The following is a 72,089-nucleotide window of genomic DNA, read 5'->3' on the forward strand; positions in this document are numbered from 1 at the left end:
TAGCCACAGGTAATTCTGCTGCCAACCAAGCCGTCTCCACCCATACAATAGCCACTGTCGGAGACATCAAGCCAAACTTCTCCATTCTAAGTTCCACTTTTCAGCAGCCTCACTTCAACGTCTTTTGCCGGGCCTCCCCAAAGAAACGTGCAAGCATTTGGTGCACGCCTGTAAAACATGTGTCCCCTTCTTGCCGCTTGGACCGTTGCAGCCACAAGGGGTCAACCCCCGCGGCCTCAAGCCAAACTCCCAATGGCAAATAGACGTCACCCATGTGCCATCATTTGGGCGCCTCAAGTATGTCCATGTCACAGTCGACACCTTTTCTCACCTTTGCTACGCTGTCCCCTTACCAGGGGAAACAGCCAAGCATTGCATTAAAGCATTGCGGCAAGCCATCTTATTCATGGAGGTTCCTTGGGATGTTAAAACCGATAATAGGCCTAGGTATCGCAGCTCCTCATTCGCTACATTTCTCCAGCTCTACAACATTACTCACCACTTCGGCATTCCATACAACCCCCAGGGGCAGGCTATAGTAGAATGCATCCACCGCCAGCTCAAAGTGCAAATTCAATAAGAGAAGGATCTACGCCCACATAGTCAACCAGGCGACATTATCACTGCCTGCCTCATTCACATAAACCTCCTCTCCTTTGATAAAAACGGTCTTTCCCCCTCCATAGGCATTGGGGCCCCTCCTACGCACCAACAGTTGCCCCGATGGTGTTTTGGAAGGACCCAGAAACAAACAATTGGCAGGGACCCAGTCCCCTTCTCACCCAAGGCAGAGGGTTTGCTTGTGTCTTTCCAGAAAATGCCTCCAGCCGCTCTGGATCCCCGGGAAAAACGTCAAACCCACCACCGGCCAGCAGCAGGTTCCAACGACGGATGATGAGAGCACTCGCCCATCGGATGGAGAGGCTAAATATGGCCACAGACCTAGCTCATGACACCCTCCTCCTTGGACAGCTAGTACAGCTTGCTGTCCGCGCCTTAGCTTCAAACAAAAAACCTAAAAATCTACACTCTCTCCTGCTTTTCATGTGGGCTCTGCTCCCCTCCACTACGGACCAGGCTAGTATAAGCCATCAGCCCTTTAACTGGACACTCTCTCTTTAGCAGCAGGAAAAGCTCCTCACTAATAACATTACTGCGGGTGCTCCCTCCTTCACAGTGCACATATGTAATCTTGCCAACCTTCCTGTCATCAGTTCCCTCATAGACGTTACACACAAGACTCACCAGTGTTGATACAGCTCACTTACAGGCCTTGATGGCCCCTATAATCATGAAGTCTCAGGCTTCTATATTTGTCCTTCCACGGCCAGAGGCTGCTATGACCCAGCGCACTATTACTGCCCCTCCTGGGGGTGCAAAACCATGGCCCACGGATGGTTGGGAGCTCCCAATAGGGACCCCTACCTCTCCCTTTCTTTTAAGGATAAAAGTCACAGGAGCAGCATTAAGCCCTACTGGAGCAGCATTACGCTCACTGTCAAAAACCCTAAAAATGCAGGCTGGCTACAGAGCCGCACCGGGGAGCCCGACTTTACATGAGCAGCTATGATTACGGTGCCTTTTTCATTATAAAGAAAAATTCAATCCGCACACAATCCGCCGCCATGGGCCCAAATCAAGTTCTCAATCCTCCCCACACACGGCCTCCCCCTCCTCCCTCTGTTTCTCCTTCTCCTCCCACTACCACCTTAAATCCTTCCATCACTAGGTATCCTTCCCACCGCCAAACCCTGCCACCCCCCAACCCTCTTGTAGCCCTCCTCAACGCATCATTTATCTCCTTAAACTTATCCCAGCCCAACCTTACACAACGTTGCTGGCTCTGCTTCTCCGCTGCGGCTCCCTTCTATGAAGCCATAGCTACCAATGGCGCCTATCGTGCCTCCCCAGACTCCACTGGTACCTCTTGCAATTGGAACCAAACAAAAAGAGGACTCACCCTCCGATCAGTTTCCCAGACTGGACTCTGTATAATAAAAATCGGCGGCAAAGTTCTCCCCTCCATGCGGTCCCTCTGCAGCCTAACTCACACCCCTAATGCAGCCGCCAAGTTCCTAATTCCCCCTAAATACACCAAATGGCTATGTTCTTCCTCCAGCCTCACTCCATGTCTCAATGTTCAAACCCTTAACTCCACCAGCGACACCTGTGTGCTCATACTCATTGCCCCCCGCGTTCTCTTTTATACTGATAACCAATTCTTTGACTCCTGGCAGCACTTCAGCTCCCCGCAGCACGAGCAGAAACAGGAAGTCTTCACCGCCATCACAATTGCCACCCTTCTAGGTCTTGCCGGCGCAGCCACTGGAGCTGCAGCTCTCAGCCTCCAAGATAATTCCTTTTCAACCCTTAGGCAAGCTGTCGATGCAGACATCGCCCGCCTTGAGACTTCCATGGCCCACCTTGAAACATCTCTCAACTCCCTGTCCGAGGTCGTTCTCCAAAAACACAGGGGCCTAGACCTCCTCCTCCTAAAAGAGGGGGGCTCTGCGCAGCGTTAGGAGAAAAATGTTGCTTCTATGCTAACCACTCTGGCCTCATTCGAGATAACCTCACACAAGTTAGGGAGGGCCTCCGCAAGAGAAAGCAGGAACGTGAAGCCGGATGGTCTTTCTCTTGGGGGCTGCCCAATGAAATCCTTTCTTACTTTCTCCCCTTTCTAGGCCCACTCCTCACCCTTGTCCTCCTATTAGCCCTAGGACCCTGGATCATCAGGTGAATTGTCCGGCTTGTCAAAAGTCAAGTTAACTCTGTCCTTAGTAAGCCCATCCAGGTCCGGTACCAGCGAATCCGCACCACCGACGAAGACGCACCAGGAGTCTCCATTAATTGCCGTCCTCCCCAAATGGCCAGCCGCCTCTCAACACACCCAAGCCCCAGCTCCCCTGCCCCTACCCCTTCTCACCGCCCATCCTAACCCCTTACCCTTACCCTTTCCCCTCCCCCGCCCTGTTTATCTAAGGCCGCCAACATTCCATCGAGGCGCTGGACTGGTTAGCCAATGACGGGCAACGGGATCGGCCCGCCAGTCAACCTAAGGCAGGGACATGGCCTTTTGCTGCCGCGCTTCCCCATGACGGGTAAGACTGGCCACCTGTGTGGCACGGGCATTGCCCGGCTGGGCGCAATCCCGACCTAAGACAGGCACAGTCCCCCTCCCTCCTCAAATCAAGCTTTTCGGAGGAGCTTAATAAAAACAAAGGGGGAAATGTGGGAGGAAGGGTGCCCGGCTTGCCACAGTAGCAAACGGTGCAGCAAGAAGTGATACCGCCTCTGCCCACTGGGCCTAGATAAGGTGACCACGCCTGACTAGGCCTTTGCTGCTAACGGCTGGCCGGCGCTGCCCTCCCCCTTTTTATCTCCCGCCTAGCCCAACATCCGGCCAGCTCTCACTCCCCCTTTCCCCTCCCCTATTCCAAACCTCTCTGCCAGCCCTCTGCTTAGCAACCGCTTACAATCACCTATCAGGAAGCAGTACCTGCCCGCACCTATCAAATCCCTCCACGCAGTCCCTAACCCTATAAAGCTATGTCCCCTTCCGCAATAAACCGGACTTGCGTACCAGACCTAGTCTCCGCGGCATTCTTTCTCCCCTCGCCGCGCGTCCTCCATGCCTGAGAGCCCCTCTGAGGCTGTCTGCCGCAGCCTCAGACGCCTTTGCAGCCAGTTGACCCCTCCAAACCCCCCCGTCAGCGTCGGGGTGCAAGCCGCCCCAGCCGCAACTGAAGTGTTGGGTTATAGTCCTTACCTCCACCATTCCATATGGCACCCACCCATTCCAGCCTCTTTCCTGGAGAATGGCGGATCCACTCAACACCACAGTTGGTTTAAGAGGGTCCAGTGCAGGTGAGAGACATGGTCTCTGAGGGCTTCACCTGGCCAGGTCCTAACTCCTGCAGCTGTACCTGGAAAGGACACCTGAGAACAAGGGGAACCATAGTGAGTCCTCAGCTCAGATGTATCATCCCCATTACCTTCATATCTCAATCGCTGAGAAACTCACATCTGGAAGTTGTCACCAGAAAAGGGAAGAACCACAAGGCTTTCATGTTCTTGGGCATGAGGACCATGATGCACAGAAAAAGAGTTTCCTGACATAGAAGAAGCCTACATTTAAGTAAATTTGTGCTGTGGTTTCAGGTTTGCCAATGTGGTGATTTGCATGTGGGAGATAACTCTATATGTAAAAAAAAGGGGATGAGGAGGGACTTTTCTCTTAGGGGCAACTTGGGGGATGATACTAGTTGAATCCTTGGAGAACGCAGTCCTCTCCCTGGGTTCCCTCTTCAACAAGCCTAATTTCCTCTACTTCTAGGTGGGAAATGTGTTGAATATGCTGGTCAGAGATTCTGATGCAGCCAAGGATCATGGGTGGCTCTGGAATTATAGTCATTATGCCACGATCCCAGCATTTATATATATATATGTGGCTATGTGGAGGGGGGCAATACACATATGGAGAATATGGTATGTATTAAAATATGGCCTGACGATGTTGGTTTTAATGGATTCTTGTTGATTTTTGAAATATCAGTGTGGGTAGGGTTATTGATGCCACTTTTTAAATTTCCTGATGTCATGACTCAGTATTGACATCATGATTATAATTTTAGTAAGTGGTCAGTTCTGTTAGATATTTGCATTTCTTCCATTAATAGTATTATCCTCCATGGGAATCAGAAAAGACCTACACATGACTTCATCTTAGACACCAGAATTACCCAGGGAACACCCGCCTGGTTCTTCCCTAATTTGTCCCACCTGTGCAACTGAGGAATGTCAACCCCAGTCACACTCTGTCTCCTCACTTGAGTATTGAGAGATACTCATCTCTGAATATATATTTCTTCATCATGTTCTAGAAGAAAGTTGAATGCAGCTTACTTCAAACTAGAAACATAACAATAGCTGTAGATTTAATTAGAAATACGGCATGACATTTACCAATAACCTTGTTCCTCATGGGTGAGGTAGTAAGATGTGGTGAAAAGAACTTGGCCTGTATGCTAATGTCACCAATGATTATGTCAGAATTTGCGGATTAAGGAGAATGTTCCAAGAATGTTCCAAGGTTATGACTAGGCCCATGGGTGGAAAGGTCACAAGGGGAGGTTCAAGGCTGGCAATCAAATTCTCAGGAGGAACAATTTATTTCACTGTGAGGACACTGTGCTGAAGGTAAAAGAGCATTTTTCATTGAAGATTTGTTTTCACATTCCCCGTTTCTGAATTCATTGTTGCATTGATATGTGTTAAATCATTTCAGGTGAACTTCTGTGCATACTGTTTGTTACACATAACTTTATAGATTTTCTTTAACATTGGTATTGCCCAAGTAAAGGTGATTTAATGAAATTCCACTGAATTTATATCCTGAATAAAACATAGGAGCAGCAAGACCAGGCTTACCTGTGACTTCCCATTAAGCTGAGCAGAGAAGTCATAAGATGAAAGCCCAGATGTTGAAGGGAAGCTCCTTTATCCTTCCAATTCACCTGCCTTTCAACCAGGCCCTGGCTCAGTGATTTTAGGTCTCTTCTTACCTGTCCTGATCCTGTGCCCTGAACTCCATGATCTTGAGTGTCTTCTGATCCTGGCTGTGTATTTGCCCCTGAACCAGGCCTCTGGCCTTGGTGCTCCTGAGATCCAAAAGCAGTCATTCCCCGGACTTCACCATTCCAGGGTCCACAGGATGGAGGAATAGAATATAAATTAGAGTGGAATTACTGGTGTTCTGCTGGGGAACTATTGTGATTAGTAAGGGAAGAAATTGTAATACTGATGTGAAGAAAGTGGCCATGGTAGCCGCTGATGGTAGGGAGAGGGAAGAAGGATTTGATGTGGGTGCATTTTCAGGATTTGGAGTTGTCCTGTGTGGTGCTGCAGGGACAGATGCTGGACATTGTGTGTTCTGCCATGGCCCACTGGGTGGAATGGGGGAGAGTGTAGACTGTAATGTAGACCACTGTCCATGTGGTGCAGCAGTGCTCCAAAATGCATTCACCAGGTGCAGTGAATGTGCCATGATGATGGAAGAAGTTGTTGATGTAGGAGGAGTGGGGTAGGGGGGTGGAGACCTCAAATTTATTTATTTATTTTTATTTATTTATTTATTTTTGTCTTTATTTTTTAATATTACATTAAAAAAATATGAGGTCCCCATATATCCCCACCCCCCTCACCCCACTCCTCCCACCATAGCAACAATTTCCTCCATCATCATGAGACATTCATTGCATTTGGTGAATACATCTCTGAGCACCGCTGCACCTCATGGTCAATGGTCCACATCATAGCCCACACTCTCCCACATTCCACCCAGTGGGCCATGAAAGAAAATAAAGAAAAAACATAAAAATAAATAAATAATCAATGGTAGTCATTCCTTATGTCCCTGCAGGGAGCTGAAGGCCTGGGCTTCTACTCAACTCTGAACTGTGGGTCTCAATATCTTGTCCTGAGCATTCAGTTTGTTGGATATAGGTGGCAACTGGAACTGTCCTTGGCAGGCATCCTGGCCATTGATAGCTGAGCTACATTTGTGGTCAGGAGCGGCCATTGTAGTTTGCAAGTATCTGCAGCCCCTTGCCAGGCTCCTCTGGCTTCCAACAGAACCAGTGGGCATCAAAGCTTCTGACTGCTCTAAAGCTAATGGATTCTCCATGCATCCTCAGGGACACTGATCACTGGCCAAAGCAACTATTCCCTGGGAGATAAGGGGAAATGCAGACTTTATCAGAAACTCCTTATGACAAACACATCCTACCATGCATTTGTCTGAAAATGGTCCTGAGCTGTGAGGTCCAGTGTGCCCCCTGGAGGCTGCTTTGCATGGAAGATCTTAGTCTGGGCTCACACTGCCTTCCCCTAACTTGTGCCTCAGACAATAATACATAGCCATGTCCTCACCTCTCAGAATGTCCATTTGCAGTGACAGTGTATTAATCTCCATCACAAGCTGTATCTTATGGGCAAAGGTAAATCCCATAGAAACTAGGAATGGAATGGATTCTACCCCAAAAATTTCTCACCACCTACTGTGCCTTCCCTGAGGAATAAAAGTTTTTTCCCAGGAAGATCACCAAAACAAGTAATGGAGGACTCTGGTGGAAGGAAAACCCTTACAGCTGTGGGAGGGAAGAGTTGGGAAAAACAACATTCCTCCCTCAGAGGCAGGATTCTTTTTAGATACAGAGCTGCCTCTGTGGAGAAGGGAATGGGCACAGAGCCACACCCCAGACTTAGAATCAGAAGGCATCCAAAAGAAGAAGGCTCGGTCTGGAGCATATCAGGGAATGCTGCCTCTTTAGTCCAACCTCCTCCATCACACTGCAACAATTAGGAAACATGAGTGCAGCATTCAACCCAGCGCACAGGTAACAGATCAAACTCCATGCAGGGACACAAAACAAAGTATCACTAGAAGTAACTAATATTTCTTGTGGTAGAACAGCAAAATATTCAAACTCAGGTATACACGGCAACAATAAATTCCAATTTAACTATGACTAGACACATGCAAACACCCACAAAAAAGGCACAGCAGAAAGGTAGGGTGAGGTCACATGAGCAAAGTAATCCCCAGAATTATGATAAGAATAAATAATAAATTAAAGTAAAATAATACAGTATTGAATTCCAGCACATCCTGCTTACTACATTGTAAACTATAATCCATGCAGTGCAGCAGTGCTCCAAAATGTATTCACCAAATGCTATGAATTAGCCGCAAGGATGAAAGAAGTAGTTGATAGCTCATATTTTTTAATGTAACATTTTTTTGTGATCTATGTATCTTTTAAAAAAGACAATTTAATAAAAAAAAAATAAAGGAAAAAAAGCTTGAGAGCAATCCAAATTGACAATATAATCGAATGAGTTTAATATTTGACCCAATATTGGAACTAAAACACAAAGAAGTAAATATAACTGATTAATATGGTAAAATCAGTAATTGTAGCAATGGAAGAAATTACAACATTGATGTGAATGCAGCAGCCACTTTAGGCTCTGGAGACAGGGAGGGGGGAAGTAGGTGTCATATGGGGGCTCTTTTGGGAATTGAGTATTGTCATGAATGACATTGCAACAACAGATATAGACCATTTTATATCTTCCCTTAACATGCAGACTTGTGTGAGAGAGAGTGTAAACTACAACGTGCACTACGGTCCATGCTCAGTGCAATGCCCCAGAATGTGTTTACCAATTGCAATGAATGTGCCACACTAAGGAAGGCTGTTGCTTATGTGGGAATGTGTGGGAGGTTTGGGAGTGGGGCATATGGGAATTCCTATATTTTCTGTGTAACATTTATGTCATCTAAGTATTTTTTAAAAAATAAAAAATGACATTTTTTTTTTAATCTGGAAAGGGGAAAGGTAGACGACTGAACAGGTTAGAAAGGCAACTTCAACAGAAATATGGCAATTATGAAAATGTATTGAATGCAAACACAAGAAATACAAAAAAAACCCACAGGGATAGTGAGGAATAATGCCATTCTCAGGAGATTTAAAACATACTCAGATGTGACCTTCCAACATACACCTCTTGTCACTTTTACTGAACCTGTGGTTGGTGCTAGGAATGGTGCATAGTCAGGGGACTTGAATCTCTGTACTGCCCATGGGCCAGCTGGACCCAGAGCCTCAGCAGAGTTGAGATTCCTACTCTCTGATTCATTGGACTTACCCAGGTCAGTTAACAGGGAAGTGAACATGGTCAGACTACACAACAGGGAATCAAGAGTGCCAACAACTGCAAGCCGAGGAATTGCATCCATCATCCATGTGTAATCTAAGCCCCTCTTGATCTACAGGTGGAGTGGACATCACCATCCCAGGGTCCACAGAATGGAGAATTAAAATATGGATTAGAGTGGACTTACTGACATTCTACTATAAAACTATTGTGACTATTAATAGAAGAAATTGTAGCATTGAGGAAGAGAAAGTGACCATAGTAGTTATTGAGGGCAGGGAGGAGGAAGAAGAGATGTGATGTGGGGGCATTTTTGGGACTTTGAATTGCCCTAAATGATATTGCTGGGTCAGATTATGGACTTTATTTATCCTACCTTAACCTACTAAATGTACTGGGGGAGAGTGTGAACTACAGGGTAAACTATTATTTACATGGTGCAGCAATGCTCCAGAATGTGTTCACCGAGTACAATGAGAGTGCCACAATGATGGAGGAGATTGTCAGTGTGAGAGGAGTGGGGAGGGGAGATTGAGGGTATATGGGAAACTCTTATATTTTTTAGTGTAACAATTTTTGTGTGTGTGATATATGTATCTTTAAAAAATACAATACAAAATGATGGGGTGGGGGTGGGGAGAGAGGTATATGGGAACTTATGTTCTTTGTGTTTTTTTATGTTTTTAATGTAATGTTCTTTGTAATCTATTAACTTTAATAAAAAAGTATAAAAAATAAAACATATTTTTTGAAAAAAATGTCAATATAAATGAATAAAGTCCATTGAAATTAGATCAATATATGTATTATCTAAATTGAGAAATAAAATAAAAATTAAAACTTGGGAAAAGAGAATGAAATATCCAAGACCTGTGGGTCTAATTTACATGGATTAATATAGCTTTGGATGATGCACTATTACAGAGGAATAAGAAAACTTATTTGTTTAATTGAACAGACTGGTCTTCAAAACCATGGGAACAAGTTGGAATGACAATTTTAGTGAGGAAAGGAAAAGTACAACGACTCAGATTACTGCATCCAGTGAAAACTGCCATTAAATTAGAATTGTTGAGATGAGTAGAAAATAACTGAATTTTATCCAGGATAGCCACACTTCAGCAAATGCACAAAGGTATTTTTCAGGAAGAATGAGTATTTTGCATGTCAGAAATTTGAAGATATATAAACAGTGTAAAACTTAAATAAATACAAGTGAAATTTAATATTTTGTCATTTTAATGGTTTATAAGTTAACCACTTAAAGCAATAATTTAAATCAGTTATTCCATGCTTTTAATATATAAAAAATCATATTGGACCAAAATAAGGATGCACAGGAAGATACGGAAGATTTGGAAATATGCTGTCATTGTGCCCTTACACACATATGAAGAGATTTAACATATTTAATGTAGAATGAAATGATTTAAAAAATGCTTATTGAAATTCTCATAGCAACCGCTAAAAAGTACAGCAAATACTAATTAAGTAGATAGGTATGATAAGTGATTTCCTAAAAGTGCTAAACTAAACCAATAGCTAGAAGAAACACTTGCAAGTGACATTGGTTGACTAGAGTTGACAATGCATGAATAAATGGCCTTGGATTATTATAATTTTGGTTGCATTCATTATTTTTCAAAAGGCTAAGCAATTGAGTCTGTTGAAAATTTCGATCAATACTTTTATATTATTTCTGTCTAGTATATTGATTATTGGGAAAATGGAATTTCTCACTATCATTATAGATTTCTCTCCTTCTTGTAGAACTGTATTTATTTTATTTCATGTAGTTCCATTACTGAAGTCATATTCTGTTGGTACTGTTTTATATTCTTGAATAACTGACTCATTTACCACTATGAAATATGCCTCTTTATTTCTCATAATAATCTTTTAAATGAAGATTTACTTGTCTAATATCTATGAAACCTTATTAATCTAGTATTGATAGTTTCATGATATAGCATTTCCATCATTTTACCATAAATTTATTAATCTACATTAATTCTTTAAAAAAGATTAAAATATATAGCATAATTCAATTGACAAGTACAGTAACTGTGCTCTGGACAGTAATTAGCATGCTTTGAGAGGACATGGTGATTATGTGAGTAGATAAATTCCATTTATTGTGCATCCTTTGAGCAACAAACCCCTGAGCTCAAAGGAAAGTTGAAATTTTCCAGAAGTGCATGTAATACACAGTCTAGATTGGTAAGAATTACACGTTAATTAAAGTTATTCAGCTAAATATCTGACCATTTCAACTATTTAATCATTTCTAGAAAACATCAACTATCTAAATTCAAAACATTAAACATAAAACAGGCAAGAGAGAATCACAGACTCATATTTAGTAGACCATTGCATATAAAAGCAATGGAAAGACTTTTCTCTCAGTAGAGTATTAACTCAAGGCTCATGCACTGAAAAATCCCACCACTGGATTTTAATCTCTAAGAAATTAAAAAGTCAAGATGATAATCTCTATCTTCTTAATTTTCTTAAATGTTACACAATTGAAGTGTACATTCTTGTGGCAGAGAATTACTTGGTTTTACATTAAACAGATGGATGTCCAGGACTACAATAGTCAGTGTGACTTTCTTGATCTTGTGGTTCCTAGGAAATAAAAGTACAGAAAATTGTTTTTGCATTAATGTAGAAGAAAACACAGGGAAAAATATTGATAAGAAACAGCTTAACAATGTCTAATTTGTGCAATCCAGTTATACACAAAATGGGTGAAAATTTAACACTGAACAGAATAATAAATAGGAAGCTCCAGAGCCGCGGCGGCCAGGGTTTTTGTTTTTTTTTCCCCTTTTTCTGGAGGCTTTGCGGTGCTGAGAAATTCGCGGATACTGGGCTGGCTGGTGAGGGATTGTTGGGACAAGACTCCTTTGCAGATCGATTTGGGGAGACAGACAGTGTTTTGTTGTGAAGCGGGGGACGTTTTGGTCGCCGGACGGGGGGGGTAGCGCTTCCGCCTGGAGCCCCATCCCCACAGGTCCGGCTGCCGATCTGCAACAGAACTGGATTTTGGGCAATAAGGGGACACAATTGGGAGACTGTTGTAGGGTGCAGTGAGGGAGGAGGACACGTCTGGAAGCTGATTGGGGAATATTTTGCGAAGTTTGGGGTTTCGGATCTTAGAGTCTGTTTTCGGAGTTTCCAGCTGAAGCCCACCCCACCCGGCGGGGCTTGGGATCTGGGTCATTGAACTGGCCGTGGTGTAGAGGCGCCCTCAAGTGGCCGTTGCGTGGGAGCACAGGGAGGGAGCTGTCCAAAGGCTGAAACCCTGAGGAGTAGGTGAATTTCAGGGATCAGACATTCAATATAGAATTCGCGGATCTGGCTTCCCCCACGGGGCTGGCATCCAGCTACGGGGATCCCTGAGGGCTGTGTTGCACTGCGGGGCTCCTAAGCTTTCTGTGGACCAGATTTGAGGTTGCCAGGTCTGGGTCCCCTGGACTCTGGTGGTCCACACCCCAGACTCACACCTCTTGAGTCTTCAGTGTCTCAGACTTTCCACCCCTGAATCCATCACGCCCTGGGGTCTACCTGGGGTCCTTGAGTGCCCTGGACCTTAACGTTTGCGTTTTATCTTTATTGGTTCATATTGTTTTGTTTTTATTTTCACTTTATCTTATTTTTTACTCTTTTTGACACCCTGATTGCTAATATTGCATTATCCCCTAGTCTTTTCTCCTAGCGTGTCCCCCAAAGTCCTTTTTTTTTTATACAGTTATTTAGGGGTTTTTTTGGTTGTTGTTTTAGATAGTGTTGCAATTGTGACACGTGTATACCTGTATCTCTCTTCCCCCTATCTGTTCCCTACCGTTTGCCTATCCTCTTTTTCTTTCTTCCTTTCTTCTTGTCTTTCTTTTTTTCTTTATTATAATTAGTTTTTTTTTTCAGTTTTCTCTTTCCCTCTTGTCCCTCATTTTCCACTTATTTTATTTTAATTCAAGTACACAATAGGTGCTACAGGGAACACCTCACATTTGCTGGGTTTTCCCATCCTCCACTGCCTCATTTCTGTGTGAACTGATTTAGGCTACCTACACTATCCCCCTTCCCCTGCATCTTGATATCCACTATCATCTACTGTCTCTCCTATATTCCACACCCCACCTCCCGTTCTTTGATCCACAAAGTGTCTAACTCTTAATTTCTAATACCTTTGTTCTGTTTTCTGTCTGTTATCCACTCTTGAAACTATTACCTTTCTTTTCTTTTTCCCTCTCTCATGAAAACAATAGCTTTGTAGTTCATACCATATTCCGCCCATATTCAGTCATCTACTTCATAAAAGGTACTCTACCTACAGCTATAACTCTATACAATCTACATGAATCTAACCTCCATCCTCCCAGATCTCATATTCTTGCTTTATTAACATACATTACCAATACTACTTTACACTTTTCCCTTGCTTACACAATTGCCTTTCCCCAACACTAATACTTTCCTCTAAAGTGAACTTAACCAACAACAAGTAACTAGAATAAGAAGAAAAAAGTGACAAAGAGAAGATATAACACCTATGCAAAAATAACAACTAATTAACCTCCAAAAGCAGACAAAGAAGCTAAGGAACTGATTAAATTCGTCAAAATAAAGAGATGACCAGAAAGCAACAAAAATCTACAAACCAAACCAATAATCAGGAAAACATGACTGAATCCAATCAACAAACCAATAATCACGAAGGGGAGCAAAACTTGGCACAAGCAATGAAAGAACTCAGAACATTTATAACCGACAAATTTGATGCAGTAATGAAAGAGGTTAACAACATGAAGACATCACTTGGAGGGGAAATTGCAGACATACACAAAAATATAACAGATATGATGGGAATGAACACCACAGTTCAAGAAATCAAAAATACACTTGCAGCAAATATCAGCAGACTAGAAGAGACAGAGCAGAGAATTAGTGATGTGGAAGACAGTACATCAGAAATCAAACAGATAGTAGAAGGGGTCAATAAGAAGATAGAAAAAATCCAATTAGGATTTAGGGACCTGAATGACAATGAAAAACGCTCAAACATACGTATTATAGGCATTCCAGAAGGTGAAGAGAAGGGAAAGGGGTCAAAAGGAGTGTTGCAGGAAATAATGGCTGAAAACTTCCCAAATCTACTGAAAGAGACAGATGTACATATCCAAGAAGCACAGCGCACTCCACAAGTCATAAACCCCAACAGGCCCACCCCAAGACATATACTTATCAAATTATCCAAGGCTCAAGACAAAGAGAAAATCCTAAAAGCAGCAAGAGAAAAGAAAGCCATCACATACAAGGGAAGCTCAATTAGATTAAGTGCTGATTTCTCTTCTGAAACCATGGAGGCAAGAAGACAGTGGTATGATATAGTCAAGGTACTAAAGGAAAAAAACTTCCAACCAAGAATACTCTATCCAGCTAAACTAGCATTCAAACATGATGGAGAGTTCAAAATATTCACAGACAAACAGAAACTGAAAGAGTATACCAACAACAAAACTCCCCTTCAAGAAATTCTAAAGGGAGTTCTGCAGGAAGAAAGGAAAAAACAGGAAAGGCAAAGTTGGAGGAGAGTATAAGACCAACAACAACAACAAAAAAGACAAAAAAAATAAACAAACAAAATATGACAAACACAAATCCAATCAAAATATGGCTAACACAAATAATTCCTTGATAGTAATAACACTGAATGTCAACAGATTAAACTCACCTATCAAAAGATTCAGACTGGGACATTGGATAAGGAAATATGACCCATCCATATGCTGTCTACAAGAGACACATCTTAGACCCAGAGACGCATAGAGATTGAAAGTGAATGGCTGGAAAACAATCATACAAGCTAACAATAACCAAAAAAAGGCAGGAGTAGCTATATTAATATCAGACAAAATAGACTTTAAATGTGAAACAATTGTGAGAGACAAAGAAGGATACTACATTTTAGTGAAAGGGAAAATCTGTCAAGAAGATCGAACAATCATAAATATCTATGCCCCTAACAAGGGTGCCTCTAAATACATCAGGCAAACGCTGGAAAAACTAAGTGAAAGAATAGATACATCTACAATTATAGTGGGGGATTTTAATACACCACTATCAACTCTGGACAGAACATCTCAAAAGAGAATCACCAAAGAAACAAAACATCTGAATAGTATATTAGAGGAGCTCGACCTAATAGACATATATAGATCGCTACACCCAAACACAGCAGGATATACATTTTTCACAAGCGCACATGGATCATTCTCCAAGATAGATCATATGCTAGGCCACAAAGAAAGGCTGAACGAATTCAGAAAGATTGAAATCATACAAAACATTATCTCTGACCACAGTGGAGTCAAGCTGGAGATTTGCAAGGGACAGAAGCCCAGATTTCACACCACGATTTGGAAATTAAACAGCACACTCTTAGAAAAACAGTGGGTCAAAGAGGAAATCTCAAAAGAAATCAATGACTACCTTGAAACAAATGATAATTATAACACAACATACCAAAATTTATGGGATGCAGCAAAAGCAGTACTGAGAGGGAAGTTTATAGCCATAAATTCATATATCAAAAAAGAAGAAAGAGCAAAAATTGAAGAACTAACTGCACATTTGAAGGAATTAGAAAAACAACAACAAAGTAACCCAACAGGAAGAAGAAGGAAGGAAATAACAAAGATAAGAGCAGAACTAAATGAAATAGAAAATAAGAAAGCACTTGAACAGATAAACAAGACCAAGAGCTGGTTTTTTGAGAAGATTAACAAAATTGACAAACCTTTAGCAACACTAACAAAGAAAAAAAGAGAGAAGATGCAAATACACAAAATAAGAAATGAGAAAGGCGATATCACCACTGACCCCACAGAAATAAAGACTATCATAAGAGGATATTTTGAAAAACTATATTCCAACAAAAATGACAATCTAGAGGAAATGGACAAATTCCTAGAAACACATAAGCAGCCCATATTGACGAAAGAAGAAATTGATGATCTTAAGAAACCAATCACAAGCAGAGAGATAGAATCAGTTATCAAAAATCTCCCAACTAAGAAGAGCCCAGGGCCAGATGGCTTCACAGGTGAATTCTACAAAACATTCCGGAAAGAACTGACACCAATCCTGCTGAAACTATTCCAAAACATTGAAAGAGAAAGAACATTACCCAACTCCTTCTATGATGCCAACATTACCCTAGTACCAAAGCCAAACAAAGACATCACAAGAAAGGAAAATTACAGACCAATTTCTCTAATGAAGCTAGACGCAAAAATACTTAACAAAATACTTGCTAATCGTATTCAACAACACATTAAACGTATTATACACCATGACCAAGTGGGATTCATCCCAGGTATGCAAGGATGGTTCAACATAAGAAAATCAATCAACGTAATACACCATATAAACAGATTGAAGGAAAAAAATCACATGATTATATCTATTGATGCAGAAAAAGCATTTGACAAAATACAGCACCCTTTCTTGATAATAACACTCCAAAAGATTGGAATACAAGGGAATTTTTTGAACATGATAAAGAGTATATATGAAAAACCTAAAGCCAATATTGTTTACAATGGAGAAATCCTAGACTCCTTCCCTCTAAACTCAGGAACAAGACAAGGCTGCCCACTGTCTCCGCTCCTATTTAACATTGTCTTTGAAGTACTTGCACGAGCACAGAGGCAAGAACCAGAAATAAAAGGCATTCAAATTGGAAAGGAAGAAGTCAAAATTTCGTTATTTGCAGATGACATGATCCTATACATAGAAAACCCTGAGAGATCTACAACGAAGATTCTAGAACTCATAAATGAGTTTAGTAAAGTCGCAGGGTATAAGATCAATGCGCAAAAATCAGTAGCATTTCTGTACACCAATAATGAGCAAGATCAGGAGGAAGTCAAGAAACAAATACCATTCACAATAGTAAATAAAAAAATCAAATACTTAGGAATAAATTTAACTAAAGAGGTAAAGAACTTATACAACGAGAACTATACAAGATTGTTCAAGGAAATCAAAGAAGATCTAAATAAATGGAAGACTATTCCTTGTTCATGGATAGGAAGACTGAACATTATTAAGATGTCTATCCTACCAAAACTGATCTACACATTCAATGCAATCCCAATAAAAATCAACACAGCCTTCTTTAAGGAACTAGAAAAACTAACTATGAAATTTATTTGGAAAGGAAAGAGACCCCGAATAGCCAAAGACATACTGAAAAAGAAAAACGAAATTGGAGGAATCACACTACCTGACTTCAAAACATACTATAAAGCTACGGTGGTGAAAACAGCATGGTATTGGCATAAGGAGAGACACATAGACCAATGGAATCGAATTGAAAGCTCTGATATAGAACCTCACATATACAGCCACATAATATTCGATAAAGCCACAAAACCCTCTCAATTGGGAGAGAGTGGCCTATTCAACAAATGGTGTCTGGAGAACTGGATAGCCATATGTAGAAGAATGAAAGAGGATTACCATCTCACACCTTATACAAAGATCAACTCAAGATGGATCAAAGACCTAAATATAAGAGCCAAGACCATAAAAACCTTAGAAAGCAGTGTAGGGAAACATCTACAGGACCTTGTAATAGGAAATGGATTTATGAATATCTCACCAAACGCATGAGCAGCAAAAGAACTAATAGATAAATGGGACTTCCTCAAAATTAAAGCCTTTTGCACCTCAAAGGAGTTTGTCAAGAAAGTAAAAAGGGAGCCCACACAGTGGGAGAAAATATTTGGCAATCATATATCTGATAAGAAACTTATAACTTGCATATATAAAGAACTCCTATATCTTGAAAATAAAAAGATAAACAACCCATTTAAAAAATGGGAAAAAGACTTAAACAGACACTTCTCCGAAGAAGAAATACAAATGGCAAGCAAGCACATGAAAAAATGTTCCAAATCTCTAGCTATCAGGGAAATGCAAATCAAAACTACAATGAGATACCATCTTACACCCATAAGATTGGCAGCTATGAAAAAAACAGAAGAATACAAGTGCTGGAGAGGATGTGAAGGAAGGGGAACACTCATCCACTGCTGGTGGGAATGCAGAAGGATCCAACCATTCTGGAGGACAGTATGGCGGTTTCTCAAAAAACTAGCCATAGATTTGCCATATGACCCAGCAATACCACTGCTGGGTATATACCCAGCAGAACTGAAAACAAGGACACAAACCGATATATGTACACCAATGTTCATAGCAGCATTGTTCACTATTGCCAAAAGTTGGAATCAACCCAAATGCCCATCAACAGATGAGTGGATCAATAAAATGTGGTATATACACACAATGGAATACTACTCGGCTGTAAGAACAAACACACTACAAACACATGTGGTAACATGGATGAATCTTGAGAACCTTATGTTGAGTGAAGCAACCCAGACATTGAAGGACAAATACTACATGACCTCAATGATATGAAATAAACAAGCTGCCCTAGATAGCAAGAGACTGAATGATAGGCTTACAGGAAATCGGAAGGTGGAGGAAGGATATGAGCCGATGTCTGCAGGGTTGGAATTTAAGACGAGATGGTGGTAAGTATGAACACAAAGAAGAGATAAAAGGGGGGCAAGAGGTTGCCTTTGGTTGGGGCTTTATGGGTTTGAGGGTGGCTGGGGAGGGATGGATGGGTAACGTTGCCCAAAAGTGGGGGGAGGGAAGGGTAGCATACGAACACAGGAGAGGGTCAGGAGGTGGTGGAGAGTAAAATGCCGAGAAAATCATATCAAAATATAATAAAGAGGGTTACCTGTTTAGAATGCTCGGAGGGGAGGGTCTGATGCAGGACGGGCTCCTGGGGAATATCTAAATGCTCATTCTGCCAGAGTGGGTGACACCATGGGGTAGAATCCCAAGTAGTGAGAGTGGGGGTGGACCCACATCCTGGGGAGGACTAATGCCATCAAATAGAGGGAACTGTATCCCTCGAGAGAAAGGGTGGCTCCCAGGGCATTGGGGCAGTTGAGCAAGTTAGGCCCTGAACACTATTCCATCTATCTCTGGAAGTGGCTCCTCAGGAAACGGAGGTTGGCTGTCACTGTGGGCACCAAGGTGGAAGGGAAAATGGACGTTAAATGTGTGGAACCAAAGTAAATGGGGTCAAGAGAGGAGTTTCTTGAGAGTACACAAGGATGGATATAAAACATGTAATATTACACCATAACATATAGGAGATGACAGACTGATAATGTAAACCATAATGTAAAACATAGGATAACTAAAAATGTAAAGAACTGTGTATCCTAAAGTATGCACCATAATGTAAGCACAGATGTTACCTTGTTAGAAAGCTAATATCTCAGACTCTGTACATCACCTTAAGTAAATATGATATGAATAGGGCGTAAGAGTATCACTGTGGAAGGGAAAAGGTTTTCTGGTGGATGTGTGGGAGTGCTGTATATTATATATATGCATTGCTGTGGTCTAGGACTCCTGTGAAGAAATGCTGAATAATTAGGGGGGGAAAAAAAAAAAAGGATAGGATGTGGAATTTTTTCAAATCAACATTCTTTATCTAAGTTCTTTATCTAACTTTATGCAAGTTCTTTATCTATCCTTTAAACCCATCACTATATGCCATTCCCTAGTAAGGGACCATGACATTATATTGGGCTTCAAATTTCGGGGAGTTCTGGATCACAGAGTGGTTCAACAAAGGCAATGGAGGAATACTGGTATGGGATACCATTGACAGGGGATATATGGCTGACAGTGAGCTGTACAGAACATATGTCCAGGGTGCATGGCAATGTTTGGATATACTCATAGTGGCAACAATTAAAAACCACAGCAGGGGGGGTACTGGGTTCCTGGCCAGTGGTGCTCTGTCGTGGTCCGTAGGGGAGCAGCGACAGTCTCCCAGGTGCAGCGGCGGGGACCGGGAGGGAGTGAGGGTTCAACAGTGAGCCCCTGACGCTAATGACTATGCTTGTGAGCTGATAAGCCTAAAATAAGAACAAGGCCTAGAGCAGCATTGTGCCTGGGAATTTCCTCCTGTCAGCCTTCATGTTACTCAAATGTGGCCAGTCTCGAAGCCAAACTCAGCATGTAAATGCAATGCCTTCCCCCCAGCATGGGACATGACACCCGGGGATGAGCCTCCCTGGCACCGAGGGACCACTATCAACTACCAACTGATGATGCAACTGGAAAATGACCTCATACGGAAGGTTCAACGCGGATCAGCGGAATATCCCTGTCTACATAAAATAACATGACTTTAAAATGCTGTTTGACCTAATGTAAGGGGGAAATGGAAAGGAGAAATGAGTTTATATGGCTATGAGTCTCTAAAAAAGAGTCTGGAGGCTGTCAGAAGGATTGCCCTTATGCACAACTGAGCAGAGTCTGAGAGACAGATAAAGCAGATACAACCCCCAGATATCGGTTCCTTTGAGAGCTAAAGAGACCCATGGGAGTTATGGTCATGGCTGATGGGGTTAACTACCAGATCAGATGGCCCCTCTTTGGAACTGGTGTTTATGTGTGATGAATCTGGACTCAGATGGGATCTCTCTTCATAAGACTTTCATGCTAATGTGCTGGAGGTGCAGTTAGTGTCAGGGTTTAAGATATATTTAGGGGAGTTGAATCTCTGGACTGTCAATGTGATAGCCAGTTCCTGAGCCTCAACAGACTCCAGCACCTACAATCTGACTTATTGGGCTCACCACACTCAGCTAAGATGGAGTTGAAGAAGGACAACCACCACACCATGGAGCCTAGAGTGATTACAACTGAAAGTGGGAGGATTGCATCCAGCATCCATGTGGAATCTGAGCCTCCTCTTGACATAGAGGTGCAATGGACACAACCAATCCAATGTCCACATAGAAAAGGTGGCATTGGATTGAGAAAAGTGGACATGATGGCTGATGGATATGGGGAAAGGCAGGAAGAGATGAAAGGTGGAGGCATCTTTGGGACATGGAGCTGCCCTGGATGGTGCTTCAGGGGCAATCACCGGACATTGTAAATCCTCACAGGGCCCACTGAATGGAATGGGGGAGAGTGTGGGCCATGGTGTGGACCGTTGACCATGGGGTGCGGGGGTGCCCAGAGATGTACTTGCCAAATGCAATGGATGTGTCATGATGAAGGGAGGGATTGTTGCTGGGGGGGGGGGCGGAGAGGTGGGGTGGGGGTGGTAGGGTTCAATGGGACCTCATATATATATATATTTTTAATGTAATATTATTACAAAGTCAATAAAAAAAATCAAAAAAAAATAAATGAACATAAAAATAAAAGTTATTTTCATAAGTGAAAAAAAAATACATTTACTTTTTTTGGGCCAGGAAGAATGCCTCTTACTAGCTCAGTAATCCAAACATTTAGTGGAAATGATAGTAGGCCATTCCCAGAATTACCATTCAGTTTATCCTCCCAGGAGGAAATTAGAAATGGGGATTGATTTGGACATTTGTGGAAAAAACGCAGACTAAGATTGGGAGAAAAGACCTGGGGGCATGACTGGATAAGAAAACTGAAATTGAATTCTTCGGACTCAGACCATACTAAAAGAAGGGGAGAATGCGGACTCAGTGTTCAAGGAGAGAAACTGGCTATTCTTCCAGTTGCATCCTAGGGAGAGCTGTCATTATCTACAGTGGGTCCAGTCAGCCAGTATTAATGGATGGCACGATGCTACCAAGCAATTCTGGTTTGGATTAGTTCCCAAATAAAATTTCCTTCTGGAAAATAAGGTATTGAGCAGAGACTTGGACTTATGAAAGTAATCATTTAGGGTCGGGGCAAGATGGTAGCTGAGTGAGCTTACCTGACGATCTCTCATGCAATGAAGCGGCTGGGCAGCATTGGAGGTTCTCCAGGACCAGGCTGTTTCAGGACTTTTGCAGGGCAGGAAGTGTCTGGACATCGATTTGGTGGGAAGGTAATGGAGAGGATTAGTGTATAAGATATAATTGAAACTGTATTGCACGGAGGTGAGAGCTGTGCACCGGGCGCTCCCTCCTGGGGTGGGTGAAGCCACAGAACTGGTGCTGCGACTGCAGTTTTTGGAGGCTTTGTAGTACTGGGGAATTTGCAAGCCCTGTGCGGGCTGTTAGGGGCTTGACAAGACAGTACGCCTTTGCAGACTGATTTGGGGAGACAAAGGGGGTTTTGTTGCAAAGCGGAAAATTTTTGATTGTGGACACAATTAATAGCGCTTCCACCTGGAGCTCTGCCCCACCCCCAAACCCGGCTGCCGATCTGCAGCGGACTTAGATTGCTGGCAATAAAGAGAGGCTGTTAGAGGGTGTGGCGGGGGCGGGGGGGGGCAAGTCTGGAAGCCGATTGGGGGAATATTTTGCGAAACTTGGGAATTTCGTTTTGGAATCTGTTGTCAGCGTTTCCGGCTGGAGCCCCACCCCCTGATCTTCATCATTAAATTGGCTGCAGTGTAGAGGCATCCTCAGGTGGCTGTTCTGGGGGCTTACTGGGTGGGAGCTGTCCTGAAGCCGAATTGATGATACATCCACAGAATAGAACCCAGTGAGTGAGTGAATTGTGGGGTTAAGACACATAAGATAGAGTTTGCGGATCTGACTTCCCCCATAGGGCTGGCACCCAGCTGTGGGGATCCCTCAAGGGGTGTTCTCCCAGGCTCCCTGTTGACCAGATTTGAGGTTGCCAGGTCTGAGTCCCCTAAACCCTGGTGACCCACAACCCAGAGACTCAGACCTCTTGAGTCTTCAATATCTCAGACTTTCCATCCCTGAATCTATCACGCCCTGAGGTCCATCTGAGGTTCTTGAATGTCCTAGCCCTCAATGTTTGCTTTTTTTCTTTTTTGTTTCATTTTGTTTTGTTTTTATTTTCATTTTATCTTATTTTATATATTTTTTAATGTCCTGACTGCTAACATTGCATTATCCCCTAGTCTTTTCTCCCAGCGTATCCCCCAAAGTCTTTTTTTTTCAGTTATTTAAGGTTTTCTTTGTTTTTGTTGCTGATGTGGTTGGTGTATATCTTTTTTTTCTTTTCCCTACCTGTTCTCCGACCTTTACCCACCCCCTTTTTCTTTCTTCCTTTCTTCTCTTTTTTTTTCTGTTTTTTTTCTCTCTCTCTTGTTCCTCATTTTCTTCTTATTTTATTTTATCTTAATTATACAATAGGTGCTGCAGGGAACACCTGACATTTGCTGGGTTTCCTCAACCTCCACTGCCTCATTTCTGTGTGAATTGATTTTGGCTACCTACACTATCCCCTTTCCCCTACATCTTGATATCCTCCATCATCTACTGTCTGTCTTATATTCCACCTCCCTTTCTTTGATCCACAAAGTGTCTAACTCTTAATTTCTAATACCTTTGTTTTGTTTTCTGTCTGTTATTCACTCTTGAAATTATTACCTTTCTTTTCATTTTCCCTCTCTTACGAAAACAATAGTTTTTTAATTCAAACCATATTCCTCCCATATTCAGTTGACTACCTCATTATAGGTACTATACCTATTGCTATAACTCTACACAACTTACATGAATCTAATATCCATCCTCCCAGATCTCATATTGTTGCTCTGTTAACATTTATCACCAATACTACTTTACACTATTTCCTTGCTTACATAACTGCCTTTCCCTGACCCTAATACTTTCCTTTAAAGTGAACTCAACCAGAAATAAGAAATTAGAATAAGAAGAACAAAGTGACAAAGAGAAGATATAACGCGTATGCAAAAACAACAGCTAATAAATGCCCAAGACTAGACAAAGAAGCTAAGGAACTGATTAAACCTGTCAAGATAAAATGATGACCAGACAGCAACAAAAATCTACAAACCAAACAAGTAATCAGGAAAATATGGCTGAATCCAATGAACTAACTAAAAACCAGGAAGGGGAGCAGAACTTCGCACAAGTAATGAAAGATTTCAGAACATTTATCACCGACAAACTTAATGAAGTAAAGGAAGAGGTTAACAACATGAAGGCAACACTTTGAGGGGAAATTGCAGACATATGCAAAAACATAACAGACATGATGGGAATGAACACCACAGTTCAAGAAATCAAAAATACACTTGCAGGAAATATCAGCAGACTAGAAGAGGCAGAGCAGAGAATTAGTGATGTGGAAGACAGTACATCGGAAATCAAACAGATATTAGAAGTGGTCGATAAAAAGATAGAAAAACACCAGCTAGGACTTAGGGACCTGAATGATAATGCAAAATGCTCAAACATACGTATTATGGGCATGCCAGAAGGAGAAGAGAAGGGAAAGGGGTCAGAAGGAGTGTTGCAGAAAATAATGGCTGAAAACTTTCCAAATATACTGAAAGAGACAGAAGTACATATCCAAGAAGCACAGCACACCCCAATCATCATAAACCCCAACAGGCCCACCTCAAGACATATACTTGTAAAATTATCCAACACTCAAGACAAAGAAAATTCTAAAAGCAGCAAGAGAAAAGAAAACTATCACATACAAGGGAAGTTCAATAAGATTAAGTGCTGATTTCTCATCTGAAACCATGGAGGCAAGAAGGCAGTGGTATGATATAGTCAAGGTACTGAAGGAAAAAAATTCCAACCAAGAATATTCTATCCAGCAAAACTAGCATTCAAAAATGATGGAGAGTTCAAAATATTCACAGATAAACAGAAACTGAAAGCGAATGTCAACAAGAAACCTCCCCTTCAAGAAAATCTAAAGGGAGTTCTACAGGAAGAAAGGAAAAAACAGGAGAGGCAGAGTTGGAGGAGAGTGTAAGAGCATCAAAAAAGACAAAAAGAGAAGGGGGAAAAAAGCAAACAAAATATGACAAACACAAGTCCAATCAAAATATGGCTAACACAAACAATTCCTTGAAAGTAATAACACTGAATGTCAACGGATTAAACTCATCTATCAAAAGATTCAGACTGGGACATTGGATAATGAAATATGACCCATCTATATACTGTCTACAAGAGACACATCTTAGATCCAGAGACTCATGGAGGCTGAAAGTGAATGGTTGGAAAACAATCATACAAAAAAATGCAGGAGTAGCTATATTAATATCAGACAAAATAGACTTTAAATGTGAAAAAATTGTGAGAGACAAAGAAGGATACTACATTTTAGTGAAAGGGACAATCTGTCAAGAAGATTGAACAATCATAAATATTTATGCTCCTAACAAGGGCGCCTCTAAATACATGAGGAAAATGCTGAAAAAACTAAGTGAAAGAATAGATGCATCTACAATTATAGTGGGGGATTTTACTACTCCACTATCAACTCTGGACAGAGCATCTCAAAAGAGAATCACTAAAGAAACAAAACATTTGAACAGTATATTAGAGGAGCTGGTTATAATAGACATATATAGATCATTACACCCAAACACAGCAGGATATACATTTTTCTCAAGCACACATGGATCATTCTCCAAGATAGACCATATGCTAGGCCACAAAGAAAGGCTGAATGAATTCAAAAAGACTGAAATCATACAAAATAATATCTCTGACCACAGTGGAGTGAAGCTGGAAATTTGCAAGGGTCAGAGGCCCAGATTTCACACCATGATTTAGAAATTAAACAGCACACTCTTAGAAAAAGAGTGGGTCAAAGAGGAAATCTCATAAGAAATCAATGATGACCTTGAAATAAATGATAATGATAACACAACATACCAGAATTTATGGGATAAGCAAAAGCAGTACTGAGAGGGAAATTTATAGCCATAAATTCATATATCAAAAAGAAGAAAGAGCAAAAATTGAAGAACTAACTGCACATTTGGAGGAATTAGAAAAAAAAACAACAAAGTAATCCAACAAGAAGAATAAGGAAGGAAATAACAAAGATAAGAGCAGAACTAAATGAAATAGAAAATAAGAAAGCACTTGAAAAGATAAACAAGACCAAGAGCTGGTTTTTTGAGAAGATCAACAAAACTGACAAACATTTAGCGAGACTAACAAAGAAAAAAAGAGGGAAGATGCAAATACACAAAATAAGAAATGAGAAAGGAGATATCACCACTGACCCCACAAAAATAAAGACTATCATAAGAGGATACTTTGAAAAACTATATTCCAAAAAAATGACAATTCAGAGGAAATGGACAAATTCCTAGAAACACATAAGCAGCCTATATTGACAAAAGAAGAAATTGATGATCTCAGCAAACTAATCACAATAAAGAGATAGAATCTGTCATTAAAAACCTCCCAACTAAGAAGAACCCAGGGCCAGACGGCTTCACAGGTGAATTCTACAAAACATTCCGGAAAGAACTAACACCAATCCTGCTGAAACTATTCCAAAAAATCGAAACAGAAGGAACATTGCCTAACTCCTTCTATGATGCCAACATTACCCTAGTACCAAAGCCAAACAAAGATACCACAACAAAGGCAAATTACAGACCAATTTCTCTAATATACCTAGACACAAAAATCCTCAACAAAATACTTGCTAATCATATTCAACAACACATTAAACAAATTATACACCATGACCAAGTGGGATTTATTCCAGGTATGCAAGGATGGTTCAACATAAGAAAATCAATCAATGTAATACACCATATAAACAGATTGAAGGAAAAAAATCACATAATTATATCTATAGATGCAGAAAAAGCATTTGACAAAATACAGCACCCTTTCTTGATAAAAACACTCCAAAAGTTCGGAATACAAGGAAAATTTTTCAACATGGTAAAAAGTATATACGAAAAACCTACAGCCAACATTGTTTACAATGGAGAAATTCTAAAATCCTTCCCTCTAAAGTTAGGAACAAGACAAGGATACCCATTGTATCCCCTTCTATTTAACGTTGTCTTAGAAGTACTTGCTCGAGTACTGAGGCAAGAACAAGATATAACAGGCATTCAAATTGGAAAGGAAGATGTCAAAATTTCATTATTTACAGATGACGTGATCCTGTACATAGAAAACCCTGAGAGATCTACAACAAAGCTTCTAGAAATCATAAATGAATTTAGTAAAGTCACAGGTTATAAGATCAATGCACAAAAATCAGTAGCATTTCTGTACACCAATAATGAGCAAGATCAGGAGGAAATCAAGAAACAAATACCATTCACAATAGTAAAAAAAAATCAAATATTTAGGAGTAAATTTTACTAAAGATGTAAAAAACTTATACACTGAGAACTATACAAGACTGTTCAAGGAAATCAAAGAAGACCTAAATAAATGGAAGAATATTCCTTGTTCATGGATAGGAAGACTAAATATTATTAAGATGTCTATCCTACCAAAACTGATCTACACATTCAATGCAATCCCAATAAAAATCAACACAGCCTTCCTTAAGGTACTAGAAAAACTATGAAATTTATTTGAAAAAGGAAAGAGGCCCTGAATAGCCAAAGACATATTGAAAAAGAAAAACGAAATTGGAGGAATCACACTTCCTGACTTCAAAACATACTACAAAGCTACAGTAGTGAAAACAGCATGGTATTGGCATAAGTAGAGACATACAGACCAATGGAATTGAATTGAAAGTTCTGATATAGAACCTCACATATATAGCCACATAATATTCGATAAAGCCACCAAACCCTCTCAACTGGGAGAGAATGGTCTATTCAACAAATGGTGCCTGAAGAACTGGATAGCCATATGTAGAAGAATAAAAGAGGATTACCATCTCACATCTTTTTTTTTTTTTCATTATTCATTCATTACTTTTTTTTATTGACTTTGTAATAATATTACATTAAAAATATATATGTGAGGTCCCATTCATCCCCACCCCCCACCCCCCCTCTCCCCCCCCAACAACACTCGTTCCCATCATCATGACACATCCATTGGATTTGGTAAGTACATCTTTGGGCACCTCTGCACCTCATAGACAATGGTCCACATCATGGCCCCTACTCTCCTCCATTCCATCCAGTGGGCCCTATGAGGATTTACAATGTCCGGTGATTACCTCTGAGGCACCATCCAGGGAAGCTTCATGTCCCAAAGACGCCTCCACCTCTCATCTCTTCCTGCCTTTCCCCATACCCATCGTCCACCATGTCCACTTTTCCCAATCCAATGCCACCTCTTCTATGTGGACATTGGTTTGGTTGTGTCCATTGCAACTCTATGTCAAGAGGAGGCTCAGATTCCACATGGATGCTGGATGAAATCCTCCCATTTTCAGTTGTAATCACTCTAGGCTCCATGGTGTGGTGATTGTCCTTCTTCAACTCCATCTTAGCTGAGTGTGGTAAGTCCAATAAATCAGATTGTAGGTGCTGGAGTCTGTTGAGGCTCAGGACCTGGCTATCACATTGTCGGTCCAGAGATTCAAATCCCCTAAATATATCTTAAACCCCAACGTTAACTGCACCTCCAGCACATTAGCATGAAAGACTTATGAAGGGAGATCCCATCTGAGTCCAGATTCATCACACATAAACACCATTTCCAAAGAGGGGCCATCTGCCCTGATAGTTAACCCCATCGGCCATGACCATAACTCTCATGGGTCTCTTTAGCCTTCAAAGGAACCAATATCTGGGGGTTGTATCTGCTTTATCTGTCTCTCTGACTCTGCTCAGTTGTGCATGAGGGCAATCCTTCTGCCAGCCTCCAGACTCTTTTTTAGAAACTCGTAGCCATATAAACTCATTTCTCCTTTCCATTTCCCCCTTACTTTAGGTCAAACAGCATTTTAAAGTCATGTTATTTTATGTAGACATGGATATTCTGCTGATCCACATTGAACCTTCCGTATAAGGTCCTTTTCCAGTTGCATCATCAGTTGGTATTTGATAGTGGTCCCTCCTTGCCAGGGAGGTTCATCCCCGGGTGTCATGTCCCACGCTGGAGGGAAGGCATTGCATTTACATGCTGAGTTTGGCTTCGACCATCTCACATCTTATACAAAGATCAACTCAAGATGGATCAAAGGCCTAAATATAAGAGCCAAGACCATAAAGACCTTGGAAAACAGTGTAGGGAAACATCTACAGAACCTTGTAATAGGAAATGGCTTCATGAATATCACACCGAAAGCATGAGCAGCAAAAGAACTAATAGATAAATGGGACTTCTTCAAAATTAAATCCTTCTGCACCTCAAAGGAGTTTGTCAAGAAAGTAAAAAGGGAACCCACACAATGGGAGAAAATATTTGGCAACCATATATCTGATAAGAGACTTATAACTTGCATATATAAAGAACTCATATATCTTGAAAATAAAAAGATAAACAACCCATTTAAAAAATGGGAAAAAGATTTAAACAGACACTTCTCCAAAGAAGAAATACAAATGGCTAAAAAACACATGAAAAAATGCTCCAAATCTCTAGCTATCAGGGAAATGCAAATCAAAACTATAATGATATACCATCTTACTCGCATAAGATTGGCAACTATGAATAAAAGGAAGAATACAAATGCTGGAGAGGATGTGAAGAAATGGGAACAGTCATCCACTGCTGGTGGGAATGCAGAAGGATACAACCATTCTGGAGGACAGTTTGACGGTTTCTCAAAAAACTAACCATAGATTTGCAATATGACCCAGCAATAACACCGCTTGGTATATACCCAGCAGAACTGAAAACAAGGACACAAACTGATATATGCACACCAATGTTCATAGCAGCATTGTTCACTATCGCCAAAAGTTGGAATCAACCCAAATGCCCATCAACAGATGAGTGGATCAATAAAATGTGATATATACATACAATGGAATACTACTCAGCTTTAAGAACAAATACACTACAAAAAAAACGTGATAACATGGATGAATCTTGAGAACCTTATGCTGAGTGAAGCAACCCAGGCATTGAAGGACAAATACTACATGACCTCAATGATATGAAATAAGCAAGCTGCCACAGAGAGCTAGAGACTGGAAAATAGGCTTATAGGATATTGGGGGGTGGAGGAAGGATGTGAGCCGATGTCTGCAGGGGTGGAATCTATGATAAGCTGGCAGTAAGTATGAGCACAAAGAAGAGATAAAATGGGGGCAAGGGGTTGCCTTTGGGTGGGGCTTTGTGGGCTTGAGGGGGACTGGGGATGGTTGGATGGGTAATAGTGCCCAAAAAATTGGGGGGAAGAAGGGGCAACATACGAACATAGGAGTGTGTCAGGTGTTGGTTGCGAATAAAATGCTGAGAAAATCGTATCAAAATATAATTAGGGGGGTTACCTGTTTAGGATGCTCAGAGGGGATAGTCTGATGCAGGACGGTCCCCTGGAGAATGGCTGAAGGCCCATTTTGTCATGGTGGGTTGTACCAATGGGTAGAGACCCAAGAAGTGAGAGTTGGGGTGGACCCACATCCTGGGGAGGACTAATGCCATCAAAAAAGAGGGAACTGTATCTCTCGAGAGAAAGGATGGCTCCCAGGGCATTAGGGCAGTTGAGCAAGTCAGGCCCTCAGCACTGTTGCAAGTATTTCTGGGCATGGCTCCTCGGGAAATGGAGATTGGCTGTTGCTATGGGCCCCAAGGGGAGGGGAAAATGGATGTTGAATAGCTGGAACCAAGGTAAATGTGGGGGTAAGAGAGGAGTTTCGTGAGAGTACACAAGGATGGATATAAAACATGTAATATTACACCAAAAACATATAGGGGACGACAGACTAATAATGTAAACCATAATGTAAAACATAGGATAAATAAAATTTAGAAAACTGTATATCCTAAAGTATGGATTATAATGTAAGCACAGATGTCACCTTGTTTGAAAGCTATTGTCTCAGAGTCTGTACATCAGTTTAAGTAAATATGATGTGAATAAGTTATAAGATTATCGCTGTAGAAGGGAAAAGGTTTTATGGTGGAGGTGTGGGAGTACTGTATATTGTATATATGAATTACTATGATCTAAGGCTCTTGTGAAGAGAAGCTCAATAATTAGGAAAAAAGAAAAGAAAAAGAAGGATGTAGAATTTTTCCAAATCAATACGTATTTTTTATCTAACCTTTAAACCCATTGCTATATTCCATTTTACTAGTAAGGGATCCTGACATTATATTGGGCTTCACTTTTCAGGACGTTTTGGATCACAGAGTGGTCCAACAATGGCAGTGGAGGAATCCTGGTATAGGATGTTATTGACAGGTGATATGTGGTTGACAGGGAATTATATAGGGCATATGTCCAGCGTGCATGGTAATGTTTGGACATACTCATAGTGGCAACAATTAAAAACAACAGCTGGGGGGCTACTGGGTTCCTGGCCAGGGGTGCTCTGCTGTGGTCCCTAGGGGAGTGGCAGTCCCCCAGGTGCAATGGTAAGGACCAGGAAGGAATGAGGGTCCAACAGTGAGCCCCTGATACTAATGTCTATGCTTGTGAGCCTATATGCCTGAAATAAGAACAAGGCCTAGAGCAGCACTGTGCCTAGGAATTTCCTCTTGACAGCCTTGATGTTACTCAAATGTGGCCAGTCTTGAAACCAAATTCAGCATGTAAATGCAACGCATTACCCCCGGCGTGGGACATGACACCCAGGGATGAGCCTCCATGGCACCGAGGGATCATTACCAAGTACCAGCTGATGATGCAACTAGAAAATGACCTTGCATTAAAGGTTCAACACGGACCAGCAGAATATCCCTGTCTACATATAATAACAGGAGTTTAAAATGCTGTTTGACCTAATGTAAGGGGGAAATGGAAAGGAGAAATGAGTTTATATGGCTACGAGTCTCTAAAAAAGAGTCTGGAGGTTGTCAGAAGGATTGCACTTATGCACACCTGAGCAGAGTCTCAGAGACAGATAAAGTAGATACAACCCCAGGTATTGGTTCTTTTGAGGGCTAAAGAGACCCACAAGTTCTATGGTCATGGCACTTGGGGTTCACTGCCATGTCTGTTGTCCCTTCTTTGGAGCTGGTGTTTCTGCATGTTGGAGCTGGTCACAGATGGGATCTCTTTACACAAGACTTTCATGCTATTTTTCTGGAATTGTAGTTGATGCTGGGGTTTAAGATATATCTAGGAGATTTGAATCTCTGGACTGACAATATGATAGCCAGGCCCTGAGCCTCAACAGACTTCAGCTCCTACACTCTGATTTATTGGACTTACCCCACTCAGCTAACACAGAGTTGAAGAATGTCAACCACCACACCATGGAACCTAGAGTGCCTACAACTGAAAGCAGGAGGATTGCATCCAGTATCCATGTGAAATCTAAGCCCCCACTTGACATAGATGTTCAATGGACACAACCAATCCAATGTCCACAGAGAAAATGTTGCATTGGTATGGGAAGGGTGGCCATGGTGGTTGCTGGGTGCGGGGAATGGGAGGAAGAGATGAAATGGGGAGGTGTTTTCGGGACGTGGAGTTGTCCTGGGTGGTGCTTCATGGTCAATTACGGGACATTGTAGATCCCTCCAGGGCCCACTGGATGGAACGTGGGAGAGTGTGGACTATGATGTGGACCATTGACTATGGGGTGCAGCGATGCCCAGAGATGTATTTACCAGGTGCAATGGATGTGTCATGATGATGGGAGCGAGTGTTGCTGTGGGGGGAGTGGGGGTTGGGGGCGTGGGCTTGAATGGGACTTCATATTTTTTGAATGTAATATTTTTTTTTAAAAATGAATAAAAAATTAAAAAAATAAAAATAAAAAAATAAAAAATAAAAAAAAGTAAAAAGTAAAAAAAAAAAAAAGAAAAGAAAATGTGACATTGTTGGGGAGAAAGTGGCCATGGTGGCTGCTGGGGGTAGGGAGTGGGAGGAAGAGATGAGATGTTGGGGCATTTCGGGACTTGGGGTTGTCCTGGGTGATGCTGCAGGGACAGTTACCAAACATTGTATGTCCTCCCGTGGACCACTGGGTGGACTGTGGGAGAGTGTGGGCTATGATGTGGACCATTGACCATGAGGTGCAGCGGTGCTGAGAGATGTATTCACCAAATGCAATGAATGTCTCATGATGATGGAGGAGGTTGTTGTTATGGGGGCAGGAGTGGGATTATGGGGATGGGGATTTATGGGGACCTCATATTTTTGGAATGTAACAGTAAAAAATAAATAAAGACAAAAAAATAAAGAGTCACTGAGGATGGTTCCCTTCCTGATGTTGGCAAGGAATGGGTGGTAGGGAAACTCACTGAGACACACAACTATAGGTTCCAAAGAGAAGTGCAGGATGGAAGCCATTAAAATTGTGTTTCAGCTCCATGCAGGGCAGATAAATTGACAAAAGACAATCCCATATAAATATCAGACATTGAATATTCTGGGAATATAAGCCTTTTATTAAGGAAAAACTGATTCAGTGGAGAAAATAAAAAAGTCTTGCATAGCAGTGGAGTTTGGATTAAGGACACTTGCTTTCCCTGTTATCAATAATGATAGATGAATATAACAGCATTGTGATCTTTGAATTATTAATAAAAAAGTTGACATTCTGCATGATAATACAATGATGGATGCCAAACATTATACATTTTGTCAAAACCTGTAAAATTGTGGGATGCAAAGTGTAAACTATAATGGAAATTATAGTCCATGATTAGTAGCATGCTTCAAAATGTGTTCATTTATTTTAACGAATGTACGAATCTAATGACAGATGTTAATGGGAGAAATTGTGGGAGGGAATGGGGTGTGGTAGATGGAAGTCTGATATATTTTGATGTAACATTTATGTAACCTAAATGTCCTTTAAAAATAAAAAATATATAATTATTTTTAAAATGCTTTAATTTCTCATTGTACATTAACCATTCAAAGATGAGAGTTTAGGGAATTGTCAAGGAAGAACAAAAGCAGATTTGTGAGGCAAGATATTTCTGGACAATAACAGGAAACACCAGATTCTAAGAGCAAACCTAGACCACCTGCTTCTGCTCCTGAGTTGGGCGCTAAGGGACCCCTGGTCCTTAGTTCACCATAAAGCCCAGCCCCTCCTTCTGTCCTACAGGAGAGGTTTGTGTCTGAGCTCACACTGACTTCAACTCACTTCACTCTCACAATGAGGTCTTGTCCTCAGATTTCAGATTGGTCATTGTCACAGAAGAACAATATAATATGACTGAGTCTTGGGAATTAGGCCACAGGAAACATGTTCTTCATCGACAGTGAATATAAAGAAAGAGGGAACGGTGAAAAGTAAGATTCAGGGAAAATAAAGTGGACTAGAGAAATAGACAATGAGATGAATTTTGAGAATGATATGAACACTTTGCTGTGAGTATTAGTACAAGTTGAAATGCAGTACAATCTAGTCCCTGGTACTGCTCAGAGATTTAGCTAATGAGGAATATAACTGCAGATTCTGCTTTCAGTCTCATTGTGACAGACTCACCAGGTTACCATGACAAACTAAGAATTCTGAACCAGGCAAACATTGGCAGTCATTGCTGCCTTCAAAAGGGAGAGTTCACTGTTTTGAATGTGATTGTGCTTCCTCCTGTTGCATCAAAACTATTCTAATGTACTAGATCAATGATAGACTCAGGGACATCAAATTAGACATGATCACTGTGGGAGCAGTTAGCTGGAGAGGAAGCCCCAGACGCTGTCAGGAGACCAGTCCTTAACCACCACCCAGCACCTGCTCCTGCAGCTGTTCCTTGTGCTCAGTGACTCCTGAGCATCCCTCAGGGCCTCCCCACAGAAGAGGTTTTTGTCTGGGTCAGCCTTGCCTTCCCCTCACTGTGTCTCTCGCACAGTAATAAAGGGCCGTGTCCTCCATTTTAAGGCCGTTCATTTGCAGATACAGTTGGTTCTTGTTGTTGTCCCTGGAGGTGGTGAATCGGCCCTTCACAGAGTCTGCGTAGTATGTGCTACCACCAGTACTACTAATGTATGAGACCCACTCCAGCCCCTTCCCTGGAGCCTGGCGAACCCAGTGCATGTAAGAGCTACCAAAGTTGAATCCTGAGGCTGAACATGAGAGGCGCAGAGACCCTCCTGGCTGTCGCAAGTCACCCCCAGACTCCACCAGCTGAACTTCACACAAGACACCTGCAAACAAACATTGGAAGTTGGGTCATACACATTCACACACATACACACACACACACAAATACAAATGCATACCCACATGTTTACGGTGCACAAAACAAGTTTCTAGTTAATATTACCTTGAAACATTGACAAAAGTAAAGTGCAGAAGAGAACACACTTCATGGTGTCTCCACTTCTCAGTCCCGGCCACAGAATAGGGAGAGTTCAGCCACAAGGGAGGGGACTCCTCTCTCAGAGCTGCAGGGTGTTGGCCTGAGCTGGCTTTCAGGACCAGAGGGAGACACCCCATTTGCATGCCCTTTCCACACAGAGTACTTGAGCTCCCTCCCTGTATCTGAGGCTCTTTCATGACCCTGTAATATTTTCATCCAGAGCTTTCAGTGACAGTCAGTGAGAATTTCTGAGGTTGAGAGCATGGAATGACATTCCATTCCTAGAAACAGTGCAGTGCTTTCTCTCTCCACTTCACCCTGAAGAACTGTACTTGTTGTCCACACTTCTCTCCTAGTGATACACATATGGCTCATATAATGGCTCACCTATTCACTTCCTCCTGTATTGCTGGTTTCAGGAAGCTGGAGATTGGGACTCCAAACAACTGTGTGTCAGGGCCAATGAAAGCTGCCCTATGAATGGAATCCCAACCTGTTTCCCTTCCTTCCACAGAGAAATTAACCAGGACCTAAACTGGATGACCAGTTAGGTCTGAAACTTTGAGCACCCACTGCATTTCCAGAGCAGGCCCTCTTTTTGAGGATCAGCTATTAATGTCTTATCAGGGAGGGGCTGCCTGAAAGTCATGGAAACTTAAGGAAACAATCATATTCCTCCCAACCATGCTGCACATCACACAGACCAGAGATCCTTCTCTCCCTTCACTCCTCCTCCCTGCTCTCCTACAGTTTGTTGTTCAGTTTCTTAGTCTACCTGTTGATTTATATGCTAGCCAGTAAAACCTCATGCTCTGCTCTAAAATGGACACCTGCTACATCTGTGAGAACTTCCTGGGGCAGAACAGAGATCTCTGCTGAGTGTGCTGATGAAGGTCTGATGGAGACAAGAAGTTCTTTTTGGTGAAGATGAAGTCCCTGCACAGCACCCAAAATGCCCCCTCAACCCAGTGCTGTGATGCAGCATCACCGTAACCTTTTTCTCCATTCCTGGCGTCCTGTAGTGAGGGGACATAGCCATGGAGGGAGCCATCCCTGAGGCTCCATGGAGGTGCCAGCCTTATGCCTCCTACTACTCATCAACAAGGACACAGTGAGCCAGGCAGCACTGGTGGTCATCCTGCAGGTACTGGCTCATATCCTTGAGGTGCATCTCTCAGATGATTTCTCATGATGCCTTAGGTCACCTTGTCTAATATCAAATCACTTTAACTTCTCTCCAAATAAGTTGAAGCCAAATAAGAACTTGAGGGGTGAAAATTTTGTATATACTGAGGAAATTCATGATATGGGAATTTGTTCAATTGAGATTCCAGTAGTGGGAACATATTTTTTAAGCACATGTGTTCTGTAAGTTCCACAACATATGCTTTTGTGTGTAAGTCTGTGTAATTCTCACAAAATTAGAACCTTAAAAAACTATGTATTATCATATTTTCTGTTCATGAGTAGGCAGTAAATTATTTGGAATGCCTTTTTTTTCTGATAAAAATAATGCATTATAAAGAATATGGAATGAATAGAAAGTAAAGTCTAACTTCAAACATTTACCTATCTAAACAGCATAATAAAATTGTAAAATTTTAGTCATTGCAAGAAATACACGTAATACCTGAAGCATTTTTTCAATGTCTCTTTGAAGGCTTTCTAGTTGGAAAACACATATGAAAAACACAATGATATTGCCAGGAATACCCATCAGCTACCTGAAATTTCATAAACAAAAGATAAACACTGCAGTTGCCACTGGGAATCAGGAAAAAATAAGTGACAGGAATGAAAAGAAACTACCTTGCAATTTTCTAAAGTTTGTAATATTCCTTTTTTCCCAATGAAATAATTCATTTTAAACTATGCATGTTGTCTAATTCTGACTTCCAGCTTATAAAAAGGATTGCTTTCCTGGCTTGATGCTTGCGAGAAATTAGTAAGAACAGCTTTTACCCCATTGTCACCAGCCAAAGAAGTTAAACCAAACTGCTTGCTTTCCTGACAGCTAGGCTGCCCTCTTCTGGTCTATTTAAGAAATACAACCAGCAGGTCAACGACTTACAATAAGATATTAATAACTGTAGAAATAAATATTAAAAAAGGCATATCCTTGAAACTGATGATTATGCATATGAGTCTGTGTGCTTGAAATTTGAACTAGGCCTGAGCTTCAGAGTGCCTGAGAGTCAACTCCAGAGAGCCTCCATGTTGCAGAAATGTGGCCACTGTCTAAGTCAAACTCAGTATGTACACACATTACCTCCCTCATCCCCCACCCCACCCCCACTGTAGAACAGGACTCCTGGGGATGAGACTTTCTGGTGCTGAGGGATAACTACCAATCACTAGCTGGTGATGCAATTAGAAAGCGACCTTCGATAAAAGGGGGAAATGGTAAAGACAAATGAGTTTATATGACTAAGAGTCTTCAAAAAAGAGTTAGAAGGTCATCAGAGTGTTCATGCTTATGCATGCCTCAGCAGGATTCCAGAGACAGCCAAAGTAGACACAACCCAGGTACTGGAGTTCTGAGGGCTATGGAGACACAGGTTCTGTGATCATGGCATTTGCCTCCAGATTTCAGTGCCTTGTCAGTGAGCTCTACTTTGGAATTTGGGTTCCTGAGTGTGATGGTGTTGGATCAGATCTGACCTTTCTAACAAATCTCTTCTGTCACTTTTATTGAATCTGTGGTTGGTGCTGGGGTTGGTGTATACCCAAGAGACTTGAATCTCTGGAATGGCCATGTGCCAGCTGTGGCCTGAGCCTTAGCAGAGTTGCAGCTCCTACTGTCCAGTTTGTTGGACTTGCACAGATAGCCTAATAGGGAGGTGAAAATGGTCAACCACCAAACCAGTGAACTGAGAGTGCCTCCAACTCCAAGCAGGAGAATCACATCCATCAACCATGTAGGACATAAGCACCCTCTCAATATAGAGGTGAAGTGGTCATCACCAAACCATGGTCCACAGGATGTAGGAATTCAATATGGATTAGAGTGAACTTACTGGTAGAACTATTGTGACTAGTAATGGAAGAAATTATAGCATTGATCTGGAGGAAGTGACCACCGTGTTTGCTGAGGGTGGAAACGGGAAGAAGAGGTGAGATGTGGGGGCAGTTTTGGAACTTGGAGTTATCCTAAATGATATTGCAGAGACAGATGCTGGACATTATATATCCTGCCATAACCCACTGAATGGACTGGGAGAGAGTGTAAACCACAATGTAGTCTATAGTCCATGTGGTGCCACAGCGCTCCAAAATGTATTCACCAAATGCAATGAATGTGCCACAATGCTGAAAGAGGTTGACATGGGAGGAACAGCAGGGTAGGGTGCGGGAACTTCTTTTATTTTTTAATGTAACATTTTTTGTCAACTATGTACCTTCAAAAATGTATAATTTAATAAAAAATAAAATAAAAAGGCATACCCCACACCCCTAATATATTTAAATTCTGTGAATAAGACAAATAGAATGTTTTTTAAATGAAATTTTGCAGTTAAAATTCAGTGCTCTGCTAATTCCTCAGGTAAACTATAAGAGTCTTTCTGTGAACCAGGTAATGAAACTTTTTGCAGTTTCTTTTTCAGTATCTTGGAGGCAGATCTGGCTCATGGATACTTGGAGAAAAATAGTCTATAGTTATAATAATTTGTGTATTAATTCAACTAATATTTTTGTAAGTTCATTCTGTACCTGTGGATGTATTCTTATACATAAACATTAGTCATAATAACTACATGCTGAGTAAATCATATGCTTAAATATCCTGCGAAAAGGATCAAAATATATCACAGCAGCTGTTTCCTTTGTGAAGGTAATTTTAAGTTTTGAATTGTTTTTTTCATTTGTTTAGATCTTCCCCATGTCTGAAATTTGCCATAATGTAAGAACAGTTTACCATAACTGCCAAAACCCTCACCGAACATTCCAACCGCTCATCTGGGGAAGGGGCATAGGAGTGATTCACATAAATAAACAACTCTTCTGTGGCCACAAGTTTGAGGAAATTTGTGATGTTTCCGGTTTCCTCTACAGCCCACTTCTATGTTTTCATGATGAAGGTGTCTCCCACAGTCTTTAACAAAATGTCAGTTTCCCCTTGGAGCCACTGGGAAGATCCTCTGTCCCCAAGGAGTGTGCAGCACAAGAAGGGGACTCTGGAGTAGCTATGGAGCATCCTTCAACATCCTTCACCTACAGCAGCAGCTGAGGCAGCGAACTGAAGCACAGACTCAGACTCTTCTACCATCTTGCTCTGTGGGAGATGAGGTTGTCCTTCCATTTTCTGAATCATCTTCAAATGTCTTTTGAGTGAAACTTGAGGGAATGTTTCTTTGGACATAAGATATTAAAATACACTAACTTTCAATGATGTATTGCAAGGTTTGCATAAGTGGCAAGTCCCCAGTCCATCCAAAATCTGACAGGAATGAAGGAGGCTGGAAGTTAGGGTAGGTCAGGGTCACTGTGAGGCATCAGGTGCAGGCGTCCAGCAAGCTGGGACAGATAGAGTCAGAGGAGCAGCTAAATATATGAAGCCCATTTATGAAGCAGGTCTCAACATGAAGGCAAAGGGATTGTTGGAATAGCTTGCTGACTCTGGGGAAAAGGGAAGATGACCAAGGGTAGAACAAGGGGTGCTTCCAGGGGCAGTAGAGAGGACAAAATGCCTGTGGGGGGAGTAGTTGGTGACCAGATGCAGGGGTTCCACAAGACCTTTATGGTTCCAGGAGCCAAAGCAGAAGTTGCCATAATGAGGAGTGCAAGGCAGAAGAACATTGGGGTTGGAAGCACAGGGGTGCAGACTTGGGAAAGAGGGAAAGGACAGGCGTGTGACTCTCCAGAAACATTCTGAAGGTGCAGGTTAACAAGGAAGATCTCACAACCTCATGTCTGGGCATCTGCCAATACCTCAAAGATGAATTGGAAGTTTGTTCCAAAACTGATGGTATCCTCGAAAGAAACAAGAGCCATGGGCTGCACCTAGGAAAGGAAGGCCTGTATCCTGATAGTAGTTCCTGCTCATCTCACCTTGCCCCCCCTCCATTGTCTGCAGGCTGAATATCCCTGTCTTCACCCTATAGTGGGAGCTGGACCCATAGCACAGAGCACTCAGGAAATTCCCCCAGAACATTTAGCTGAATGTGCATTAAGTCAGCATTTTAAAATAGTTTATCTACTTGCTTCTCATTAATTTATTTGCAAAGCCTTAAATGAAATAAATAAAATTGAAGTCACATTCTTTCCAAAAGAGACATCCTCATCTCTTTGCCAGTGTTGGAATGACTTTTTCTTGTTTTAGCAAGAAAGAAGGCAACAAAGATGATTGCTGATTATGCTGACGTAAATGTGCTTTTAGGCAAACATTGACATTCTCAAATTCATACATTGTTGTGTATTGAAAAATCACTGTTTTGTTGAGTTCACTATAAAATTTCAGCAGCTCTTAGGATAGAAGGAGCCAAATAAATGTCAGTGCTTGTTTCTAAATAACTTGTAACACACAAGAAAGAGAAACTCTTCCTTTGAAGATGGATATTATGTTATAACATCTATTTCCTAGGATTTTGAGTTGCAGAAAGAGCTAAGATGTTTCAGGCTTCTGAGTTTCTCAATTCTGAACCCTTTATTAGATAGACATAAGCAGCACTCACAGGAAGCAGCAGCTCAAGTTCTCCCAACTTGAGGAACTCCCTGAATCTTTTTATCAGTGGCATGTGTTCTTTGAAGACACCAAGATTTTGTAACCTTGTCTCTTCCACACTGAGCAACTAGGTAAATCTCTACTATTCTAATGGAAAAGTAGGAGACAGTGTGTAAAGGGACTATCTTTCTCTGTTTCATGATTGTTGGAGATTTGGGCCTGAACGGTATCAGGAAGGAAACAAAGAGAGAGAATGAAACAAAGAGAAAGAAAGAGAGAGAACTGGGATCAGGGGTTTCTGTGAGTAAAGACTCCTCAGACAACTTAATTGTTTACAAGGGGTTCTTTATATACCCCAGTTTATGTGAGAACAAGCAGCAACATGCACTTAACTATTAGCATTACTCATGATCTAAGGAATTCAAAAGAATCTTATCTCAAGGTACAAAGTCTAAGTGTTCTATTTAATTACAAAGTGTATGTGCTCATCATTTTTTCAGCTTTTACAGCTTCATCCTGTTTGCTCAAAACTCTTAATTGCTGCATTCCTTAGGCTGCAAGTGTAGCCATGGAAACAGCACATTTCTCCTTGAGAGACCACTATGCCTCATTTTCCAACATTTCCCCCTTTTGTTTTAGTCAAGGTGACTGTGCCTGTCTTAGGTTGCCCTCATTTTGAGGGACTTACCCGTTGTTGACTACCAACCAGTCTCTTCAACTTGGGGAAATTATTGAAGTAATTTCATTAGCACCAATTTCTGTGCTTGTCCCATAGATGCTACACTTTGCAATTTTCTTCTAAAGCACTGTCCGTCACAGGTGAAAATCATGAGCAACAGAACAAATATGATTTGCCCTATTCCTAAAGCTGACAGGAAATGCTGTGTATTAACTGGATTAATACACAATTAACTGGGTTAAACTTTGTAATATGGGAAATCATGTCTGAAAAAATATCCTTATCATTTGCTACATGAATCTGATTATGAGACAACTCTAATATTTTTCTTTGTAATTTAATTATTTCCAGAGAGATATTACTTTTATGGCCTAATAAATGATTCTTAAGTTTTTCCATATTACATCTAATGAATTATATGCAAGCAGAATTATACAGAAATTACTTTCATTCCAATCACACCTCAACCTCCTTAATATATTTAAATTATACAATTGAAAATACTTCACTGTTACTTACCAAAAGACTCGAGTCCAACTTCTTTGGACATCATTCGCAACCGTTGTAGGATTCCTTTCCGCAGTTTCCTGATACTGTTTTGGAAGACACTAAAACTTCTTTGGGCCCCACGTTGGGTGCCAGATGTTGGAGATTTGAGCCCAAAGGGTATCGGGAATGAAACAAAGAGAGAGAATGAAACAAAGAGAAAGAAAGAGACAGAGCTGGCATTAGGGGGTTCTGAAAGTAAAGACTCCTCAGTCAACTTTATTGTTTACAAGGGGCTCTTTATATACTGCAGTCTACATGAGAACAAGAAACAACAGGCACTTATCTATTAGCATTACTCATGATCTAGGGAATTCAAGAAAAATCTTATCTCAAGGTACAAAGTCTAAGTGTTCTATCTAATTACAAAGTGTACGTGCTCGTCTTTCTTCCAGCCCTTAACAGCTTCATCCTGTTTGCTAGAAACTCTTAATTGCCACATTCCTTAGATTGCAAGTGTAGCCATGGAAACAGCACATCCTCTCCTTGCAAGACCAGTATGCCTCAGTTTCCAACACATGATCTTTGTATATGGAGAGAAAGCAATGAAATTGAGAACACATGTCAATACCTTACTTTTAACAATTTGTAATGTGAGAGATATCTGCAAGCAACTGCCTTTGGCACAGCTTCCAGGAATAATTCAATTAAGTTCAATATGATCAATCACACAACACCTAGGAATAATGCAGTTGTGTTGCATGTGGTCAATTACTGTTGTTTGCATCCAAAGTTGTGATTCTATCTCATCACGGTGAATAAAATTAAAACATGTTTTCTATTATTAAAAGCAGTACAGAGTTTATTGGCCATGAGAATGCCCCTCCCATCCCTCTGACCATTTCAACTATTGAACCATTTCTAGAAGACATCAACCATCTAAATTCAAAACATTCAACAAAGAACAGGCAAGAGAGAATCACAGACACATATTTAGTAGACCATTGCATATAAAAGCACTTGGAAAGACATTTCTCTCAGTAGAGTATTAACTTAAGGCTCATGCACTGAAAAATCCCACCACTGGATTCCTGGTCTCTAAGGAATTAAAAAGTCAAGATGTTATTCTCTATCTTCTTATTTTTCTTAAATGTTACACAATTAAGTGTTCATTCTTATGGCAGGGAATTACTTGGTTTTACGTTAAAGAGATGGAAGTCCAGGATTATAATAGTCAGTGTGACTTTCTTGATATTGTGGTTCCTAGGAAATAAAGGTATAGAAAATTGTTTTTGCATTAATGTAGAAGAAAACACAGGAATAAAATATTGATAAGAAAGAGCTTACCAATGTCTGATTTGGGCAATCCAGTTATACCCACAAAAGTATAAGAATTTTACACTGAACAAAATAATAAACCAAAGGATGAAAGGGAATATGTCAAGAGGTATATCAAAGTAATGAATAGTATAGGAGATTTTAATTACTGAGTCATATATATAATACATATATACATATACATATGTATATTAATATATATATTCACAGAAAGGCAATATAATCATCTCAGAAAAGAATTCAGTGAAAAGGGAAAAACGTGAGGAAGTGACGTATTTACCAGTGATGGAAAGCTGAGGTAATATTAAAACAGATTTGAGAAGGAGGCTGAATGAGAGCTATCCATAGAGAATGAAGCTGATAGGGTAGGTTTTGAGACAATTGATAGATGACATGGAGATGATGATAAATCATGTGAAAATTAACTGTGAGATTCATGGGAGTGTAAATGCTACCCTGAAAGGCTATCTTCAGTGAAAAATTAAGAGAAAAGAGAATGCTGAGTGCCTTAAAAGAGATTATTCATGAATTATTTTAATGGGGCTGAATGATAACTGATATTTTCAATTTATTGCCCAAGGCAATGATACAAGTAGGAAATAGCTATCAATAATTTATATATATATATACACACACAAAATATTTATTTCACATCCTTCTGTTTTATATTCAGAAACTATTTATAGTGGAGCATAAAACATGCTTATTGGACACAGGAAAATTATTGAAATTGCATAGATTATTTCATAGAAATGAATTTAAAAGAAGAAGCTACACATAGTTTTTAAGATAAGAATTTGAAGATATGGGAATCATAAAACAGATGATCATGTCCATTAGAAGAAAACAAAAGATCCGGTTACACTTTTTGAAAAAGAAAGAAATTAAAGTTATTTTCTTCAGCCCAACAGTTAACTGAAGTCTCTAGGCAATCCATTACCTTGACTTGGAGACAGTTCATACAGAGAGACATAATTGAGGTCTGTTTGCCTCACGTAGAATCCCCAGAATCATAAACTGGTAATATCACTGCAGTTTCATTTTGCTGATAGGTTGGAGGATGAGTGTGTACACACCTGAAAGTGAGAAATTCCAAAGACCTGAGGTCACAAAACTTTTCAGAATTTCTTAGCATATCTCAAAAGATACATGAGGTGAGGATCTAGAAGGTACTTTGGGTGGTCTGGCATGGGGAGGGGAAGAGCAATCATTGTGAAATATAACCAGACCCTCCTGATTAATAAAAGCAATTGTCAAGGGCAAGACTTTTTCCAAAGCCATTTTACAGCTTCGAGAGGAAATCCTTCCTTGATCCAGAACTCCACTTTTCTCCATGTCTCTCTTAGTGTACAGGCAGTTTTGAGATAAAACCTATACATTTTATATAAATTTTCTGTAATAGTAATCTAACAATAAAGTTTATAATGATTTTTATTTAAAGAGGTAAGAACTTCAAGAAAATAGAGTGAGGACTCCACAGTTAAAAAAGGGATTAAGGGACAGGGGTAATATATACAACTGGAAAGCACTTGTGAAGGTCACAGACCCCAGGCAGAGAGTCACTAAAATTGAGAATTAATAGTAGACTGTTTAAAATAGCCTCTCCTGCACACCACAGATAAAAACCTACAGCACACTGCATTAGTCATAGTCCACTAGTAAAAGTGGACTTTAGCTGAAAGAGCTGCAAGACACAGGCTCTCAGAGAAGGAGGACAACTTAAGGAAATCAAAGTCAAAGTTAGAGGCTAGGCAAAGCCAACAGAAGATTTTTAAGTATCAGATACCTATAGTGTAACATAGATAGAATAGATCCCAACTCTTTACATATAATCAAATTTTATGGCAAAAGGTTATTTACCTCAGTTCCTCTTAACCAATACCTCATGATAAGCTTTTAGTAAAACATAATATGATATGCAAGGGAATGAAAAAAAAATGAATGAAAAGAATACAGCAAGCATTAGAGCTACACTCACAAATAATTCAAATTTTGGGATTGTCACAGAGGCATTTAAAATGGTGTTTTGTATTTAAGGACAGTAAGGGAATCAAGTTGACAAGGTGAAATAGATGGGTAATGTAAAATGGAGATTTAAATAGGAACATCTAAAATAAATGAATAATAATAATTCTCTAGCATAAATGAAGAATATCTTTGATTAAATCAATAATAGAATTGAAAATGTGGTGAAAAGAGGCAGTGAATCTTAAGATTGCTCAATAGAATCAACCCAAACTGAAAGGAAAACTGAAAGAAAAATGAAAATATAAACTCTCCAAAGTTTTGGGGTAATCTTAAATGATGCAAAATATGTTTAAATGAAATATCAGAAGTAAAATGAAAAGAGAAAGGAAGAAATTTTTCAAGAAAGAATAGCCCAGAATTGTTCAAAAATAATTTCAGAATCTCAACCCCACACATATCGCATGCTCAACAAAGACATTATAAGAAAAATAACAACCAAAAATTACAAAAGCATAATAAAGAAAACAAAGCAATGGAAACAAAACAAAATATATCTAGGCAATTTATAATCAAGCAACATTGGTTTGAATAGAAGTCAGGTTTAAAAATAAATAAGCAGAGGGGCAAGATGGCAGGTGAGTAAGGAGTTCCAAGGGTCAGCTACTAATCACAGAGCTTTATAAAACATAAGTTTGGGTGGTTCACGGGACCAGAAGAGCAACCTGCAATATTCTTGAAAGAACAGAGGAGGGAAACTGCCCTTCTGCAGTGAAATTCCATGATTAGAGCATCCATGCTCAGAGGCTGGTGCCCATCTTTGAGTGGTAGCACAAGCCTCCTTGGGAGCTATTCCATGGATGGAGTTGGAAAATCTATTACCCACAAATGGGGGAGAAAGGGAGAGTTGGTCACTGACTTTTGCTACTAATTAGAACATTTAGCTGGCTAAAGTATTTATATAATCCTAAGAACAGCTAAATTTTGAACCTGTCCAATTTGGAAAGAGGCCAGTAGCTGCCATTTTAACTGTACCACTTAAATGAGGGGACTTGTCCCTACTGTCTGTGTAAGAACTTTTTTCCACCCAGATGGACTGCAGCCCTAGCCTAAGTTCAAGTCCCATACCCAACAAGGAAGAAACTGGTGGGACATGCGCCAGCCTCTCTAGGTAACTGCAGGAAATTTTCTTTTTTTTTTTCACATTTAAAATATATTATTTATCAACATTTTACAGAAAAATAAACACTTCAATGCAGTAAAGTTCTACTTATTCAGTGATTACGCATTCAACTTTGATTCATTGATTGCAGGCACTTTTAGCTGGTAAAGAATGAATAATCAGACACCTCATGCTGTATTCCAGCACCACAATAGGAAAGGAGAGTTTCTGTGTTTTCTCTTCTTTCCTGGACAACTGCAGGCATTTCCAGTGCACATAATCTGGCATATTGGCCAACTGCACTACTTGTTACAACTATACCGTGAGGTCTAAATATTTCTATAATACAATCTAATCAAATTTTGGACATTTCTGAAGGTTAGTTATAAGGTCAGTACTTGGAGTTTTTCCTAACATAAGACATCTCCTCTCAAATTTATTAATCTCCATTTCTCATTAGTAAACTATGTGGTCTTCAGTTTAGACTGATTCTTCAGTAGCCACACCATTCTTCTTCCATTTCCCTGTGACATAATGCCCAATCTTTATGAGGAAATGGTGAGGTTTAAACTTCTTTCAGCTCTGTTAAAATGAATTCAGACAAGATCTTTTATCAGAACACTAAAGCCAGGGCTGGGACAATGAAATTACATTCTGAAAGAAATCAAATATTTGGTAAATAAAAGGGAATACATTGAGGTCCTCTAAGTTTGCCGCTCCATGTTTGGAAATAGTCTCATAAGTCAAAAAGGGATATCCTCAATGGCCACACGAAAGATTTTGCCTCAATTTAAGAAATAGGATATACTGGCTCTTGCCCACTCTCATTCTGAACTTAACCCAGAAACAGTGTTTGTGTCAGGGTGAGACATGCAGGATAATCCAAAACTGTGTCTTGATCAGTGTGAGACCTGGAGGGTTGAGCAAAATTCTCTTGATACTCCAAAACAATTCACTTCTCTTTTTATTAGTGTCAGAGAAGGAGAATTCCTTAGGCTGAGTTGCTGGGAATCCTGCACTGGGTGTGGAACTCTGGTGGTGGCAGCTGGCTGGGGAGAGTGGGACTCTGTTTTAAGTGCAGAAAGGAAGGGCACTGAACACACTCCTGCCCCGACCCCAGGCATACAGTGGGGCCTTGACTGGTATGTTGTCATAATAGTCTTTGGAAGTTTGACTGTCCTGAAAACTCTCATTCCAGAAAACTTCCTCCAGCATGCTCTACTGACCTGGAGCCAGGATCCTCCTTTCCATACTTCCTTGGATTATTGTCCACATAGGCTTCACGGACAATTACGGGACATTGTAGATCCCCCCAGGGCCCACTGGATGGAACGTGAGAGAGTCTGGGCTATGATGTAGACCACTGACTATGGGGTGCAGTGATGCTCAGAGATGAACTTACCAGGTGCAATGGATGTGTCATGATGATGGGAGAGAGTGTTGCTGTGGGGGGAGTGGGGGGCGGGGGCGGTGGGGTTGAATGGGACCTCATATTTTTTTTAATGTAATTTAAAAAATAATAATAAATAAATAATTTTTTTAAAAAAATGTCCACATAGAAGAGGTGGCATTGGATTGGGAAAAGTCGACAGGATGGCTGATGGGTATGGGGAAATATAGGAAGAGATGAGAGGTGGAGGCGTCTTTGGGACATGGAGCTGCCCTGGATGGTGCTTCAGGGGCAATCACCCGACATTGTAAATCCTCACAGGGCCCACTGGATGGAATGGGGGAGAGTATGGGCCATGATGTGGACCACTGACCATGAGGTGCAGAGGTGCCCAAAGATGTACTTACCAAATGCAATGGATGTGTCATGATGATGGGAACGAGTGTTGCTGGGGGGGGGGCGGAGAGGTGGGGTGGGGGGGTGGGATTGAATGGGACCTCATATATATATTTTTAATGTAATATTATTACAAAGTCAATAAAATAAAAAAATAAATAAATAAAAATAAATGGTTTGAAAAGACTCTACATCTCCATCAATAAGTCCAAACTGAAGGTTAACATCAAGGGTGGATATAATTAATATGGGGGTCACATATTCAGTTTTCCTAGAATATTCAGAACTTTTATCCACTTCCTCAATCTCTATTGTGGGGTTGATGGCATCCTCCCTTCTCCTTTAATCACCAAATCACTCATATGCCCATTAGAGAATTTCACTTTTTTTCATCAGTTCCTTGTAATCCCTATTTGCTCTTCACCTCTTCAAGGCTGTGACATATTGTCCAACTACACTCTTCTATCTCCTCTAACTTCCCATCCTCACAAATTAACTTCCTTCTCCTTTTGTCCACCACATCCATACCTTCCCCATTTCTTTCTGGCATCCTTCCCATATTGGAGACAGAATTTTGTACCCATGTTTGGAACAATATTCCCCCTTCAGTCATAATGCACCACCCACCTGCCCTAATAAACTTAAACCCCCTTCTTTCACAAACATTCCTCAGTATCCCTTTTCCATTAGTGTCCAAACAGGTCTAAAAATCCACTCAATCATGGGTATCCTCATTTCTTATTTCTTATCCCTGAAATCAATCATTTTACCCCTCATAATACCACTACTGATATTTGCTGCTTCTTTTCTTTAGTCCTTGTCTCTTACATCTCCTCATTCAATTCATATGTCAAATTATACAATCAACAACTCAAAAATTTATTTGGAGTTTGTGTTTCTGTGTGATGGAGCTGGACTTATATGTGATCTTTGTCCGCAAGTCTCTCCCGTTATTTTCACTGGAACTGTAGTTGGTGCTGGGGTTTAATGTATACCCAGGCAACCTGAATCTCTGGACTGACCATGGAATAGCGAGGCCCTGAGCCTCAACAGACTTGCAACTCCTACACCCTGTTTTATTGGACTTACCCCACTCAGCTAACATGCAGGTGAAGAAGGTCAACCACTACACCAGGGAGCCAAGTGTGCCTATAACTGAAAGCAGGAGAATTGCATCCAGCATCCATGTGAAATCTAAGCCTCTTCTTGATATAGATGTGGAGTGGACACAACCATTCTAAGGTCCACAGGATGGAGGAATAGAGTATGGATTAGAGTGGACTTACTGATATTCTATTCATGAACTATTTGTGATTAGTAATCAAAGAAAATGTTGCATTATTGGGGAGAAAATGGCCATGGTGGCTGCTGGGGGTAGGGAGTGGGAGGAAGAGATGAGATGTTGGGGCGTTTTTGGGTTTTGAAGTTGTCCTGGGTGGTGCTGCAAGGAAAGTTACCAAACATTGTATGTCCTCCCATGGCCCACTGTGTGGACTGTGGGAGAGTGTGGGCTATGATGTTGACCATTTACCATGAGGTGCAGCGGTGCTCAGACATATATTCACTAAATGCAATTAATGTCTCATGATGATGGGGGAGATTGTTGTTATGGGAGAAGGAGTGGGGTGAGGGGGGTGGGGGTATATGGGGACCTTATATTTTTTGAATGTAATATTAAAAAATAAAGAAAAGAAAGTTACACATCAAAAAGATCCCTATCAGAAAACCTGACCACTGCCCTCATTCATCAACCTCTTAATTATCAGAAACTCCAGTATACACTGACTGCTCTGATCCTGCAGCCTCTGAAACACTGGGAAAGATAATATACTCAAAACACGAGAGAGTGGATACTCTTTGAGAATGGGAAACAAAGAGCAAATGGGTAGTGGACATTGCCCGATCACGGAATAGTTGTGCCTCAAATATTAACCACAACCATAGTTCAGGACTACCATGAAAGCATACACTTGGGGAAAAGCCGTCTTAAAGAAGTGTTAGAAAGATTTTTCTACATTCCAAGTCTAGCCACTATCACTAATATCATATGCCAGCAGTGCCTGGCATATGTAAAAAATAAACCTTGCCAGGGACCCATGAGAGACCCAGGAGTCTAAAGAATCAGCAATATGCCTCATGAAGATCTAGTAATACTAATTGATTTCATTGAAATGCCATGATCTGCAAGCTACAAATACCTCCCAGTCCTCATCTGCACGTTTTCTAGTTGAGTGGAAATCTTTGCCACTAGGACCAAAAAAGCTGAAGAAGAAGCCAAAGATTTCCTCAGGGAAATCATTCCTTAGCATGAACCACCCCTCTCAAATGGCTCCAACAATGACCTGCCTTCATCTCTGAAATCACTCAAAAGATTGCTAAAGCACTGTGCATCCAATGGAAACTGCACACCACTTACTGTCCTCAAAGCTCAGGAAAGGTAGAGATAATGAAATGTACAATAAAATTTTGTAGTACCAAGATATGCCAAGAAACTGGGCTAACATGGATACAAGTACTCCTGAGTGCCCTCTTCCAAGTTCAAGCCAGCCCAAGCTGAAAGCTAAACCTAACCCCTTATGAAATCCTTTTTGGGAGGTCTCCCTTTAATCTGAAATATAGCGGGGGATCTCAGAGAAAGAGGAAATCTATCGATAGCTCAGCAAATGATCAGCTTAGGAAAAACCCTCCAAAATCTGCATCACTGGGTTCAAGAAATGGCCCCCATTAGCTAAGCAGCTCCATACACCCAGACAAACTGGAAGATGCAGTCTGGATTAAAGAAAGGAAATCAGCTCCACTAACCTCTCAATGAGGAGGACCTTATCTTGTCATTTTACCCACCCCCAGTGCAGTTAAAGTATCTGAAATCACCTATTGGATACACCAGCCAGGTCAAGTGAGATGCCCCAGAGTACTGGACCTGTATTCCAGATACCCACAACTCAAACAAACTCATCTTGTAAAAGAATAAAACACCAAACCCTGCTCCAGTCACACCCTGGAAGCTGACTGGTCCATCCATGGCCAAAGATTGAGAATGGAACACTGAGGCCTGCTCCAGTCACACCTGGGAAGCTGAGGGGCCCATGCACACCTGAAGGTTGAGGTTGGAACATCTCGCTATCCTCCAATCACACTCCAGAAGTTGATTGATCTACACATAGCTGAAGAGTAGGAATCTGGTTTAATCCCAGTACAATGCCCCTCTTTCTTCCTCTTTCCCTTAGCAGAAGGAAAAAGCTAAGCCAAGCATTTTATCAGAACATAAGAGATAAAAGTGCTGTCATTACCTGAGGAGGTGACGAAAGGTTCCCTGAGCATAAAATCTAGTATTATGGGCCAGCAACTTGGGCAGAGGATGGCATGTGGAATTGTCACACCCCTTTCTGTATGCTAAACTGAATTATCCACTTACAAGCCATAGTAGAATTAATAACTAGTGAAACTGCCCATACTCTAAACATACTAGCCCAACAGCAAACTAAAATCAGAAATGCTATCTCTCAAAACTGTATTGCCCTAGACTATCTCCTGGCAGCTGAAGGGGAAGTTTGCAGAAAATCCAATCTCTGTAATTGCTGCCTTGAACTACACAGCACTGAAGAAGTTATTGATCAAATTACAAGCAAAAGAGTAAAAATTGCTCATGTTCTAGTGCAGACCTGGTATGGTTTGAATTTAAGTAATCTCTTTGAAAACTGGCAATCAAGAGCAAACTATTTCATGCTTCTGGTGGAAATAATTGCCTTCCTCATAGGAGGATGCACCATATTTCCTTGCCTCCTCCCTTTCATCATTAAGAGGGTATGCACCCTAATAAATGGTATACTAAAAATGTAGACAACTGCCCAACTCATGGTTTTATATACACACAAATCAGCCCAGAGAGACTCTGATGATAGTGATGCTGAAGCTTAATAACCTTAAGCAGGCATCAAAAGGAGGAAGTAATATGGCCTGTGCATAAATTCGAACTTATTCTATACCCAAGTATGCCTAGTTCCCAGAAAGTCAACTGAGAGATATAAGCTCTATAGGCTTTATATATTCAGGGAGGATGCAAACTATATGCGATAATTCAAGCTTACCTGGAGGATAAATGTTAATTCAAGCTGACCTGAAATGTGGGGGATATGTGTTAATGCAATACCTATCCGTTTCTCAGATAAAATACTTGAAACTCTAAGAAAATAACAAAAAAATTCTTTTCCATATAAGCGCCATTGGACTCCATGCTCATGCATCCTCTGCATAAAAGGAACTCAAAAATCCTATTTGGGGCTCAATTTTTATTAAGAGAGGAGTCCATTGAGCTTGACCAGCTGTTAATAAATCTTCCTTTTCAGGGTCTCATGTCCTGGCCTTCAATATAGCATACACCCAATTTCTCTCTGACCACTCTCTAAGCCAAGCTCAGCATGTGAATGCATTACCTTCACACTCGCATGGGACCTGACTTCCAGGGATGAGCCTCCCTGGCACTGAGGGAATACTACCAAGCACCAGATGATAATGTAACTAGAAAAAGACCCTGAATCAAAGGGTCAACTCAGACCAGCATAATATCTCAGCCTACATGCAATATCAGTTGTTAAAAACTGCTTTTTAACCTTAAATAAAAGGGGGAAATGGAAAGGACAAATGAATTTATATGGCTATGAGTCACCAAAAAAGAGTCAGGAGGTCATCAGAGGGGTCACACTTAAACATGCCTCAGCAGGGTCCCAGAGACAGCCAAAGTAGATACAAGCCCAGGTACTGGTGCTCCTGAGAGATTCAGAGACCCACAGGAGCTATGGTCATGGCAGATGGCTCTAGAGATCAGTGCCCTGTCAGTTGGCCCTACTTTGAAGTTTGTGTTCTTTAGTGTGACGGAGGTGAACTCAAATGTGGCCTTTTTACACTTATCTCATTGGTTACTTTTATTGGACCTGTGGTTGGTGCTAAGAGTTATATATATTTAGGAAATCTGAATCTCCGGCCTGTCCATGTGAAAGCCAGGCCCTGAGCTTCAGCGGAATTGCAACTCCTACCCTCTGGTTTAGTGGACTTAACCTGCCAGGTAACAGGGAGGCGAAGAAGGTCAACCACCACTCCAGGGAGCCAAGAGTGCCTACAAATGCATTCAGGGGATTTGCATCCATCATGAATGAGGAATCTAAGCACCCACTCAATACAGAGGTGGAGGTGACATAAACATCTCAGGGTCCATAGGATGGAGGAATTGAGTATGGACTAGAGTGGACTTACTGATATTCTACTATGGAACTATTGTGTTTAGTAATGGGAGAAATTGTAGCATTGTTGTTGAGAAAGTGGCCATGGTAGCTGCTGAAGGTAGGGAGAGGGAAGAAGAGATATGAAGTGGAACATTTTCAGGACTTGGCGTTTTCCCAGGTGGTATTGCAGGGGCAGATGCTGACATTGTATGTCCTGCCATGGCCCACTGGATGGACTGGGGGAGATTGTAAACTACAATATAAACCATTAACCGTATGGTATAGCAGTTCTCCAAAATGTATTCACCAAATGCAATGAATGTCCCACAATGATGAAAGAGGTTGCTGATGTGGGAGGAGTGGGGTGAGGGGGGTGGGGTGTATATGGGAACCTCATATGTTTTGAATGTAACATTTTTTAAAAAAAGAGAAAAAAGGAAACAAAAAAACACAAAAAAACAATATATTTTATACTTGCCTGATTAAGTGGAAATGTATGTGTTTATATCAGCGATCTGAGTCAAATTCCTAAGACTACACTCTGGAAAGGGAGAAATATTTATAAATTATTTGATTTATCTTACATGATGTGTGAAATGCAATATTTAATTAGCATTTCCTTTACAATTAGGAGGCTTGAATGCATATTTCTTTAGAGAACTTGTACTGTTATTTCATGAACAATACAGTGACATTTTGTTCTCCCTGAGACTTTTAACATGAAATACATTTACTTTTTTTGGGCCAGGAAGAATGCCTCTTACTAGCTCAGTAATCCAGACATTTAGTAGAAATGATAGTAGGCCATTCCCAGAATTACTATTCAGTTTATCCTCCTAGGAGGAAATTAGAAATGAGGATCGAGTTAACCATTTGTGGAAATGACACAGACTAAGATTGGGAGAAAATAGCTGGGGTCATGACAGGATAAGAAAACTAAAATTGAATTCTTTGGACTCACACCATACTAAAGGAAGGGGACTATGTGGTCTCATTGTTCAGGGAGAGAAACTGGCTGTTCTTCCAGTTGCATCCTAGGGAGAGCTGTCATTATCTACAGTGGGTACAGTCAGAAAGTATTAATGGATGGCACGAGGCTACTTAGCAATTCTGGTTCAGATTAGTTCCCAAATAAAATTTCCTTCTGGAAAATAAGGCATTGATCAGAGACTTGGACTTATGTTAATTAATAATTTAATAACTCTGAAAGATATATTATCACTACAAATGAATTTTCTTCCCCTACTGCTAATTTGAGAATAAAGAGATAAGATTGCTGTCTGAATTCAGGTGGCAATACTGTTCATAGAGAATCAGAGCAGAGGTGTACATAGCAGAATTGGCATCCAGGTAGGGTGCTAACTTTTATGCAGTAGAAAAGCAGAAAATGTATGTCAGCCAGCACATGTCTTGTATTTCCAATCCCTTTAGCTCTTCTAGGAATTTCCTCTTCAGGCTGAATTGGCTTTTTGCCATTATGATTTTGATAGGTATTCAAGTACCATTCTGATAAAGATTTGGCTTCTTGTGTAGGTCAGTAACCAGGCAGAAAATGCCAATGTGAATATTCTAGCCATTAATCTTTCTATAATTTTGCCTTGTTAATGAACTGAGTTTTTGTTGTCTGCCTCAGGCTTTGTATGTTTGGGTTATCATTAACAAATCCCTAAAGTGGTCTCTAGGTCCTCAGAGTAGAGGCCAGATCCAGGGTACCAAAATACCTGTAATTTGGTCCACTGGCATCAGAGAAAGATGACAACACATCCCTAGCAGACCACTGAAGTTTCAGTAATTTGGTTCAGAAACTTCAGGGAAGTATAATGCAAAGAAATCAATGAATGTTCACAAATCGAACATATAATCAGAACTCAGATCAAGGAAAAAATATTACCAGATCTCAGAAACCCCTGTCATACTCCTTTCCAGTTATCACTGCCCAAGGGATAACCACTGTGCAATGGCTTTGAATAGTGTTGTCCATTTGGGACGTTATATGAATGTAATTAAAACATATGTACCCTTTCTACCTGGTTTCTTTTGCTCAACACTGTGTTTGTAAGACTTTGGTTGCATGTATTTGTACATGATTCATTCTCATGTCTGAATTGAGTTCCATTGTATGAATAAGCACAGTTCCCTTATCCAATGGATTTTGGTTCGTTTTCAGTTTGGGAGCTATTATTAATAATACTTCTCCAAATATTTCTAGTACGTAAGTTTGAGATCACCTCAGGTTCAGCTTTGCCAGATACTCTCAAACACTTTTTTAAAGTTCCAGTTGCTCCATATACTGACCAGTACTTACAAGTGTCAGTCTTTTCCAATTAATTCACTCTTGTGGGCATATGGTCGTAACTAAATGTGGTTTTCATTTTCTTTTCACTGTTGCTTAACAAATCTGTGCATTTTTCTGAGTATCCTTTCATGAATTACCTCTTTAAGTTTCTGCCCATTTTTTGTTAAATTCTGTTTCCTATTGATTTGTTGGTTTTTAAGTAATGCCTATTCTGAATACAAGTCCTTTTGTTGAATGTATGTGTTGTGAGAATACATTTGATGAGAAGAAAAAAAAAACAAATACAGTTGCTTTATTTAGATAGTACACTTCATCTACCTTAGACATTACATTATCATTTAAAATATCTAAATGAAATTCCTATTATTTTTAGCTCCTCAAATTTTAGGTTTTAAGTTGTCATATGTTTATACTGTATGTTCAACTATCAAGACCACACACCAACACACATATGCCCCCAAGGACATGTAATACTAAGTATGTAATACTAACATGCATGACACACACATTCTTTGAATATTATTCTAAATATTTTATTCATTTCAATTTACTTGTATTTCAAGTATGTGATACTGGTTGAAAATTATTTTATTTTATATATATGCCTGTTTATACCAATGCAAATAACCAAAGATATTTATATACATTCTTATGGGTGACTGAATATGTATGCTTTTCATCCTCAATATAATTATGATTGTAAAATGGTATTCATTTCATGACTTCCTGTTCATTTATTTTCTTATGCCAATGCCAAACATTTTACTCTGGGTGACATTTATAAATGCCATAAATAATGAGGCAAATATTTAATTTTGTTAGTATTTATATGCAGGAATTCATTTTCTTTTTGGCGACATGGATATGAGCTTTGGGTTAAAGTTAACAAGTTTATTTTACATACGGAATGGTGATGCATGTTATTTCAGTATAACATATAGAAACTATTAGTGTCAGCAATCTCGATGTTGCAGAAATTCACAGCAATATTGACAGGCATTAATCTAAGATGCCTAGGTTCATTCACACCTGTGATTTGCTGGGGGGTGTTTTCAGGGTGGGCAAGAAACTTGGGGTTTGGGCCCCATTGTCAGCACTGGGAGCCCCACAGTGTGTGCACAGGAGGAGCAGGAGCAGCACAGATCTTCTCTGCTGTACGTGGAGGAGGGACAAACGGGTCAGACCAGGCACATCTGCTGGACCTTAGACAAGGTCCTGGAGGGCATGGGGTTTGCAGATGGAGGGGTATTCTGCAGACTGGGGTTCAAGGGCAGAACTGGGTTAGCAGCAGTGAGGATGAAGAGAAGTCACTGTTTCATCAATGCAGAGGAGGTATACTAAAGCAAGTCAATGCCTCCTGGAAGGCAGAATGAGGGCCATTAAAGAGTTACTGAGGCAAAGACCATAAAAGAAGGAAGGTCCAACCATGAGCCCTTGATAGTAATGACTATGCTTGTGAGCCTGTGCACCTGAAATAAGAACAAGGCCTACAACTACAGGGGGCCTAAGAGTTACTTCCTGAGAACCTCCGTGTTGCTCAAATGTGACCAATCTTGAAGCCAAACTCAGCATGTAAATGTGTTGCCTTCCCCCGAGTGTGGGACATGATTCCAGGCATGAGCCTCCCTGGTGCCAAGAGATTACCAGCAAGTACTAGCTGATGATGTAACTAGAAAATGACCTTGAATAAAAGGGTCAACTTGGACTAGCAGAATATCTCTATCTACATATAACACCAGGAGTTAAAAATGCTTTTTGAACTGAATAAAAGGGGGAAATGAAAAGGACAAATGAGTTTATATGGCTATGAGTCTCCAAAAAAAGCCGGGAGGTTTACAGAAGGGTTGCCCTTATGCACACCTGAGCAGATTCCCAGAGGCAGATAAAGTAGTTACAATCCCAGGTATTGGTTCTTCTGAGGACTACAGAGACACACAGCTTCTATGGTCATGGCAGATGGAGTTCAGTGCCATGTCAGTTGGCCCAACTTTGGAGATTATGTTTCTGTGTGATGGAGCTGGACTCAGATGTGATCTTTGTCAACAAGCCTCTCCTATTATTTTACCGGATCTGTAGTTGGTGCTGGGGTTTAATATATCCCCGGGGGAGCTGAATCTCTGGACTGACCATGTGATAGTCAGGCCCTGAGCCTCAAAAGACTTGCAACCCCTACATGCTGGTTTATTGGACTTACCCCACTCAGGTAACATGGAGGTGAAGAAGGTCAACCACCACACCAGGGAGCCAAGAGTGCCTACAACTGAAAACAGGAGAATTGCATCCAGCATCCATGGGGAATCTAAGCCCCCTCTTGATATAGATGTGGAGTGGACACAACCATTCTAAGGTTCACAGGATGGAGGAATAGAGTTTGGATTAGAGTGAACTTACTGATATTCTATTCATGAACTATTGTGATTAGTAATTAAAGAAAATGTGGCATTGGTGTGGAAAAAGTTGCCGTGGTAGCTGCTGGGGGTAGGGAGTGGGAGGAAGAGATATGATGTGGGAGCATTTTCAGGGGTTGATGTTGTCCTGGGTCATGCTGCAGGGAGAGTTACCAGACATTGTATACCCTCCCATAGCCCACTAGGTGGCCTGTGGGAGAGTGTGGGCTATGATATGGACCATTTACCATGAGATGCAGCGGTGCTCAGAGATGAATTAACCAAATGCAATAAATGTATCATGACTATGGTGGAGGTTGTTATGGGGAGAGGAGTGGGATTAGGGGGTTGGGGGTTTATAGGGACCTAATATTTTTTGAATGTAACATTAAAAAAATAAATAAAGACAAAAAAATATAAAGAGTAACTGAGGATGGTTCCCTTCCTGATGTTGGCAAGGAATGGGTGATGGAGAAACTCACTGAGACACACAATTACAGGTTCCAAAGTGAGGTGCAGGATGGAGGCCATCAAAATTGTGTTTCAGCTCCATGCAGGACAGATAAATATACAAAAGACACCTCCATATTAATGTTAGATATTGAATACTCTGGGAATATAAGTCTTTTATTAAGAAAAAAACTGATTCAGTGGAGAAAATAAAAAAGTCTTGCATAGCAGTAGAGTTTCGATTAAGGACAGTTGCTTTCCCTGTTAGCAATAATGATAGATTAATATAAAAGAAGTGTGAAATTTGATTAATAAAAGAGTTGACATTCTGCATGATAATACAATGATGGATGCCATGCATTATACATTCTGTCAAAACCTATAAAATTGTGATGTGCAAAGTGTAAACTATAATGTAAATTATAGACCATGATTAGTAGCAATGCTTCAATATGTGTGCATCTATTGTAACAAATGTACCAAACTAATGACAGAAGTTAATGGGAGAAATTGTGGGAGAGAATGGGGAGTGGTAGATGGAAATCTGATATATTTTGATGTAACATTTATGTAATCTATAGGTCCTTTAAAAATAAAAAAAAATTATTTTAAAAATGCTTTGATTTCTCAATGTACATTAACCATTCAAAGATGAGAGAGTTTAGGGAATTGTCAAGGAAGAACAAAAGCAGATTTGTGAGGCAAGATATTTCTGGACAGTAACAGGAAACACCAGATTCTAAGAGCAAACCTAGACAACCTGCTCCTGCTCCTGAGTTGGGCGCTGAGGGATCCCTGGTCCTGAGTTCACCATAAAGCCCAGCCCCTCCTTCTGTCCTACAGCAGAGGTTTGTGTCTGAGCTCACACTGATTTCAACTCACTTCACTCTCACAATGAGGTCTTGTACGTAGATTTCAGATTGGCCATTGTCACAGAAGTACAATGTAATATGACTGAGCCTTGGGAATTAGGCCACAGGAAACTGTTATTCATTGGCAGTGAATATAAAGAAAAAGGGAATGATGAAGAGTAAGATTCAGGGAAATAAAATGGATCACTAGACAAATAGACAATGAGATGATTTTTGAGAATGATATGAGCACTTTGCTGTGAGTAGTAGTACAAGTTGAAATCCAGTACAACCTAGATCCTGGTACTGTATTTCCCTTGGTTCTCACATGAAGCACAGAGATTTAGCTAATGAGGAATATTACTGCAGATTCTGCTTTCAGTCTCATTGTGAAAGATTCACCAGGTTACTATGAGCTACTAAGAATTCTGAACCAGGCAAACATTGGCAGTCATTGCTGCTTTCAAAAGGGGAAGATAACTGTTTTGCATGTGATTGTGCTTCCTCCTATTGCATCAAAACTATTCTAATGCACTAGATCAATGATAGACTCAGAGACATCAATTTAGAAATGATCACTGTGGGAGCAGTTAGCTGGAGAGGAAGCCCCAGACCCTGTCAGGAGACCGGTCCTTAACCACCTCCCGGCACCTGCTCCTGCAGCTGCTCCTTGTGCTCAGTGACTCCTGAGCATCCCTCAGGGCCTCCCCACAGAAGAGGTTTTTGTCTGGGTCAGCCTTGCCTTCCCCTCACTGTGTCTCTCGCACAGTAATAAAGGGCCGTGTCCTCAGTTTTAAGGCCATTCATTTGCAGATACAGCTGGTTCTTGTTGTTGTCCCTGGAGGTGGTGAATCGGCCCTTCACAGAGTCTGCGTAGTATGTGCTACCACCATTACTACTAATGTATGAGACCCACTCCAGCCACTTCCCTGGAGCCTGGCGGACCCAGCTCATGTAAGTGCTACCAAAGTTGAATCCTGAGGCTGAACAGGAGAGGCGCAGAGACCCTCCTGGCTGTCGCAAGTCACCCCCAGACTCCACCAGCTGAACTTCACACAAGACACCTGCAAACAAACATTGGAAGTTGGGTCATACACAGTCACACAGATACACACACAAATACAAATGCACACCCACATATTTACACTTCACAAAACAATTTTCTAGTTAATATTACCTTGAAACATTGACAAAAGGAAAGCCCAGAAGAGAACACACTTCATGGTGTCTCCTCTTCTCAGTCCTGGGCACAGAATAGGGAGAGTTCAGACACAAGTGAGGGGGCTCCTCTCTCAGAGCTGCAGGGTGTTGGCCTGGGCTGGTTTTCAGGACCAGAGGGAGACACCCCATTTGCATGCCCTTTCCCCACAGGGTACTTGAGCTCCCTCCCTGCATCTGAGGTTCACTCATGGCCCTGTAGTATTTTCATCCATAGCTTTCTGTAACAGTCAGTGAGAATTTCTGAGGTTGAGAGCATGGAATGACATTCCAGTCCTAGAAACAGTTCAGTGCTTTCTCTCTTCACCCTAAAGAACTGTACTTTTTGCCCAGTCTTCTCCCCTAGTAACACACATATGGCTCATATGATGGCTCACTTATGCACTTCCTCCTATATTGCTGGTTTCAGGAAGCTGGAGATTGGGACTCCAAACAGCTGTGTGTCATGGCCAACGAAAGCTGTCCTATGAATGGGAATCCCAATCTATTTTCCTTCCTTTCACAGAGAAATTAACCAGGAGCTAAACTGGATGACCAGCTAGGTCTGAAACTTTGAGCACCCACTGCATTCCCAGAGCAGGTCCTCTTTTTGAGGATCAGCCATTAATGGCTTATCAGGGAGGGGCTGCCTGAAAATCTTGGAATCTTAAGGCAACAATCATATTCCTCCCAACCATGCTGCACATCACACAGACCAGAGATCCTTCATTCCCTTCAGTCCTGCTCCATGCTTTCCTAGAGCTTCTGGTTCAGGGTCTAAGGCTACCTGTTGATTTATATCCTAGCCAGTAAAACCTCATGTTCTGCTCTAAAATGGACACCTGCTACAACTGTGAGAACTTTCTGGGGCAGAACAGAGATCTCTGCTGAGTGTGCTGATGAAGGTCTGATGGAGACAAGAAGTTCTCTGCCGTGAAGATGAAGTCCCTCCACAGCACCCAAAGTGCCCCCTCAACCCGGTGCTGTGATGCAGCATCACCATAACCTTTGTCTCTATTCCTGGAGTCTTGTAGTGGAGGGACATAGCCATGGAGGAAGCCATCCCTGAGGCTCCATGGAGGTGCCAGCCTTATGTCTCCTCCTACTCATCAACAAGGACACAGTGAGCCAGGCAGCACCTGATGGTCATCCTGCAGGTACTGGCTCGTATCCTTGAGGTTGCATCTCTCAGATGATTTCTCACCTTGTCCAATAGGAAATCACTTTAACTCCTCTCCAAATAAGTTTGAGCCAAATAAGAACTTGAGGGGTGAACAATTTGTATATACTGAGGAGATGCATGGTATGGGAATTTGTTCAATTGAGAGTCACAGTAGTGGAAACACATTTTTTAAGCATATGTGTAATGTAAGTTCCACAACATACACTTTTGTGTGTAAGTCCGTGAAATTCCCACAAAATTAGAACCTTAAAACACCTATGTATTATCTCATTACCTGTTCATGAGTAGTCAGCAAAGTATTTGGAATGCTATTTTTTTAATAAAAATGATGCATTATAAAGAATATGGAATAAATAGAAAGTAAAGTCTAACTTCAAGCAATTACCTATCTAAACAGCATAATAAAATGGTAAGATTTTAGTCATTGCAAGAAATACACATAATACCTAAAGCATTTTTTCAGTGTCTCTTTGAAGGCTTTCTAGTTGGAAAATATAGATGAAAAACACAATGATATTGCCAAGAATACCCATCAGCTACCTGAAATTTCATAAATAAGAATTAAACACTGCAGTTATACCACTGGGAATCAGGAAACAATAAATGATAGGAATGAAAAGACACTATGCAATTTTCTAAAATTTGTAAAATTCCTTGTTTTCCAGTGAAATAATTCATTTTAAACTATGCATGTTGTCTAACTCTGTCTTCCAGCTTGTAAAAATGATTGTTTTACTGACTTGATGCTGGCAAGAAATTAGTAAGAACAACTTTACCCAATTGTCGCTTGCCAAAGAAGTTAAACCAAACTGCTTACTTTCCTGCCAGCTAGGCTACCCTCTTCTGGTCTATTTAAGAAATACAACCAGGGGTCAATGTTTTACAATAAGATATTAGTAACTGTAGAAATAAATATTTAAAAAGGCATACCCTTGAAACTGATGACTATGCTTATGTGTCTGTGGGCCTGAAATTTGAACTAGGTCTAGAGCTGCAGGGTGCCTGAGAGTCCCCTCCAGAGAGCCTCCATGTTGCTCAAATGCGGCCACTCTCTAAGCCAAACTCAATATGTACATACATTACCTCCCCCACTCCCCCACTGTGGGACATGACTCTCAGGGATGAGCCTTTCTGGTGCTGAGGGATTACTACCAATCATTAGATGGTGATGCAATGAGAAAAAGACCTTGGATAAAAGGGGGAAATGGTAAAGACAAATGAGTTTATATGGCTAAGAGTCTTCAAAAAAGATTTAGGAGGTCATCAGAGGATTCATGCTTACGCTTGACTCACCAGGATTCCAGAGACAGCCAAAGTAGATACAATCCAGGTACTGGTGTTCTGAGGGCTATGGAGACACAGGTTCTCTGATCAAGGCATTTGGCTCCATAGTTCAGTGCCTTGTCAGTGGGCCCTGCTTTGTAATTCATGTTCCTGAGTGTGATGGTGTTGGAATCAGATATGACCTTTCTACCATGTCTCTTCTGTTACTTTTACTGAACCTGTGGCTGTTGCTGGGGTTCATATATATTCAAGGGACTTGAATCTCTGGATTGGCCATGTGCCAGCTGTGCCCTGAGCCTCAGCAGAGTTGTAGCTCCTACTCTCCAGTTTGTTGGACTTGCACAGATAGCCTAAAAGTGAGGTGAAAATGGTCAACCACCAAACCAGTGAACTGAGAGTACCTACAACTCCAAGCAGGAGAATCACATCCATCAACCATGTAGGATATATGCCTCCTCTCAATATAGAGGTGGAGTGGTCATCACCAACCCATGGTCCATAGGATGGAGGAATTAAATATGGATTAGAATGAACTTAATGGTAGAAGAACTATTGTGACTAGTAATGGAAGAAATTGTAGCATTGATCTGGAGAAAGTGGTCATAGTGGTTGCTGAGGGTAGGAGAGGGAAGTAGAGATGAGATATGGGGGCATTTTTGGGGCTTAGAGTTGTCCTAAATGATATTCCAGGGACAGATGCTGGACATTCTATATGCTGCCATAACCCACTGAATGTGCTGGGGGAGAATGTAAACCACAATATAAACTATAGTCCATAGGGTGCGGCAGTGCTCCAAAATGTATTCACAAAAGCAATGAATGTGCCACAGTGATGAAAGTGGTTGTTGATGTGGGAGGAATAGCAGGGTGGGGTGTGGGAACTTCTGTTATTTTTTAATCTAACATTTTTTGTGAACTATGTATTTTCAAAAACTATATAATTTAATAAAAAATAAAGTAAAAGGCACACCCCACACCCCTAATGTATTTAACTTCTGTGAATAAGACAAAAAAATGCCTTATTAAGTGAAATTTTGCAGTTAAAATTCAGCGCTTGGCTAATTCCTCAGGTAAACATTTTCAGCCATTTTGTGATCTAGGGAAAGAGACTTTATAGAGTTTCTTTTTCAGTATCATGGAGGCAGATCTGGCTCATGGATACTTGGAGACAAATACTCTTTTATAATTATTTATGTATTAATTCAAGTTATATTTTTGTGAGTTCACTCTGTGCCTATGGACATTTCCTTATATATAAAGAGTAATTATAATAATCACATCCTGAGTAAACATATCCTTAAATATCTTGCCAAAAGCATGAAAATGTATCAGAGCTGCTGTTTCCTTTATGAGGATATTTTTAAGATTTTAGTTGTTTTTTAAAATTTTTTTGGATATTCCCCATTCCTGAAATTGGCCACAATGTAAGAACAATTTACCATCACTGCCAAAACACTCACAGAACATTCCAACTTCCTTGTCTTGGGAAGGGGCATAGGACTGATTCACATAAATAAACAACTCTTCTGTGGCCACAAAGTTTAAGGAACTTTGTGATAAGTTTCAGGATTACTCTATAGCCCACTTCTATGTTTTCATGATGGAGGTGTCTCCCACAGTTTTTAACAAAATGTCAGTTTCCCTTTGGAGCCACTGGGAGGTTCCTCTGTCCCTAGGGAGACTTCAGCACAAGAAGGGGACTTTGGAGTAGTTATGGAGCATCCTTCGACATCCTTCACCTACAGCAGCAGCTGAGGCAGGGATCTAAAGCACAGACTCAGACTCTTCTACCATCTTGTTCTGTGGGAGATGAGGTTGTCCTTCCATTTTGTGAATCATCTTCAAATGTCTTTTGAGTGAAAACCTTGAGGGAATGTTTCTTTGGACATGAGATATTAAAATGCATTAACTTTCAACAATCTGTTGAAAGGTTTGCATAAGTGGCAGGTCCCCAATCCATCCAAATTCTGACAGGAATGAAGGAGGCTGGAAGTTAGGGTAGGTCAGTGTTACTGTGAGGCATCAGGTGCAGGTTTCTAGCAAGCTGGGGCAGATGGAGTCAGAGTGGCAGCTAAATGTATGAAGCCCATTTATGAAGCAGGTCTCAACATGATGGCAAAGGGACTGTTGGAATAGCTTGCTGACTCTGGGGAAAGGGGAAGATGACCAAGGATAGACCCAGGTGTGCTTTCAGGGGCAGTAGAGAGGACAAAATACCTGTGGAGGGAGTAGTAGGTGACCAGATGCAGGGTTCCACAGGACCTTTGTGGCTCCAGGAGCCAAAGCAGATGGTTGCCATAATGAGGAATGCAAGACAGAAGCACATTGGGGATAGGGGCACAGGGGTGCAGACTCAGGAAAGAGAGAAAAGAACAGGAGTGTGACACTCCAGAAACATTCTGAAGATGCAGGCTAACAAGGAAGATCTCAAAACCCCATGTCTGGGCATCTGCCAATACATATAAAATGAACTGAAAGTTGTTCCAAAACTGATGGCATCCTAGAAAGAAAAAAGAGCCATAGGCTACCCCTAGGGTAGGAAGACCTGTATCCTGATAGTAGCTCTCGCTCATCTCACCTTGCCCCCACCCCTCCTCCCTTCCCTTCAGATTGAATATCCCGGTCCTCACCCTACAGTGGGAGCTGAGTCCAGTGCACAAAACGCTCAGGAAATTCTCCTAGAATATTTAGTCAAATGGGCATTAAGCCAGCATTTTAAATTAGTTTATCTATCTACTTCACATTAATTTATTTGCAAAACCTTAAATGAAATAAATAGAATCAAAGACACTTTCTTTTCAAAAGAGAAATTCTCACCTCTCTACCAGTGTTGGAATGACTTTTTTTTTGTTTCAGCAAGAAAGAAGGTAACAAAGATGATTGCTGATTATGCTGACATAAATGTGGTTTTAGACAAACATTGACATTCTCAAATTCATACATTGTTGTATATTGAAAAATCACTGTTTTGCTGAGTTCACTATAAAATTTCAGTAGCTCTTAGGATAGAAGGAGCCAAATAAATGTTAGTACTTATTTCTAAATAAACTTGCAGCACAAAAGAAAAACTGTTATTTTGAAGACGGAGATTATATTTCAACATCTATTTCCTAGGATTATGAGTTGCAGAAAGAGCTAAGATGAGTCATACTTCTAAGTTTCTGAATTCTGATCCTTTTATTAGATAGCCATAAGCAACACTCAAGGGAAGTGGAAGTTCATGTTCTCCCAACTTGAGGAGCTCCCTGAATCTTTTTGTCAGTGGCATATGTTCTTTGAAGACACCAAGAATTTTGGAACCTTGCCTCTTCCGCACTGAGCAATTAGGTATATCTCTACTATTCTAGTGGGAAAGTAGGGGACAGTGTGTAAAGGTACTTTGTATACGGAATGAAAGCAATGAAATTTGGAACACATGTCAATACCTTACATTTAGCAATTTGTAATGTGCAAGACATCTGCAAGCAGCTGCATTTAGCACAGCTTCCAGGAATAATGCAATCAAGTTGAATATGATCAATCACACATCACCCAGAAATAATGCAGTTGGGTTGAATGTGATCAATTACTGTTGTTTGCAACTACAGGTATGATTCTATCTCATCAAAATAAATAAAATTAAAACATCTTTTCTATTATTAAAAATAGTAAATAGTGTGCTGGCCATGAGAAAGCCCCTCTCATCCCTCCACATATAGGGAAATAAAGCACTTAGGGCCCAACTACTCATATTGGGACTCATCACTATGATTGTAAGAAAGACAGGAGACCTGTGGGCCACTCTGAGCCAGAGACTAAGCTTGGAATCCATATTAAGGTGGAACAGATACTAAGAGAAAAAAGATTCACTTGATGTGCAATTTTGGCTTGGGTAAACCCAAATAGCCTGGCTATAACTGAAAAATTCAAAAGGGATTGTAGATAAAAGAGACAACCAGAGCAGTGCTGTGTCTGACATATACACTTTTGTGCGAGGAGGAGAATTAGCTGTAGAATCATTTATGGTTTAAAGATACTCACCCTGGCATAACCTCTCCCTTTGCTCTGGCCTGAATTACAAAGATTGTCCTGCTTGGAGAAGCCCACTGATATCTCTTCCTGAGTCTGTTTGGCAAAGACACAGCAGGCTACCCAGAACTGCGTCAGATATCTTATCAAGGTGACCACTGGCAGAGCCGTTTCTGCTTCCATAAAGAATATCTGTGTGTGGGAATGTGTCCTCAGAATATGATGAAACTTTCCTACTTCTGACTCCTCAGTAGAAAGCATATAGTCTTAAACATAGAGAGGTTCCAAGGACAAAAACTTTGATTTAATGGAAGCCCCAGAACTTACAGGAACCCAGTTTAACCTCCCTTTTCCCTATTCCCATCCTGACAACCTCCAGACCCTCTGCAAGGTAGGATTGAGTTTGGTCTCCCACTGCTTCCCCTCATTGTGTCTGCCTCAGCAATATATGGCTGTATCCTTGGCTCTGACTGTCCATCTGCAGATGCAGAGTGTCATGGCTAACCATTTGGGAATGGTGTATTGGCCCTTCAGTGTTCTGCATTGTGTGTGGAATTGGCAGAATTACTAATGTCTGAGACACATTGGAGCCCTCCCTGGAGCCTGCAGGACCCAGTACATGTTGCAGCTACTAGAAAGGCATCTAGAATCTTCCAAAGAGAGTGTCAGAGCCATCCTGTGCTGTATGAATTCCCACCTAAACTCTACCAATGGAACACTTGAAGGCACAGGCATCCTGTTCAGGAAAATGACCATGCTTATCCCTTGTTTCTCTCACTCATATCAACTCATATACTCAATGATTCTTGTTCTCCATAAATTGATCTTTTAAAATAGTGGTGAGAAAACCCAGATCAGAATTCATGCCATGTTGATCCATCTGTGTTCTTTCCATATCAACAAATAGGAACACCCGTGCAACCCTGGGCTGAGACTCCTCTCCCAGAGCTGCAGGATCAGGGCTTGGCTCGTTTACATCTGCAAAGGGAGTAGAACTGTTTGCAATCCCTCCTGCTATACTGCTAGCCGTGAGGTTGGAGCATGGGAAAAAGGAAGTGCCCCAGAGCAGTATGAGTGTTCTGTGTAGTTAGGTGGCAATGACAGCATTTGAGACAATATTATTTGTAGTGCTGGAATAAACACTTTGAAACCAAGATCTTATTTCATTTATGCATATGTTCAGATGTAAAATTTCAAACATAAAGTTAGAATGGTTGGCCAATGTCCCAAATCTATGTCTACTGATTGTGAGCCTCAGTGTCTGGCCTGTGTTCCTCACCACTAGACCCAGTGGCTCCCCTGAACCAACTACAGGACAAAGAGGGGCATGGCTAGATAGATTTGTAGCATCCCCTTTTGTGTAATGACACCATGTGTGATGTTGCTGCTTTCTTAGTATCTACCTGAAAAATGTAGAGATAATGCAGATGCATTTAAAGTACTGTCTGGCATTTCCCAGGTCATGATTTATCTCTCTATCTCTCCATCCTATTCATCTATCCATTTGTTTATTTGTATCAATATTATGGAAGTATAAGTGACATATAATAATCATCTCATATTTAAGTGCAATATTTGGTAAGTCTTTACAAATGTGACCATCAACACCACACCAATGCTGAATTCCCAAAAGTTTTCATTCATTACTCTATAATATCTGCCTCCCACCCATTCCCTTTTCTTCTAGGAACAATTTAGCTTCCTATTTTTTAAAGAAAGTTTTACTAAGACATAAACCATGGACCAATTATTCAAGTGTATAACTGAATTACTATTTTATATGAAAAAATACGTTGTACCAATGCCAATCCTCATAAAGGAATCTATACACTCTAACATCATCCTCCTACTCTTCTACCTCCCATTCAGACCCAATAAACAATAAATCTACTTTTTATCTCTGTACTTTTCTTTATTCTTGGCATTGATGTGAAAGGGATTAAATTATATTAGAATTCATGCCTGGCTTCTTTCAGTTATCATATTGTTTTCAACATTCATCCCTGTGATAGCAAGTACCAATATTTCATTTCTATTTTAAAACAAAGTAATTTTTGTAATATTTATACAACACATCATTCTAACTTTAACCACTTTCACATGTACAATTAAGGGCTATTCACCGAATTCAAAGTTTTGTGCTAGAATCAACAAGAAACATTACCAAAATTTTCATCACATCAAACAGAGTATGTTCATCCAATAAGAATTCTGTCCCCATTTGATCCTGAATCTTTAACCTCTAATCTACTTCTTGTACCTATGAATTTTCATTTTCTAGGCATTCCATCTAAATGGAATGATTTTTCTTCTTGTTTGATCTATTTAATTGAAATGAACATTTCAATGTTCATCCATGTTATACTGTGACTTGCCTTTATGCAAGTACCTGATACTTCATTGTGTATATCCATTTGTTTAACCACCCATCGTTGATGGAAATTTGGATTGCTTTCAACTTTAACTTTTGTAAAAGAGGCTGTTAGGAAGTTTTCTGTACAAATATATATATTTGAACCTCTGTTTTTGTTATTTTGGGGCATATACCTAGAAGTAGAACTGTAGGTTCATATGAGTTTTTTAAAATAATGTGAGGAACTTCAGGTCTGTTTGTCAAAAATTCTTGATTGTTTAACATTCCCATCAGCATTGTACTAGGTTTACTATTTCTCCATATCCTCTCAAATACTTGTTGCTGTCTTAATTTTTATTTTATCTTTCCTTGTGGGTGTCAAATGGTATTTTATTATAGATTTGATTTATACTTCCATAATATCAAATCAGGCAACACTTTTTAAATTTACTTATTAACCAATTGTACATCTTCTTTGTGCCATTTTTTGTTGAGATATAAATAATTACCATATTCTAGATACAAGTCCACTAATGGGTGTATGATTTATAAATTTTCCCCCTTCTATTCATTCTTACTTTACACTCAATACTTATTCCCTTTTTTCATTTGTTATTAATTTTGATAAGGTCAAAATTTTAACTATTTGCAAATGTGCTAAAGTGAATTCTCCAGGAGACAGATCAATACTGCACTTCTTGCAGAATTTGGGAGAAAAATCCCCCCCACACACACACACACAAAGTAGCACAAAATATGCAAAACTTCTTTCCCCAAGAGGAAGAGCGTCCAATGTAGAAATACACCCACAGCAATCTCCCTAGCTCCACTAGAGAACAAATAATTAACCTGCATGTGGAAAGCAAACAAAATCAGTCTTCCTTTGACCATGAGATGCAGCGGTGCTCTGAGATGTGTTCACCAAATGCAATGAATGTGTCATGATGATGGAGGAGATTGTTGTTATGGGGGAGGGGGTGGGGTGAGGTGGGTAGGCGGTATATGGGGACCCCATATTTTTTGAATGTAATATTAAAAAAATAAAGACAAAAAGAAAAAATATCAGTCTTCTGTTGGAAAACTGCAAATTATCAAAAAGTACTCAACATGTCCCAAAATTCATGTCACAGAGGTAAAAAAAAATCTTAAAATCTCAAGACAAAGGGATACTAAAGAGAGATATAAAACTAAAACCTATTTGGGTCCAGTCTTGATAGATACTGAACATTTAGTAAGAAGGTGAAACTATTAAGTGTAAATAAATTTCTAAACTCTAAGTGTGATAAAGTTGCTAGAGTAAATCTAACATACTATACTTTCCTGCAGATTTTTTTTCTCAAAATTAGGGGAATACAAGAAAAAGCTACACAGAACAAAGTGAAACAAGATAAAATGGAACAAATAAAAAGTGGATTACTCCCCAGTGGTGTTTTGTGAGAGGAACAGAAACTATTATAGAAATGCACTCACAATAACCTCTTTAGTTCCACTACAAAACAAAGCAAATATTCTGCATGGGAAAAGCAAATGAAACCAATATCCTATGGCACTGGTGAGATCCATTAGAAAGTGGAAGGAGACAGAGTTCATCATAGAACCTATGTTCAAACCACACCACATTCTTCACTGAAGAATAAGAGCCTTAACGCACAAATGAAGTTCTCTGAAGTAGACAGTAAAGATAAAGCCCCTTAGTTGCAGTATCTGGGAAAATGGACACTGTACCCAAGGGAGGGGCAGTAATTGATGACAGGCCAAGTGTTGCTTCATAAGGAGGGACAGGGACACTTGGGTAATATTCCCAACACTATCCATTCTGCTAATTTCCCAGTCTCTCCCCTGGAATCTTCTATTCAGAGAGTACAACAGACTAGCAGCCAGGTAGGCTTCAGGAGATTGTCTCTGCCCGTGTGCTGGCATAATTTTGCCTTCAGACCTGGAAACAGGAACTTTCTTTCTTTAACACAAGTCTCACTGATGAGAAAGCTGTTTTCCACATGGAGATGCAGAGAGGGCAGAAGACACTTAGAGATACGCTTTTCTTCCCAGAATATGCTGGAAAGTGAGGTCAAGCATGCATCTGATTGTCAGTCCCCCATGTCAGGACCCTCAGGTCAGCTCTGCCTTTGGAAACCTGTGGATTTGTGGGGAGGATTAAAATGTCACAAATTCTTTCTGATAACCTGACCTATTTCACAGAAAAGTGTTAGAGAGAGTTAATATTATGTTTATCGAAAACATTTGATGATGTTAGGGAAAAAGAATAGGTGACAAATGATTGACTGGTACAGCTTGAAAACAATAAAAGTAAGGCTTTCTTTATATACATTTAATTATCAGGAATGCTATTTGGATTAAAAAACGATGCATTGTGAACCTGTTCATTTTATCTTATATATCGATTATGTATTGAAAAGCTGTGTGAATGATACAGTGATGGCATTTTATGTAATATGATCATAATTTATAAGGGACTTAATATGAGAACAAGGAACTTGTCTTTGATGCTACATGAGATGGAGAGGACGAAGTAAGGCACTTGGATGCTTCTCCTAGAGAGAGTCAGGCTTTCCAATTCCTTCTCCTTCCATTTGAAGGCATGGGACTCTACATGATGGAGGGTGGGGGGTTAATTTGCCTAGTAATTCTCAGAAATTTGAGTTATGTTGAGGGATATAACTTGGCAGAAATGGTAAATGTATGTTTTGTTCATATTACCAAGCATATTCACATGACAGGACCAATTCCCACAATTTACATAAAATTTTATATATGTATTAATGTGTTTAAACATACATGTAGTAACATTAAAATAAACTGCTCTGAATTTGAGTCTTAGGTTCATTACAAAACTGCTTAGAAAAGGTGCCACGGCTCTTTTCTGGAGGTTAAAT

General features: G+C 40.6%; 1 long non-coding RNA gene across 1 annotated transcript; it reads right to left on the bottom strand.

Annotated features, from left to right (window-relative positions):
• Positions 1-34,427: 34,427 nt before the first annotated feature.
• Positions 34,428-34,976, bottom strand: LOC139436992 (uncharacterized). Its single transcript, XR_011646547.1, has 2 exons — positions 34,854-34,976; positions 34,428-34,734 (listed from the first exon to the last, which is right to left on the bottom strand). It is a non-coding gene; the product is annotated as an uncharacterized lncRNA (long non-coding RNA).
• Positions 34,977-72,089: the final 37,113 nt, after the last annotated feature.

This window comes from Dasypus novemcinctus, chromosome 19, assembly GCF_030445035.2.
Source record: "Dasypus novemcinctus isolate mDasNov1 chromosome 19, mDasNov1.1.hap2, whole genome shotgun sequence".
In the NCBI taxonomy this organism is placed as follows: Eukaryota; Metazoa; Chordata; class Mammalia; order Cingulata; family Dasypodidae; genus Dasypus; species Dasypus novemcinctus.